At 32.4% G+C, this 62073-nt stretch overlaps 1 protein-coding gene across 2 annotated transcripts; it reads left to right on the top strand.

Moving 5' to 3' along the window:
• Positions 1–31460: 31460 nt before the first annotated feature.
• On the top strand, positions 31461–60517 carry LOC129225280 (breast cancer metastasis-suppressor 1-like protein-A). Of its 2 annotated transcripts, none has more exons than XM_054859866.1 (11): positions 31461–31679; positions 32384–32530; positions 35390–35480; positions 42717–42844; positions 44895–44974; positions 45823–45919; positions 46717–46809; positions 48581–48645; positions 52268–52298; positions 56049–56193; positions 60269–60517. In XM_054859866.1, exons 2-11 carry the CDS (start codon positions 32398–32400, stop codon positions 60390–60392), a joined length of 987 nt encoding a protein of 328 aa, XP_054715841.1. In that variant the 5' UTR covers positions 31461–31679; positions 32384–32397; the 3' UTR covers positions 60393–60517. The 2 variants fall into 2 exon arrangements, with proteins under 2 accessions (XP_054715841.1, XP_054715842.1); XM_054859867.1 differs by having other exon boundaries at positions 56067–56193.
• Positions 60518–62073: the final 1556 nt, after the last annotated feature.

Below are 62073 nucleotides of genomic sequence, written 5' to 3' on the forward strand. Positions count from 1 at the left end.
TAAGCTTTTACAAAAGATCATTACCTGATGGTGGCAACTCAAATACTTGAGGAAGGAAACCGGAGAGGAATGCATTATGAACAGGTCCGGCAGCAATGTCGTCTGTGTTGGAGAAATGTGCGTTAATGAAATTTTATACTGGTGGTGGGTCAACTCATTCACGTGCATAAACTTAGCAACCATAAACAATTGTATATGTGTCAATGTGTTTTTTCAAATGAGGCAGTGCGAAGCAAAGGGATGTAAGTGGCAAAATTAAAAATTTGGAGGTAACCAGTACAAATAGTAGGTGTACCCCTCCTCTGTCTTGGGGCAAGAGATGGTACTAGTAGCCCTGGTTGGTGCTGCTGTACAAATGGTAGGTGAACCTCTCCCCTATCTTGAGACAAGACATAGTACTAGTAGCCCTGGTACATGCTGTAGGTGCAGCATGATTTAGAAAAACTTTCTAATGAAAACCTACCTAGAACCTTATATTTAAATAAATTTTACTCAAAATTTGAAAATATCCACTTACATCCCTTTGCTTCTCACTGCCTCAAATGTGTTGCTTGCTTGATATTTATTTTTTCTTAGCACGTGTATAACTTTTGTGCTTTTGACGTTTTTATTTTTTATTTTTATTTTTTTTACCGACTTCAAAAAAGGAGGTTATGATTTCGTCTTGCGGCTTTTTATGTATGTTTTCGTATTTCTCCAAGAATACTGGACCGATTTGAAAAATTCTTTTTTGTTTGGTATACTTTCCACATGGTCCCATGTTAATTTAGTCTGGATTTGATAAGGGGTCCCGAAGAAATCTAAGAAACTTGAAATTTCATACGTTGTCGCTACGTAGACCAGCTTTCGTCAGCTACGGGACACGTGACAGGTCACGTGGTTTTGACGTGAACGGTGCATTTTTTCGACGGAGGAATCTTGAACAATGTCTTGAACAATATTTAATTCTCACGCATCGGGATGTTTGATTTTCATGGCACCGCCTGTTAATTTTAATTATAATCTTACTAATGTATTTATTATTTATGTAGCAAATCAGTAAATTAAATGTATTTTGCTACGAAAATAATTGAATTAATTTAATATAAAAAATTGTTTGCTAATAAATAATTTCATTTAGTCATTAATTTTTTTTTTTAATATTTCAGTTTTGAAATATATTTAGCGTTCAACTCAAGGTGAATTTAAGACCCCCCCCCCCCCGCTGACGATTAAATTTACATTCCTTAATAAATACATCGTAACTGGTGTCCAATTTCTGAAGTTTGAAAAGTATTCTAGATTTAATATTTCATGACGCCGTCAGTTTAATTTACAGTAATGGCGATACTAATTAACAGACTTCGTTGGAATTGTTTTATGTACTATGCTCCCCGATTATTAAAGACTCCTGGGCCGATTAGGGAAATTCTTTTTCTGTTTGAAACGGTATACTTCTCCCGGTCGTCTAATGGTCTTCAAGTCCGGGTATGTGGGATCCTGGAGAAATCGAGGGAACTCTTCAAATTTCTTACTCGCGCTCCGTTGTTTGTAAATTCATAGCGTATCACTTAGTGAAACGATTTTTATGGTTTTTTGTTTAATGGATAGGAGTGATCTAACTTAGGTCCCAAAAATTTACTTCACCATATTTGCTCTTTAGAAAAAAGTTATGGGAAAAAAACAATAAACTTCATTTAATTTCAATATTAAAAGATTACATATAAAATCCATTGTTAAAGAAAGTACCATAAAACAATAATTTTTATCGGGGGTGTCCCTTGGCGGGGGGGGGGGCTTTGAGGGATATTTTTCCTTTTTAGTGGGCTCTTTCTTTGGGGGAGTACCCCTCCGCCCCCCCCCCCAAATTCCCCTGCATTAACCATTAATGGTCATATCTAAGGGCGCCCATATGCAAAGTTGTAAGGGGGGGGGCTCAGATATTTTCCCCATGGGGTTAGAAGGATATTTTCTCCGTGGAAACCGATTTCAGGACAGATTAGAGTCATTAAAATATTTCATTTTTAATAACTTATTCATTAATGGCTGGAGAATAAATGTTTTTACATTTTTGCATAGAAAAACTACCAAAAGCAAGGAAGTTCTAATTTCAAGGGGGGCTAGAGCCCCTCTCGCCCCCCTATATGGGCGTCCTTGGTCATATCGCAAATTTTGAATTAAGACTCGTCTGTCTGAAACAAACAGGAAATTCATTTAGTATCATTGCTCTAACAGTACGAGAGTTTTTTTTTTTTTTTTTTTTTTCAAGCTCCGTTTGGCTATTTAAACTCGTAGACTCGTAAACTCGTAGTAGGTAATTTTAAAAAGAGTGTTAAAAGGAAGCATTTGTTTTTTTTAGAACAAGAATTTTAGACATTTGTATTTTCATAAAAATTTTTGGAAATTGCGATTTTTTGCCTTTTTTCCAAACCTTTAAACTCGTTTCCCGGTAGCTAAATCTTAATTTTTCAAACATAATACTAGAAATGAATTTCTTGGGTGCAGATACAGTGCATCCTAAATGTGGAAGTCAAAGTTCAAAAAAAAAAAAAAAAAATTCATGTCATACCCTACTGTACATTGCAACAGCTGATTTTAGTTTTTAATACTTATCGATTTACTTTTCTTATTATTTTGTGCTTTCATTTAATTAATAGTTATTTATTATTTATTTATTGCCGACGCAATTGGAATGCAGTCACCGTAATGGTAATTCCCTACGCCATTCAAATGGTATTGATACAAAGTCGTATGTCGGTACCACCCCCCCCCCTTTTTTTTCTTTTGAAAATAGTAGTCAAACTTGAAAACTAGGTTTTTTTTTCCTCGTCCCCAATTCTTCAGTACACAATTTAAAGTAGTTGACCATAAGTGCATTACCTATTTTTGTTTCTTCTGGCATTAGGGAGCAAGAATGGCTGCTACATACTTCTAAAGGATCAGGCAAATATGAGCATTTCGCTGCTCCATTTTCTTCATAACCCAGGAGCTGCCTTGAACGATAAAACGAGAAGATTACTCAGCATACATTTTTTTTCTTCCTTACAAAGGTGTTGATTATAGAAAAAGTCAGGGGTTCTCAAACTGGGTGACGTAAGAAGATACGAGAGGTGCCGCGAAGCGTCTATGGTATTAATATATATTTAAGGTGGGTGTGCAAAACGAGATCATTGTTACCAATAAGGTCATTTCTCATTGATGTAGCATAGTAAAAATTTGCTAGATCGTGACTTCATTGTCATCAGAAACTTAATGATGGTAAAGTGTTATCAACAAGCAATTTCTAATTACCAGGCAAAAGAAACCAGGTAATAGAAGTTATTACAGTAGAGTGATGTCAAAACTACCTGACCTTATTTTACAGTAAGTTTAAATTCGACAAGGCTAGTCCATCTTTCTTTGTTAAAACTGCCGGATAACATAATTAAAACTTAAATTTTCATTTTTTAAATTTTTTTCTTAGTTTTTATGAGTCATCTGGCTGGTCAAAAGCTGGAGCCAATTCAGTTATAAATGAGCGAGATACTAGATTATGAACTTCAGGGTGGTCTTATTTGGTGCGCTTAAGTTCCAATTCTTTAAAGGTTGCCGCGAGTCGAAAAAGTTTGAGAACCCTTGGAATAAAGTAAACAGATCATTAATAAATGTACTACAATCATATCATACCTATTATTTCTCAAATGGCGTTTTTTTTTTTTTTTTTATTTGTGAGAACGCTATAGATTCCTCAATACTTTACCAAACTCGAAAAGTAAGGAAACATTTTCAAGAGTTTTTCCACCGCTTTCAGCGAAAAAATAAAGATAATTCAAATTTTGGTCGTTTGGTCGAAAAAACACTGATTTATTCTGTTTTTTTTCCTTTTTTTTATTACGCATTGCTTTAATGAAAATAGAGACCCGTTGACTCAGTTGGATGAAGCTTCGTAAATAAAATAAAATAATAATAAAAAAAATCAAAGAAAACATGGGTTAGATTGGAAAGCTGTTAGGGGGAAAGGAGGTCTTTAAATACATAGAAGGAAGTGCTAACTAAAATAGCCGGCACGAGAAGCTATAAAATGAAGGGTAAGTCATTGGGTATGATTAAGGAATGTAGCCTCAGAAAAACAGGCTAGAGAAGCAATATAAAAGATAAAGTATTAAGAAAAAATAGGAACTTTATCAATAAAGTGCACTACGGAAAGTTATGCATTACTTGTTTTTTTCCCCCCTTAAAACTTCGGGGAAAAATAGGATATAATACTGGACACTTTTAAAATGTCACACTGGAAATACAGGAAATGCACTTAAACTTCGGATAACCAGAACAATAGGCACCCTGTACAAATAAAAGTTAAATAAGTTTCTCACTCTCTTATACTGAGTCACTTTTATTTGACTACTCATATTTTATTACTTGACCACTCGTTTTTAAAAAAGTTTTCGATTATTTTTACAAACTAGCTGTAGTAGTTGATTCACGTGTTTTATATTTTTTATAGTTTTATGACCATATGCTTGAGAAACTATGCAATTTTGTATAACTACGGTTAATTAAAATTTAACCGAAATTTTTATGAAAGTTAGCCACACAAAAGGTTTTTATTGAAAATATATTTCACTGAAAATTATCATATACTACTTTTAATCAGCATGTTATGGATGCATCAAAAAAATTAAACAAGTAAAATTCTTTTAAGTTTGGTTTATTGTTAGTGTGCTGCTAAATTTTTAAAGATCAAAAGATTATCGAACGAAAAGAAAGGTTCAGAATCACTGAAATAAAATAGCTGTAACTAAAATTTAATAGCACAAAATGAAAAAAAAAGGAAGAAGATATTTGAAAAAATAATAATAAAAACAATGGAAACTTACTCTTGAAGCTCAACAGGCAATATGAATGGCTTCTCAGCAGGTCCACATATACAGCGAATCTTCAGCGAATCGCATTTCTGCTTCAACGTGACAATTGCATTGGGCTGGGCGGACGCCAAGCACGCCATCACCACACTAAACAGGGCAGGATCTGAGAAAAAGTAATTTTGAATTAACTATAGACTAAAAACGTGACACCGCCGCAAGTGAATTGAGTCGATGCACACAAATAAGTTATGAGAGCAAGATCTGAAGAAACAATGTCCGAGCTAAAAACTACCAAAGTAAGCGACAAGAACCCTGACAGCCGCTTCAAAAAAAAAAAAAAAAAAAATGTGCGCAATTAGAAAGATTTGTCAGAACGAAAGGAAATTTTACATACGTAAGGACAATTGATATAAGAAAGAAATTCCAAAATAAAAGCAAAATGATCATTTATTACTGAAAAAATTCCAAATTAATGGAGGTTGTAGTGCCCTACTGAGCCATGTTGCTGTTATTGTTGTCTTGTGCCAGCTAGGCTGGCAAATTTGGGGTGCGCTACTTTGCTCTTTTCCAACTCGACCGTAATTTGATGTGTACTCCGACTTCCGCAGTACATACATGCCAATGAGGACACGTGAATGGTTGCCTGCCAGTGAGGCAGGCAACCATTCACAGCATAACAACACATTCACACAAAAAAAGGACAAGAACATGAGAGAGAAAGTACATTCATGCCCGAGCCGGGATTCGAGCCCGGGACCTCCCCATCAAAGTCAGACTTCTCTCCCTAGCGTGAATGCACCAGCCGATACAGGGCAGTATAACAGTCTCGTACGATGCGGCATAATAATCTCGTACAATGTCCTACGTCATCTCGTACCACAGTTTCTGTCACAAATTCCATCAAACTCGTGGGCTGCTCAACGAATCATCCCAAGCGATCACAGATGTGCTCAATCTGGGAAAAATCAGGGGATCAAGCAGCTCAGAGAAGGTGATAATGTGAAAGAGGAAGTCTTCTGACACCCAACACCCTTGCTGTGTGTAACCGAACATTGTCCTATAAAAAATAGCTTTTAGGTGCCTTACCATGAGTGCCAACACATTCTACGAACACATGGCACAAACATATAGTCTGGCTTTGTCCTGGTGTTGTGAACAGGGGACCCTCTGAGGTTATGGTTATGTCATGGTGTTGTGGATTAATATTGGAGGAGACCATGTAACATATGCCACGGTTTCCGATAGCATCACGCCCATCTGAGGTACGGAGTGCCAACGAAAACAAAGGCAAGATTAGGGCTTTCACGCTGTCTCTTCCATTCGGAGTAGTATCGATTTCGGCTGGGTTGGACTGAATCGACTTGGATCACGTCATCTTTAGTGACGAATCCTTACTCAATTTGGACAATGATGACAATTGTGTACGCTTGCGGAGACTCCGCTGTGAACTCCCCAATGGTGCCTTTGCTTTCCAGCTGCATACCGCATTCACGGCTGAGGGGGTGTTATGGGGTGCTATCATATACGAAATATGGATACCCATAATATTGATCACAATACCATGACAGCCTAGCGGTGCGGTTGTGCCATGCTTCGGTCATATGTGTTGGCACTCATGGCAAGGCTCCCAGGAGCCAATTATTAACAGGACAATGCTCGGTCACACACAGCAAGGATGCGAGATGACTTCCTCTTCCACATTATCCCCTTCTATCTGGGATCACTTTGGACGGTATTTTGGACGGGCGTACTAGTTTGATCAAATTTGTGACGCCTTTTCGGTAACTGAAGAACGAGATAACGTAGAACATCGTACAATACTTTAAAGCCCCAATACTCGCCAGTATCGCCTCGTATACTCGAGCCAAAGGTGATCCAACAGGGTACTAGAACCTCCATTCATTTGATATTTTTCTTGTAAATAATGATCTTTTCGCCTCAATTTGGTAATCACTTTCTAATATCAATATTGTCCTAACAAAAGCAAAATTTTTCGCAATTGTGTTAAATTTAAGCTTTGATTATTCCTAATGCATTTTTGAAAAATCAAATAGAAAAATTCAATTAACCGTTCCAAAGTTCTTACCTAATAAATAGCATAACCATGCGCGTATGCGCGCACACAAACAAAAGCACATACAGGGTGGGGGGAATCAAAAACTAAAAACTGCACAATAAACTCTCAAATCTGTACCACAGAGCCAGACTGGCGTAAGTCTAAAAATTGCGATTTTCCATTTATTAGCGCAGAAGGCTATTCCGCATCGAGCCATGTGAACGTAATTCTTTTTAAAAAATCTTTTTCAATTTTTTACCAGGGTTAAAAAAGCGCGCGTCCCATCCTTTGCATGCGCCAGAAAAAAAGTTTTTCCTCTCTGATGTAAAATTATCATATGTGACTTACGTCCTTCTGTCTCTGAGGTACAGAAATATTTTAACCGTCAGTTAAAATAAAGTACTTTGCCGAAAAAAATCTTAGTAATAACAACATAACAACACTCACACATTGTTGTACTGTCTGCTTGGAACAAACCAGAATGATATGGAATGCGCAATAGAATTAAACACAACCCTTTTATAGACTTCAAAATGACGTAATTATGTTAAGAAGTTTCCACGAATGGATAAATACTATCGACGATTCCCAAAGGCAAACTTTTTGCAAAGTGTTGGTCATTTTCTGGCAAAGATGACGTATTAGATTTTCTGAACAGAACATTTTTCCGTAATAGTCAATGACTTCTCCATCTTAACATGAAGTAATCTTACGAAACTTGTGAACTTATTTTTCATTTGTGTTGATATTGTTTTTAGTTATGACTTTCAAAATAACTAAGTTTTCTAGAATTGATTAAACAATCGAGTAGTTGACACAGAACTGGACAACCTTAATCTTACTATATTTTTGAGGGGAAAAAAGTTTATTTTTTAGTTTCCTGTGCATGGTTATTATTTGTCTCATAGTTTTTATCTTTGTTTAGGGAAAATTAATGTGACTTATTTTAACGAGTTGGCAATCATATATTTCAGTAAATACTTTCAAGAATTCGATTTGTGTACACAATTATACGTTATATACATAGTCACTTTTTGTTTTTAAGGAATGTCCACTTTTTTTTTTAAAGAAAATAAATTAAAATGATTTTTCGGTTTTAAAAGAACTTATTCAAAATCAAAACTCAATGTGCATCGTCTTAACAAAAACTGGAGATTAAAAAATGACTTAAAGTAACTTTTCTGTTTTAAGAGTAACCACTAAAACCTTAACTTACAACAATTCTAACCATTCGATCAGAGTATTGTTTAAAATATGTTCTCTATTTTAAGAATAATTAGTATTAGGGACATTCTGCAGTATTTGATTTTGAAACGTCCCGTACGTAACGCTTAATGTCGAAACATTTATATTTTTTACACTAAAAATGCAAATGAGAGTGAAAAGAAACTTTATTGTCTGTATTATCTCGATATATTTATAAAAATAAATAAACGTCTAAGAAATTGAAATTCAGTCTGTAGCAACCTGCGCCCAAGAGACCCCTTAGCTCCTACAGCCTTGAAATTTTGTAAAAATTTACTTCGAGTCCCGGGGGTTTGCATTTTTTTTTCTTTTCTTCTTGTAATTATTATTTTAAGGTAAAATTTTGCATAAATTGCCTATTGAATGAATAAAAATTTCCCCACATTCCTGAACATCCTATGTTGTTCGAAAGAGCTTTTTTTTTTTCCTTTTGCATCTCAGATTGAGTTGATTCCAATTTTCTTAATTAATTATAACAGCAGATATAAATATTTATAACTTAGTGAAAGTCAACAGTTTCGATCGGAAATTTTCGTTGCATATGCTTTAAATGAATAGATATACACCATAAACCATACAGTATGTATACATATAAACTAACTATATATTTGCTTTGGCAAGGTAAAATTTTATGCTTAGTCGTACTGCAAAATTTGAGAGATAACAGTTAAGCTTTTCTTATACCACATGCATTCAAAATTGGTTCAATCTTACATTCAAAACTCGATTTGGTTATATGTACTATATTGGTTTTTATGGCATAAGAGCCTTAATAGGCTATACTAGGCCACATCAAAACCTGAATTAAAAGGTACTGTTCAGCAAAATTTCGGAATTACTTATTTGGTAGTTTTCCAAATCAACTTGCTATTACCAAAATCTGAGAGTTTCAAAACTCGAGCTGCGTTTGAAGTAAGGGTCAGACAAAGACACTGAAGAATTTAAGGATGCGTTTCACCTGTCTTTGGAAATTTATACATCTTCGAAAGATCCGAATGACTGTTATTAAGATTATTATTTTGAATTAGGAAGATAACATTCTCTTTATCAATTTTGAAACCTCCTGCAACCGAAGATTTTTTTTTTTTAATTTATTTATTATTTTTTTAATACTGAACAACACTGTGGCCAAATATGACCCCATAACTATAATTATCTTTTTATTAAAATGGTGCTTTTGAATCGATTCTCTTAAAATCTGTTCGTTTATCGCCTGTCTATCTGTTTGCCTGTTCGGAGATGTGAGTTGGACAGGGGCTGTCCGGGGTCGAAACAGTTACTAAGGTCAATATCTCTGTGCTCTGCCACAGTTTTAAGCGCTAAGTTTTAGTCTTCAAGCCGGGGTGCACGAAAGGTCACAGCAGGGGTGTACGGGCTCAGAATTTCCAGGAAAAGCCATTTATCCCTATACATGCTATGCTTGAAGTACTGGATATATTGATTAAAATCTATACTTATTTTCCATTAACATGTGCCCGCATGGGCATCCGGTACTTTTATGGTGTAACACCTCGGTTGGCAGCAAATTTGATCGATAAGTCCTTCACCAAATACTAACTACCAAGCGGTACGACCTTGAGGGTCACGGGTCTGGACGAAATTCTGGATTTAGGTCAATTCTCGCACTAGATATGAAGTCATGTAAAGCGGTTTGACAGCATAAGCCCTAGTTCGACCGCATTAGAGGTCCAAAGTTTCTAGTTTGGCTTCAGAAAAGCAATGGTTTTTCCTTTGAAATTAACCTTTTTTCACTCTTTTCCTGATATTGCATTGCAGTATCGTCAAACTGAATGCATTCACAGTATAGGGTAAAGTTTACCTCCCCTACGTTGTACTAACAAGAAACGTGACAAATGTTAGGAGAGCAAACATTGTGGCAAAGTTTCAAATTTCAAAGAAAACGCTATTGCAGTTCCGGAGCCAAACAAGCAAATTTAGGCCCTGCTTGGTGCCGAACTAGAGCCTACGCACTCAAACTATTTTACCTGGGCTCATATCTAGTACGAATTGACCTAAATCCAGAAATTTATCCAGATTCGTGGCTCTCAAGTTTTTTGCCGTCTGAACCACACTGATTTGCTGGACTCCAAAATTACAATTAATTGCCTTTTCATTGAAAATTTAAACTTTGGAACAATATCTACACTCCCAATACATTCGGTGTCTCTTGTCAGTACAACGAAGGAAAAAGGGGGTTTGTTCTATGTTGTGAATGGGTTTTAATTGGCTCATACTGCAATGCAAATGCCAGAAAATGGTAAAAGAAGTTAAATTTCAAAAGAAAAACCATTGTTTTTCTGAAGCTAAACTAGCAACTTTGGACGCCCATTGCAGCCGAACTAGAGCCTATGCAGTCAAACCACTTTACCTAGGTTCATATCTAGTGCTAACTGACCTAAATCCAGAATTTCATCTGAATCTGTGACCTTCAAGGTTGTGCCGTTTGGTAGTAAGCTGACATAATGAATGAAGTCAGCAGGGAGTGAATCCCTTTAGTTATTTAACGTAAATCTTATAAATATTAATCTCCCACAAGTTTAGCTGATATGCGGAAGAAACACTTCTTACCTTTTAAACTCACCTTAAGCAGAAACTTTCATTTTTTCAGAAATCCAAACTGTTTCTGATTCGGGGTGCTTACCACAGAGACAACATAATGCACCACTTCTTTAAACTAATTTGTTTTTAACTTAAAAATTAATGAGGAATATTTCTTGGTATGAAAATCATTCCTTCGTGTTAAATGTCATAATTATAAAACGGGGTGGGGTGGATTTACTCATTTATTTGTGTAATAATTGAGAAAAAAATCTGAAAAAAGAAAAGTAAATGAGAAAAACAGGGTTTCGAGTAATTTTAAACCTTTAGGTTCATTTTAACGGCGTATCGAATAATTTGCTATTTTTAGCTAATAGGGTTGTTTCCATCAGTCAAAAGTATTTTTTTTTTTAGTCACTGAAATTGATAGAATAGGCAAAAAAAAAAAAAAAGAAAAAAAAAACATGGAGCGATTAAAATCTATTATTTTAGAAGCGTTCGACTTTAATTAGTTTTTTGAAATGTCCGATTTTTCAAACACGGCGTGGTCTTTATGACGTTACAAATGACGAACTTCGGCGTGAAATTCCACTGGCATGCTGAATGTTTACACTTGCTGCCTACCGCGTTTCCTGGTTATGATGATTCAGAAGCGAATTAAATATTGCGCTCTACGCTTGCTATCAACCATATCGTTGCCAGTCACGTGAGCGTGAAAAAGGAAATTGAATCTTCGCATAGATTAAAATTTATTTTTAAAAATATTAAACTTTGTCAAACTACTTAAAAAATGGTCATATCCTATGTTTTTTAGCTTTTTCTTTAAAAAAAAAATGCTTTTAAAATTTCGGAAACGACTCCATTACAAAACATGCTATATACGTCGGATTTTATGAAGATTTCTTTAGTAAGCATCATTTTTTGGAATGAATCAATAATGATTTGTGTGACGTGTCTAGTTTGAGATCGCTTGCACCATTGTGTTAAAATACGTTTTACAAGAAACTAATTCCATGGAGGATTTTTTTTTTTTTTTTGTAACTTCGTAGTTTTAAACTGAACTGAGAAACAAAAATTGCTACGATCAAAATTTTTTTAGGGTAAGGATTCAATGTATTTTTATATCATTGATCTGGGATTCTACTAAAATAGCTATCAAAACCACTTTTTCGTCAATGAAAAGAGAAAAGAATAAATGGTTTGAATTATTGCGCCGTTAAATTCTCCAAGAATTTAAATGAGCTTGGAATTGATGCGGAGTTTGATGAACTAATTTCATGTAATATTTATGTTTGCGACGTTCCTATTCCTACATATTCCTTTATTTTTTGTAGTTATTCAGCAAAAAATTTTTTTCGTAAAATGTTGATTTTAGCTACGTCTTTAGCATTAATTTACGAGAGAAATCCACAGCTTCAATCAAAAAATTAAGCATGCTCTTTCAGTTAGACTATCTGGTGGACACTTATTTCTGTCATCTTTCAATTTCTTTTCCTCTGACTGAATTGAGTTTTCAATTGCACGCAAACCCACAGATTTTGAGTGACGGGGAAAAACCCCTTTAATTTTGAGGAATAAGCCCGGAACTTTGAGGAACGTTGTTAATTAAGAGAGTAAACAAACTAAGATTTTTAACATTCACATTAGGCTAAAAACATTAAACATGATTATACAAGACTTTTTCTGATATAATTGCGAAAAAGTGTTGTATGTTCTCAACAACAAGCTGTCGCTTATGTTAACTTAAATAAAGCTGGAAATATGCTTATAATCCCCCCCCCCTTTGGTGCCAAAAAAAAAGAAAAGGAAAATAATTTGTGCTTTGTTGTCTGAAATAACGTTATAACTAATACTTGCTCATGTGTCAGGTACTTTTTTTTTTCTTTTTACGAATAGATATCTATGAGATAGCGATTTCGAATCACTTTTCGGGGTCACCTTTTGGGTGTGCATTTAGAAAAATCTTTCTAATTTCTTTATTTTTCAACCAATTAAACTGAATGAGGTATCAATTTCAAGTAAATACTTTTTCTCTTTCAGTATAAACTGCAAAAAGTACTTTTGAAAAGTAGAGTGGTGCTACTCCTCATCTAAGACCAGTTTTCATGCATTTTCAACTAGAAGGTTAAATTCGTCATATCTCCGGAATACCAACTAATATCTGCATCATTTTTTTTTTTTTTGTAGGATGATTAAATTATTATCTTGCTATGGTAAAAAATTAGGAGGTTTCTTTTTTTTTGTTATGTGATGAAGCCAAATATAAGTGAATAAGAAGGTTGTCAGAGTCACAACGCAATAGCGCAGTAATAATGACAATTAAGCTTCATTCACAAAATCTTCGAAGTTTTTCGAAACCATCGTAATGCTATTAAACGCATTAATATAACAACGACCTTTCCCTCATTGGTTTTTGTTCCGTAAATCTACTGTAACCGCTGCGTATGATCACAGTATCATACTGAAAGAGCGACGCAGTGAGAGCGATATTGTGAGGAGGGGTCAGTATCACAAAGCCCTTCATTTTAACACGTATTTCCAATTCTAATACGGTAGTTTATACACTTGTGAGGACTGTTATGAGACCCTCTCCCCCACCTACTCCATTCGGAAGGTGAAATCTGCCTGCGCTAGTGCAATGACGCAATGAATTGACTGCGCAATGAATTGACAAAACGAAAATCTATCTCTTCAAATTTACTGCCTTCATTTTTATCGTAAATTTTTTCTCTAAAAACCATGGGTAAGTAAACATACTTCTCTTTTAAATATAAAACGCACTTTCTCGTATTTCATGAGCTCAGAGCTTTGTCTTTTGAGCAATTTATTTCACCGTAATTAGCTTTTAGTAATCGCGTTTTCGTTATTTTTCATCAACGAATATTGTGTTGTAGAAAACGATTTCGGAATAATTTAATACTAAATAGAATTTTCTTCAACACAACTGGCCCGGCAATATGAAACAAATTTAGAAACCGGAACATGATAGTACTTCTGATGAAAAGGTTTAATGAAAGACTCTTTTTTTCATAAATAAGGAAAAAAAAAAAAAAAAAATCAGTATTTTTTTCTATATCTTTTCTATACTTTTTAAATAATTCGTTTAGCAATTATTTTATAAAAAATCACCATTGACATTTTTTTTCTTCATTTATTTATTTGATTGAAATATTTATTTCTTTTATGGCAGTATTTGTCTTTTATTGCAGATTTTGAAAATATAAGAAAAAGCAATGAAAACCCTCTATGGCAACATCTGAGCATAAATGAAGCGTTTAGTATCAAAACCAGCACAATCTATGAATTTTCAAAAGTTTTTTTTCTTTCACAATTTTATAATTCTTGACTTTGATACTTTGTCACTATAAAGCGCTTTGGGACGAATCCCATTCAATCAAGTCGAAAATCATTGCAAAAATCCATTTTACTTCAAAACAGCTCAATCCATGCTTCTACTGAAGGGTCACTGCAAAAAACGCATTAGTAACATCAACAACACTTTTTTAATAAATTGCTTAACCAACTCCTATCTTGTGAAAACCTTAGAGCAGGAATTATTAAAACTGGAAAGAACAAGTCCAATCATCGGCTTTGGAAATGCTGAATCAAAGATCTCAAGTCACATGATTCAACTTCGACGAATGGGAGACACGTTTTTCGTTAAACGAGTGGAATGAACATGACTTCTTTTACTTTACTTTCAAATATATCACGGGACTTGGGATCCCTGCTTCAAAAATTGAAAGCTTCACTCTCTCCACCTTTTATTCCTTCTCAATTTATGTCATAAAATTGAGAAACTTGTACTACATGAATTTAAGTGGAATTTGAAAGGAAAATGATTTTTAAAACAAAACCAATTTATTTCAAAACCAGTTCAATCCAAATTATTTTTATCCTTACATAATTAGACAATACTGCTAGTTTAAAAAATAAAAGAAAAATGAAGTCGCATACCAAATGAAAGTACACCAAGTCGCTATTCAAACGAAAGTTACTTCCTTTGGAAAAATTCAGTGGACAGTGCGTGAAGTGTTTTTTGGTCTCTTCTATATTTATTTATTTATTTAATGTATTCAGTTGGTTGTCATACTAAACGCCTGATACATGTTTTTATTCTAATTTTTTATTTAAACTAAAATATTAAAATTAATGAATTTTTCAAATTTGATCATAATTAAGTAGTTTTTATCTTTTCCATTTTGTGCAAAATATTTCAAACTGAAATCTTTAACTTATTATTTAAATTAAAAAAAAGGCAGTTTAAACTAATCGATTGAATCGAGTTTGCGATGTTTGCATATTGCAGAGAAATACTAATTAATAAATATACATAATGGTTTATAACACTTTTATTTAACGTTTTAGATTAATATTCAAGTAGCTCTAAGTTGAGAGCAGATCAAACATTATAATAAGCAGTGGTACGCTGTATAAATACTCTCAAACATTTTTTATACATATCGCGTATAAGCGTATATCCTCAAGCTTCAAAAATTTCCATATTATGACATATTATGTATATGATCGCCAAAGGCGGATTCAGAAGAGGGTCAAAGGGTCAGCTAACCCTCTGTGACAAGAATTTTATTATAATTATTATTGTACTTGAATTATTTAGATCCAAAAAAAAAGTTTATGGAATCAATGTTAACATTTTTTTATTTTTTGCTTGGTTCTGTAAGGTATTTCTTCTTATTGCGTCATAATCCAAAGGAATGACTGGTTCGTTTATTGGGCTGTTGCTGTTTTGAGAGTTTTGTTCATTTTCAAGAGAACAATCACCTCGAATGAATTTAAAGTTTTTTCAGACCACTCTTCCATGTTAAACACACTAGTCATGTGTGTTGCGCTGTGTGTGTTTTTCCAAACATTTTATAGCTGTAATCTCATATATTAACGTAACCAGCCTGTTTGCGTAAAAATATGACTTAGATAAAAATTTGAGAGAGTATGATCTTGGCGCAGGTTTCGCCATTGAAAAATTTAGGGGAGAAGAGTAATTTGAAAAGGTTTTTGTTAAGGGGAGGGGGGGGGGCGCTCCGTAGCATATGAGAGGTGTGCCATTTCCCATGGGGGGATGGGCACCCCTGAATAAATGGCACTTTTTTAAGAGGGAGGTATTGTGCTGGCCATTGAAATTTGACCCCTCTTTCAAAAATTTCTGGATCTGCCCCTTATGATCGCATACATATATTGTGCATAACTGATTACTGGGAGTATACCCTCAGGAAAATTGATGGGAACGACACTGATAATAAATACACACAATTAACGAAAAATATGAACTTTTTGCAAATTTGTGTATTTGTAACGTTGTTTAGTTTATTGCTACTTTTTAGCACAAAGGTAATTAATTTATTATTATTTCAAAGACAGTTTATTTTAGCATTAAATGAAGCTAATCGCTCTGAAATATTTTTAATTGATATTCTCCTTTCAGTGAGAAGAAAGTTTAATTTTTATTTGCAGAGTTTTTAATACTGTTCGTTCTATTGGTGACTGCGCACTTTGTAAAATCACATCAAATGCAAAATGATACCAAGGAAGGTGAAAAGGTGAAATTTGAATGTCTTTGTGGCTCAGGAAAGGAGCAATATGTTTTTCCAATGGAGCTTTCAAGGTAATTTTTTTTTTAAACTAATTTCTCTATTTTTACTAATTTTGCAGAAAAACGAAGACAAACTCATGGTATGGTTTTGTTATCCAAACCTAAGAAATAATAATGGTATAACTATTGAAAATGAAGCATTGAACCGTTTCAAAGTTGTACTAGCACCAGGGGCTTAGTCAGGAGGGGGGGGGAAGGGACACCTGTTGGTCCGGGTCCGAGCTTGATGGGGGCCGAGATTTTTGAAATGAAGGGGGAAATATATGAGGGACGTAGGGGTAAACAATATGGGGGGGACCGTAAAAGTCATTGGTCACGGGCCCCAAACGTTCTGTCCCCGCCCCTAACTACCACTTAGGGTAATTTTGAACCATGAGAGAAATGAGGTGTACAATGAATTACTTGAATAAAAATGAGGCAAATTTGAACCCCAAAAAGTTGTGTTTGTTTCAAAGTATGAAATAAATATAAGTATATGATTACTTACTTACAACATTCAAAAATTGCAATTAATCTTTAAGCCCGCTTATGTGAATATCGGTTAAAGGAATAATCCCGCCTAATGTAATAACATTTTAATGAACCAAGCTGTTGTATGTTGTCATTTTGATCCCATATGATGGAATATCTCGCTTATTAGAATATTTTTTTTTTGTGGCAAATTGACTGTTCCATTAAGGGGTTCGACTGTATCTTAATTGCTAGGTTAGTTTTATAGCAGTTAGTGCAATTTAAATTAAAAATTGAGAGATGAAGAAATAAAGGTGGTATAGAAATTATTCATATGAAGATGTGTACGCCGTTTTCCTCTCACATATTTATTCACTTAAATTTTACTAGCTGCTATAGAATTGATCTAAATATGAACACATTAGGCTACCTGCAATTTTTTAGTGTTGTAATCAAGAAATGATATACCTGTTTTATTTGATACTTTTAAGTACAAACCAAGCTTTTTGAAGTAGTCCTTAAATTAAAAAAAAAATATTTTATTGCAACCTTAATCAAAAATATGTTTAACTCTTTTCTTTTCTTCTCCTTTCTCTTTTTTCCTCACATGCTTTTTTTCCCCTTGGCTTTAAAAATAATTATAATTCTGCGAATAAATAGACTTTAAACCTAAAGCCTCTTTAAAATGGAAACGCTCAGCGTATCAACGTCTCCTCATGATACGCCACTGATTTATTATTATCATTACTAGAAAATGGTTCGTCGTATGACGGGTGAAAATTGCTTCTACATTTGAACGAAGTCGTTGCCTGTTTGGTGACATTTTGATAGTTGAAATTGTAACCTTAACTGCAGTGGATCAACCCTAAACTCCAGTAGGCAGCGTTCATTGTTGACCAGTTTCTTCATTCCCCTGAAATGACACTATCTTACCAGTAAAACAGTTAAGTGACCGGATCGAGTTCAGCCTTGTCACAATAAAGCCTTTCCCTGCATTTTAAACAATACCAAAACATATTATGAAATTATCATGCCGTGGCGCGAGTTTCGTTGTTGAAACACGCGGGTACTCGATCATCGGCTCTTATTTATATAAGAATTATTATTATTATTATACAATAAACTCAGAAAAGTAACTAGTTACGTTTGATTTAGGCTTTCCGCGATCAACGAATCTGCATCTGCCACCCCAGCAGCGATATGCAGTTCACATTCCTGTACCTTGATTCCTAACGACTTTCTGCGAGGTGAGATTGGGGGTTTTTATTTTATTTATTTACTTATTTATTTTCCAAATCATAATCGCATTTTTTGTGTACATTACTAAAACAATTAATAATTAATTATATGTGTAGTTCCAGGATTATATATATTAAAAATCCAATAAAACATGCATGCAAATATGCCCTAAAAATATTTAAAATATGCATAAATGTTTAAAAATATGCACTAATAATTCCTTCACATACATAAGGATCATTTGCTGCAAAGTCTAGTAAATAATGATCCACCTTTCTGTTTATGGCTTTTGTTTAGAAAGCTGCTAAGCTTCATACTAAAAGTTATTAATACAAAATATTATATGCACTTCAGCAGATTTTACTACAATAAACCACAATTTTTTCTTCAATATTTTCCCCAATTATGCATTGCCTTTTGTCATTTAATGTCATTTATAGATTTTTTTTTTATTTTCTCATTGGCTACCATAGTAGGGTCTGCATTTATTTCGATGAAATTTTCCGTGGTCATCTGATTTTCGTTCCTTGTGAAGAACAAAATACTTATTAAATTTTATTAAAGTTAAAAAAAAAGTCCAAAATCAAATGCAAAATTTAGTAATATGCATTTATTTTAAAAATGTGTTTTTGTAATGTATTAACGTCAAAAAGAGCATAAATACGCAATTGCTTTCGTGCATAAGTATTTGCATATATATGCCGAGCTATAATTATAAAAATTTATTTTAACAATTTATTCAGTCATTAATTGGCTTCAATATCACATTTTTAAAATTAATGAACTCGTATTTAAATTGTTACATAAAATTAAACAATTAAATTAAATTAAATTAAAAAGTAAAATTTTGGAATATAGTACTTAATTTTGTTCTTAAATTTGCTATTAAAAATTTTCAAAAAACTACTTGTATTATCAATAAGATTAGCATAAATTTTTTATGCCCTAACTCATGTTATAATTAAGAACTAACTTTATCAATCGCAAATTAATTATTTTATCTAATTAACTAGAAAATGTACTTAATGATTTTGAAGTTAAGTATGAAGACTCAATCAAACAATTTTGGAATTATTAGCAAAAAATAATTCAGCATTTCATTGTAGAATTTTTCATATGACGCCAGCAGGAAACTTGCAACAAAGATTTTTATCTTGGCACAGGTGGTGTTATAGTGGCATTATGAGTTTGATCAAACAAATCGCGGTTCTTTGGGTGTAAGTATTTTCAATAATGAAACAAAAATTGACATTTTTTTTCTGTCATAAACCAAAATAGAACGTATTCGAAGTGAAGTGCATGATTAACTTTATGTTTCTGTCGCAATGAAAGTGAATCCATTAAGTGCACTTTACCAGCCATTTTTTTTCCATGCCCATGTTTCTTAACATTGTGTGTGTGAACTGCAATTTATTTTTCTTTTTTTTTTTTTTTATCACAGGATATGGTGAATCAGGCTTCATCAAGAACTTCATATTTTCGATTTATCCTATAGAATTTGAAGTTCCAGCTGGAGGTAATTAAAAATATTGAGCAGCTTTTGATTTAATTTCATTATTTGTGTTCTTGTTATTATACTCTTTTTTACAAAAAAATTGGCACACCTGGAAAGAGTTGTCAGCATGAAGCGAAACTTTACATACGGAAGGACCGCGTTAATATGAGGAAGTGATTACAAAATGAAAGCAAAATGATTATTTATTTCTGGAAAAATCTCAAATGAACGGTGGTTTTAGTACTGTTGAGACTGCAGCGTATCAAACCACTTTGCAGCATAAACCACTCTGCAGCGTAATCAATTTCGATTCGATTTCGATTCCGAGTCACAACTGACTACAACTGTGTCGAGGACTGCATACTAAGTGCCTTGCCTCCATTATTTTTTATACCGATAGATGGCAGCATCATCACCGGATCGGACAGATAATGAGAATTTAGAACTAGACCAGGAGCTAATAGCTACCTGGTGCTAGCACCCCCAGAGGTATCGTTTCACTTGGAGGACATTGGGACCACGAGCATATTTAACGTCGCCCAGTCCCCTTTAATGACGACGGTGGATCTTCGACCATCGAGGTTTGAACTCGGGACCCTCCGGCCCCGAATCCGACACTCTACCGATCGGGCTACCACGGCCCCAGCGTAACCAAAGTTTGGATATTTCAGCGTGCCAGTTCTTGATAAGATGCCAGCTTTGTAGTTTTATGTATGTATCATGTTATTGAATAAACGGTGTAGTTCCACCCAAGGAGGGTTAAGCCTATCCTCCACCGGGTAACTGATGCACTCTTTTTGGCCAGATCATCTGTATAGCATCATTGCCGAGGACCTCACGGAGGGATGGAATCCACTTTATGCTAATATTAGGGAGTGTCTAATATTTCCGTGTTCTTCAGTAACATAAAAGGTTTTTTTTTTTTTTTTTATATTGTGTACGTAAAAATTAATGATTGCTGCTTAATTTAAAACATTTTTTTTTTTTTTAATGTCCCATATTTTATGAATTGATCACGTTGGTCTCTTAAGCTTAAAAACTTAACCTTAACGCTATAGCTTAAACACTATAGCAAAATGTAAGACCAGTTTTCGAGTCGTTGGCCATAAGTCAAAACAAGTTACAGATCTAAGACAACCAAATCACTGTGCTCCAGCGCTACCGACATCGCGCCAACTTCCCTTAACATCCGTCGTTTTCTTCAAAACTTCCCCAATTTTGAGAATGATTTTGGACTTTTGTGTCTACTTCCGAATGACGAAATCACCAGCATAAAAAAAGACTACAATTGATACAGCATACACTAGCTCAGTAATCAGATCATTTAAAAATAACGTTACAGTAAAAGTCTAAAATGTGATAAACGTCCATATTAGCTGGTGAATATCAACATTCACCTAGCAAAGATATCGATAAATGACCGAACAATTCCGGTAAATCGCCGGTGAAAATCGACATTCTCCACTGGTGGTCTTTCATGGTAACATAGATATTAAAAAGTTATAACAACTAAGGACTGAACTGCACCCCTGTGGCAGGCCAGTTTGTAGAAGTTTAACGTCTGAGAAAGTATTCCATAACGTACTGTGAGAGGTCCCTTTGATTAATAAAATAAATTTACCACTTAATCACATTAAATACCTCACGATATATTACGTTTATTTACTAATAATCTCGTTCAACAAAACTGTCAAATTTCGTATATAAAGAGAGGATGTGTCATAAAAGATGTGTAATACTTTAGAGGTGGTATTACACATCCCAACAAATAACTTTCATCAAAAAATGCATTCTTGGAATCGAAACGCTTAGGTTCGCACGCGCTTAAAAGCTTTGGCCTCTGCAAACAAAAATTCTATTTCTGTTGCGAATTATCAGGAGAAGAGCGACGCTAATAGTCTGTAAACATGATATGAGGAGGAGAGATGACTAGGTATGCAAAATTTAGCCTCGATTATTACAGAAAAGCCGTTGATCTGAGTGTGCAACTACATTCTATCTCAAAAAATAAGCAATAACAATTTAAATTAGCATTACTAGAGATGAAAAATGGTTACAAAAACAAAATTTACTTAAATGTACCTTGTAGTGAAACGTGTAGTCGAAGTAAAATATTTGCAGACCTACGCATAGCTATGTAATAAGATAAATGTAAAAACAAGCTCATTTTAGCAGTTGCTATTTCTCTCGCTGCATTGTTGGTTACATATGTTTGATGCTCATTTCTTCATGGCTTTGTTCCACATTTCTGAAAATGAGTCTTGGTCTTCAGTAGAGGTGGTCACACACAACATTTGCAATTATAAATTTATAGCAGGAGTTGGGTACAGCACTGCTTGTACTGCTTATTTGAAAACTAATCGTTGTTTTTTCTCAATTTTGCGCAGCGCTGCCTCTCCTTCCGTTCAACAGCCAGTGAAAATTTCACTGAGTTTCAATGAAGAATCATCTTTTCGAAACTTTGTTTGTTGCTTATTTTTGTAAAACAGTCTGCTATTCGCAGTAGGAACGTACCACAAGATCACTAACATCCTTCGCTAATAGAAAAAGGAATTTTAGAAACGGAACTGAAAGTAGAAATGGTTCAGATGCCAAAAATTGTATGGAGAGCGTTTTCTGTTTAAGACAACGTTTTTGCTCTATTGCTATACTTGGTCCTCCTGTAGCTTGGACATTCCGCTCACCACATTTTTCATGCCTCGATTTAATTCTGATGGAACATCTGAAGGCAGCTGAAGGTGAGTCCCACTTAGTCTGGAGAAGACCTCGTAGCCAGATTTTCGATCGTTGTAGCCTTTATTGTAATCATGTGTCGTTATTATTGTTATTTCACAATTTAATTGCACTTGGAATGTTTTTGCCTTGTGTGACAACGTCCCCTTCGTCCTCTCTGGAAGCTTTGCGCTTAAATTCCGACCGTGCATTCTTCAATGAAAGCTGTTTATTCGCTTGTGTAATACCACCTCTTATTTACCCATCGCATTTCTAAATGGAATTTCAATGTTGTTGCATGAACAGTGTCATCATTTACCAAAAATACCTGCAGTTAAGACGACTCGTAACAATTCAAAGTACTCATAGCAAATACACCATTACAGCTGATTTTCTTCTAGTGATCTTTGATAATGATAACTAGTAAATCAGTGCTATTGTGGGGAACGGGGGGAGAACGAGGGGGAACGCCATCCACTGAAATATTTGGCTTTTTAATATAAAAATAATGTAAATGAAATGTAAATTGATTTCAAACCAACTTTTCTGTTGGTTACTCCCCTCAAACCCCGAAGTGAGCTCCCCCGAATATTTTTTTCTCCAACTACAGGGGGAAAGTCTAACTGCTAATAGTTGTCAATTAGTCTAAAGTGATCTCGTGGTAGGAATCACTTGCATATGAATCCTGAAGTTTTGCACTAAGATGTAGGAAGTTTTTGGGAAAAGTATAAATAAATAAATAAAAGTTAAGGCACACTTTTAAGAGCAAATATGCTTTTTTTTTAAATAGCTTTGTGCTGTATTAAACCTCTTTCTTAGTTAAAAACCTGGCAAAATTTGATTTATATTTCTTTCTGAAGTTTGTAAAATAACATTTTCTTATTAAGTTTTTCGTTTGCAACTAATTTAGGTTTTAAAGACACGTACCATGGAAATCGCTTCCGCCGAGAAACATCGAGCTGCGTCCTAGCACCTTTGAAAAATGCTGCAATAAAGTGCTGGAAATGGCCCAATTGGAAGTAAGTCTAGAGTTCCACCTGCAATTAATACCCTCCCTTTCAGTGAGGGCGAGAGGTACGCAATCATAACAGCGGCTACGTTAACGGCAGCTGTGTAGTGTCGCTAGAGTTGATTCGATGCCACCTTCCACACATCTGGTTTTGTCAAAAACATTCATTCGGAAACGAATAGCCGGCGCTGTTATACGGAGTTAACGTCCATTAAGAAACGTACAACTGACCCTACATTATAAGCGATTAGATTTTTGCCAAACTCGGGCAATCTGGAGTGTTTTCTACTAGCGGCGAGATTTTCAGAGATGAATCCAGATTCAATCACAGTGCTGATAACTAACGCGTTTGGATGCCGCCATGCCATTGTTTTGATCCGGTATTTTCTGTCGAACGCTATACGGCGATTACACAAGGTGTGATGGTGTTATAAACGTTTTAATGGGAAGCATGATCACCTTTAATCCTCATCGTGACTGTTTACAATTATCTGGACAGCCTTTTACGCCAATTGTGTGGCTTATACTATCAAATCGTCCATTTCTTAGCAAGATAACGCTATTTTACGTGTCTACTATACTCTTCCAACAATGTATTCAATGATATGACGTACTCCTGTGGCTTTCCAATGCAGCACGTTTGGGAGTTGCTTAGCAGGCAACTGCAGCCGTCACCAAATACTGGTGAATTAACTACCTAGTTGCAAATATTTTTACGGCGTGATCTTTCGCAGGGGTTATAGGTGACCTACTTACTGATTTACCTTTTTCATGCCGTAACTTATTTATAAAAACGATCTATTTTTCTGAATTTGTAATATTTTGCTTATTTTCTCGTTCATTCACGCATGTTAAGTTTCTTGACAGTAGTTTATTCCTTCAGGGTAATAAATATTTTTTGTGACAGAGTGTATTTGATTTTTATTAGGGAAAACCATGGGTTCAAAAGAAATAATAAATAATCTTTTCTTTGATTTGATCTCTCTGTTATCTACCTACCAGGCCCGTTCTTTTGGTAATCGGAGAGAAGGGTTCAATTGCCCCCTGTTCTAGACTTCAGAAACGTAATGTAAATATAGCTGTGAATGTATTTTCTTGGGTATTTTTTAACATGCATTGACTTGGAACCCTTTGCACGCTGCAAAGATGATGAAAATTAGAAACAGAACTAAGATATTAAAAGTTTAAAACGCACTTTTGTTTCCTTAGGAATTGTGATATTGAATGTGTGCATGGTTACGGAATTCAAATTGGGACCGAAGTTGTTACCAAAACCAACGTTAATTGCAGAAGTACTGAAAACAAATGGAAGCCTCAAGCTATTGAAGATTGCAAACGTAAGTAACGATTTTATACTTTTTCAAAGCACTAATAATTTATTGAACATCAATTTTACGTGTAAGCACAAGTTTACTTTTCTTTCTAACCTTTATGGTTAGGCATTGGCCTCGCAAATTCACTTTGAAGGGAGCAGAGTGCTTCCATTTAGTGGAGAAACTGGGCGTCAAAATTCTCTGGAAATACCATTTGCCAATAAAAATGTCAGATGAAACCAACCCCAACAGTTGGGGAAATGCTCTAAGTCTTCAAATGGTGATGAAACCAACCGGCAGCACCAACAATCAACAAGGAACAAGCAAAAAATCCGTTATCCTTTCTCCTTTCCCTCCTTTTCTTCCACTTGTTTACTTCTTCAGTTTTTCCTCTTTTTTTTTTCCTTTTCTTTCTCTGTTCTCTTTTTCTTTTTCCCTCCATTATGTTTCTCTCTCTTGCAGAAAATTGTCAGAGCCCATGTCGTATGCGGCATGTTTGAGACCCCTTGGGTATTTATTTGGCTTTGAATGCACTCGGAAAAATTAAATCCCTAGTGTAGTTTCGCATCAAAGAGAGCCTAAAAGTGCTCCGTCTGGTGGGAAACTGGGCGTCAAAATTCTGCTGATGCCATTGACATCCGCGCCTTAATGGTGACAGATGAAAGACTGGATGCCGTATTGGGGGACCACACTAGGTCTGCAAAAGACTTAATTGCCTAACGGAGCCCCATTAGAAAGAAGGAAAGAAAACTCTCTTTCTCTTTTCAATTTCTTCATTACTTTTTTTATGTACGAAATCTTATTTTTTCAAGCAGCAACATGTTTTTACTTTATTTTATATCAAATACATAGAAAAAAGTATTGGGTTCGGGAAAAATTTCGAATTACGACGGATTTACACGTTTTGAAGTGAACTCACTATTTTCTGAAAAATATATGTCTGCGTACCTGCATGTGCGTGACCGGTTTTTTTCTGACTGCTCTAGCGGAAAACGACTTCATGAAATTGAACCCAACTTAGCGCGAATATGTATCCCATGTGAGTTGGTTGCCATTAGTTTTTGGGGCCAATTCTTCCTAGGGGGTTGAAGCGATCGAACCTTTTTTTTTTTATCTTGCGTGACTGCTATATCTCAAGAAATAATCGATGGCTATGGAATAAAACAAAAAATGATCCATAAGTTCTCCTTAAAAGGTACAAATGCTGATTCCATTTTGGTGCTAATAGCACAAAGGGGTGGAGTAATCAAACTTTTTTCTTGTTACTTGTGACTGCTATATGTCGAGAAGTAAAGCCAGGATTCAGATTACAATCAGCCCATGGATAGATCCTAGACGGTGCAGCAGCTAATTCGATTTTGGTATCAATAGCTCCAAGCAAGGGGTGCAATTAAATGTTCATGGTGACTGCTCTCAAAAAGTTGTGCAGCGATTTAGATAAAATTTGGAATAAAAGGGAGCCTACACAGAATCTCAGGCAATTTTGGTTCTTCAGTTCAATTTTGGTGGCAGTCACTCCAAGGGAAGAGGATTTTTTTAACCATAGAGGTTTGCACATATTGTTATAAAAACCACCTCTCTGTGCTCAGCAAATGCTCAGAGCCCGGACTTTTCTGGCTCGAAAAGAAATTCATTACTGAGGGCTACGAACTAGTCGACCAATGTTTGGCATAGAATGCCGTTGACAAATATTTCATCCTCGTCGGTTTCATCATTACTGTACCAACAAAACTACTCTCTTTCCTTTCCTCTCAGCTTTTTTCAACTGCAAAGTGAAACTGGTGAAACCTGGAGATTTGACGTGTCGTGGCGCCAGCGACAGGGCTGCTTACTGTGACATAAGCTGCATGGACTACGAAGGACAGGAAGGGACTCCCCTACAGAGATACGAGTGCACAAACGATGGATATGCTCAAGGACTGCCTCACTGTGCGGCTATTGAGGAGAACAGTAAGTACAACGGAACCGTTTGAGCATACAGGAAAAATTCTATTTAAAGAAAACCGACTTAAAGACTTCCTCAACTAACTGATACATTTCACTGGTCCAGATTTGACTGCATTGTATGTCTATGCTCCTCGATTTAGCGATATCTTTTTTGTGAACAAACGTGATACAATATTTTTTAATATGTTATTACGGGAGAGTGTCTCCCTTTCTATATGCTTTGAATTGAAACAATCTAAAACATATCTTATTACGAATCAAAATCGTAATTATTTTCTGTACGAGCTGAGAGAGGAAGTATTTTGTACAAGAACTACATAAATGAGTTGAATCTGATTCTTAAAATGAGTTATTTCAAAAAAAAAAAAAAAAAGCTGTTGCCTTCTGGCGCTATTTTTATAAAAATTATATTTTCTGTTTTTTATGAAATGTATAATTTGACTAAAAGTTAAAATGTGCATACATATGCATAACTTTGAACACAAGCATCTAAATTAATTATCAAAACTACATCTTTTTGTTGCCATACCCATCGCTGCCTTTTTTTTTTTTTTTTTGAAACTATAAGCAACGTTACATGGTGACCAATCAGTATTAAATATGTGCCGTTTTCTTCGATTCTTATATTGGATTAATTCATCAACACAGTTTTACCTTTTCTTCTTGGAAATCGGTTAGTGTCTTTGCTCTTACAAATTTATACTTACATTTTTTCTTTTTTTTTTTTTTTTGCAGAAGAGAAACTGATCAAAAAACCGTCTACTTAAGAAGGACATGAAGAACGAGTGACTTTGGATCATGAGAGGATGGAACATTTTAACATTTTACTTTTGTACTGCTGCATCTTTCACGCTTAATGTTTGCAATAATAAAACGATTTTGTAAAAGCATTTGTTTTATTTTGTGTTTGATGGCTCAATAGCGTCAGCGGTACGCTTACCTAAGGTCACTTAAAAGGGGAGCTGACTTATCCGACATTTTGGTTCCAAATTTGTATGTGTGAAGGCATGTGAATAGAAAACAGGTTGCTAAGCTATAAATGTATAGTGTGTAAAAAAAATCTATTATTTTATTGTATTACTATGGAGAAGCTATTTTAACTCATATTTTAAACCAAGTAAGGTATAAAAAAGGGTTCATTACATAAAATATATCCTGATAAACTGTTATTTAGTTTGAGATAAAATGTTCCTTCTTAAATTTAACTAAAGGGACGTTTTTACTCAACTTATCATCAATTATTTTACGACATTACAACCAACGTACTATAATAACGTATTTCCAAATACTTAAAACAAGGCTGGATCCAAAGTTGTCTTGGAAACAAAATGTCGGATGGGTCCGCCTGTCCTCTAAAGGGGTTCTAGGCTTACCGACTCCACAGTAAACAGAAAAATTGAGAACCGTCCATAGGCCTGGGATTAATCCGGACAGCCCTAGGGCCATAAACAGGACTGTCCAACCTAGATGATGTCCGGGAATGCAAAATTGACCGGGATTTTGAGAATTTTATGACTGGCAGGAATAATTTTAAAGAAAAAAAAACTTTGTTTGGTAATCTGAAATTGCCCGGTAGACGAGAGTGAATAAGCTAATAGTGTTTCCCCAGGCATTTTTAGGAAGGCGCTGCACCTTGCTCCTTTAAGGGGGTCCGGAACAAATGTTGGAATATATATATATATATATATATATATATATATATATATATATATATATATATATATATATATATATATATATATATAACAGTTTAGAGTTTTGAAATTTTTTGCACTGATTCATCATCTATTTTATAAACAAAATCATAACGTAAATATTTAAAAATATTTTTTTAATTTAAATTTAATTCATTTAAAAAAAAATTTGGTTGCTTTAAATCACTAAAACTCAAAATATTACTGGTCAGTTTTCAATCTTTTTTTCAAAAAATTATGCACAAATACCTAAGCTTTAATTATTATTCGGAAATTTAAAAAATATGAATAAAAAATGGAAAATATTTGAAGAAAAATTCGAAGGTATGTACTTTTTTTAAATCACATTTTTTTTTTGCAGTAAACGTTTTTTTTTCTTTTTTTTCCAAATTTACCGAGTAAAAATGAAAGTAAACTGTTTGAAAAAGATATGCTCCAAATTTCATTACGTTATCTTTATCAGTTCTTGACTTGTAAGAGTTTGAATGCAAAAAATCGAGAAAAATTGCACGGAGAGAAACGCGCTTAAAGTTTTCAAGTTAATTATAATATTAGTTAAATGCATGCAATAAAAATAATTATATCTTTCGTTCTAATTAAGATAAAAAACAAGATTCAAACGTTCTTTTAAGAAAAAAAAACAGAGAAAGTTTTTAAATGATAAAAAAAACAGAGAAGGTTTTTGAATGATAAAAAAAAACAGAGCAAAATCTGACGATTTTTGTGTCCTGAACCCCCTTCAAGTTAACATTCGATGCTCCCTGGCCTTTTTTGCATTTTTCAATGCACGCTCGTTTACTCTGGAAAGCTGTATCAAACTTCGTCGCAAAAGCAAATATTTTTTGGAAGTCCAAGATTCATAAAAGCCTAGCTTTGAAACGTATTTCGCTTGTTTTCCCTAAAATTTGATTTGAATATAAATTTGTATTTTTTCAATTTAAAATGTATTGACTGTATTTGGAATGCATTTAGAAGTTGCCTAAATATTAAGATACTGAGATGAATATAAAGATATTAATAGCTCAGGGAGATTAACTTATGTTTCAATGGAACTAATTTAGTTTTATTTTGGAAGACTTTCACCCAAGAAAACTTTCACTTCTTGCTTCTTATCATTTTTTCATTCTTTTCATTTATTTATTCATTTATTATTATTATTATTTTTTTTTTTTTTGTATTTTCAAAGGTGTAGGTATTTTGCCATTTCAGCATTTGCCCATTCAACGCCGTGATTATGAGGGCAATAAATGAGCTTTCTTAATGAGCAACCACGGACAATGAGAAAGAAAGAAAGTGAGAATAGCGCATGTGCGACTTTTCGTCATACAAAACAACTGCGTCCTTCCGTCGCACAAAAGTTGGTGGTTCGTAATTTGAAAACCCTTTTATAAAAAGTTTTACTGGGTGACAAGCTCTTCATCACCCCCTCCCCCTTTTTTTTCAAACTGTAATGTAAGTACAGTGAAATGGAGAGTGGAATCAGCTTCTAGAAGAGAGAAAGGAGAAGAGAATGGTTACTAGATCTAGATCTATGTATTAACGGTATGAACCTAATCATTGGTTAAATATTTACTCACTTATTACTATATAAAAAAATAGAGAGGTTCGGGAATTTCTCCCTCGGAAAATTTTCGAAAATGTAGTTTTAGACGATTTTTGGCAATATTAGGCGCTGTGGAAAGAAAAGTCAATTTTTCAAAATTTGAAACTCTAGAAACGCAATTGTAGAATATCTTCGACCATTTTAGAAAGAGAAGGCTGCAAGCGGGTTCACTCCTGGAAATTTTTTTCCATTGTTCGAACAACGCAGTTTTAGATAGTTTTAGCTGATGTTAGGGAGAGGACATAACTCAAGGTCCTCTACGGAAATTTTCGGAACTTGAAGTTGCAAAAACGTAATTTTAGCCGACCATCGATCATGTTAGAAGAGGACTTTCTCTTGGAAAATTTTCAAAAATGAAGCAAAAATTGAAGACACTCTTCCAGAGTCAGATTATGGGCCCATGGGACACAGGCTAAGTTTCGCAAAATTTCCTTGAGAGAGTTTCGAACCGCTTATTGTTCCCTTCCCTAACGTCATCAAAGATGGCCTTATAATGAACCTCTTGTACTATCGTCACTACAGGTACTGAACGACATTGTGGGTACTGTACCAGACAAAAATTCGAATCTCCGATTTTTAACTTAGAAACGTTGTAACGAGACAATTATAACAATTCATTAGGTACGAAATACTCTTTTTATAACCGTCTTTTCCAGATTTTAAGCTTCTGGGCACCTCACATATCACAGCATGTTAAAAACTTGCATTCTCTTTTTATTTATCCCTTTTCTCAGCATTTCTCACAAGCGAGGGCGATCGCTACCCTCCCTTGTATTAAAGTTTTTTTTTTTTCATGTTGATACTTGATCATGGTGTTATCACATTCTAACAACACATTCAGTGGCGATAGGCTCGATGCTAGTACCAGCCATGGTTCCAAGAAGTATGGTACCATCAGCTCGGTCTAGGAAGATTGGGTCCCAGGATCATTGGGCGCCGAGAACATTGGGGGGTCCGGGAACAGTGTGCGTTGAGAAAGTTGGGCGCCGTCGATTGGACGCACGGTTTTTGGGCACCGAAAACGTAGTACAGCGCCCAAAAACCTGAGCGCCCAATATTCGAGGCGTCCAATGTTCCCGGCGCCCTACATGCTCGGCACCCAATGTTCCCGCGCCCAATCTTCTCATTTCGGTACCAGCCAGGTCTGAGGAGAGGCCATATCAGCCTAGTCGGAAACTAGAGGCTCGTCCCTTGAGGGAGCCCGACTTGGAATTAGATTAGAATGAATTCGGGAAGTTTTAGAGATGGAGGGGAGGAGGCGGTGATGAAATTGACTAGGAGTCCGCCGTGGCTCTCGACGGCCCCGGTGGTACCAGCGACTGAAGTACCTATATAAAGACGTGTAGGGACTCTACTACTAGCCTGGGAGACTGTCGCAATCTTTATCTTGCAAGAACTCGCGAGAACAGCCTTTTCAGTTTCTTGAACCAAAAAAGGCTGCATAAAACAGTCGTTCATCTTTTTTTGAAATGATATTTTCAATTCAACGATCAAAACTTGTGATTCTGACGGCTCAAGATAAGCATTCGCAATCAGTCCCGAACTAGAGTCCCTGAAAACTACGTTTTCATATAGGGAGTCTATGCCGAACTAACGGTCAAGTCGATGGAGCTAGTAGCTCCATGGGACAAGCCCTGCCCTCTTTTTAATTTTTGTATTATTTGAAAATTTTTATTACGGTTATATAAAGTTCACTCCGTAATTAACTGGTAAAATGCTTCTTTTCAGATTTTTTGTAAACAATTTTTCCAAGCCAGATTTTACAACAGAAAAATTTAGCTTTCACCTTCTTTTTTTCATTAATTTATTGAGTAAATTGTCAATTTTCTTTTGTGACTTAAAAAAGCCTTGACTGTTTATGTACCTCGGAGCTTATTTTCAATTTCTTTAAATTGTATTTGGGACAGAAGTAGTTGATAACAGCGTTTTCGGAACTGCTATATGGTAATATTTTTCCTTTTTAACGAATTTTAAAATATATTTAATGTTGAACAACTTGAAAGAACTCAAACAAATTTGTTCTCGTAACCTAAAAGACAGCAAAATTTATTTAACCTATTTCTAAATCGTTAATTCAAATTGAGCCAATGTGTCACTATATATGTCCATTTGTCTCTTATATGATTGAACCGTGTCTAATAAGTTTTAAAAGAAAGAAAAAAAATACTAATTCAAAGTTCAGGTGCAAAAAGGGAGCAGTTGTGAATAATAGTTGAGCATCCTTTTATGCGGGAAATATGTTCAAGAAAATTCCTTATAAATCGAAGCCACATAAATTAAGGCTTAGTAATAGTGTTAAAATAAAGATTAGATTCCACTGATAAGAAAAAAGACATTCTAGTGATACATAAATAGATAATAACTAGCAAGTTTAACTTGTACTTATTTTGTTATATGCACAATGCGCGTTAAAAAAATCATTAATAGAAATCACTTAGTTCCTATCAAAAAGAGCTGGTTATGAGTCTTTTGGAAGTCATTAATTATTTTTCTGTAGTACTTTGTAGGACTTGAACATACCCATGATCCCTCGCGTCACTTTGAATGGATGAATCTTCCTAGAGGATTCCAAGGATTTTCAGTTTCATAGATGTGTCATATGGTATTTGTGTGCCGATTACTAAGGTGTTTTGAACTGTTGCTTATAGGAACGTAATTGAAGATGCCGGGAGTTAAAAATCTGCATGACAGCGATCCGGAAGAAATGGATCAAGAAACAGCCGAGAGTGAAAAGTCCAGTAATGATGATACAGATTCATCATCTGGCTCAGGATCAGATGATGACGATAGTTCAGGTATGTTTTCACTGGTACTACTCCATTTTTTTGGACACATTAATGTTCAGAATTAAGTTTTAAGTTTATCAATATGCTGAACTGATTCAGTTGTAAAAAAGTAATCTTACCTAATCTTACATGTTTTTATAAACAACACTATATTAATCCTTCATTTTATTTTATGCAATCATTATTTATAGCAATGAATTTTTTTTTAAGATTCAGTTTTATAGTGAATCCCCAGATCAAAAAAGACATTTTAATTTAGTTAAAAGAGCACTTTTTGATAGAAATTTTATATAAAAAAAAGGTGTTCTTTTATTTTGTGGTAAACTAATGTATGCATAAAAAACCCAAGTATTTTTCGACAGTGCTTGTTTTTTTTTAAAGAATGATTCAAGGTTTTAAAAATTACTCTAACAGAAATTAAGATTTGTGTTCAAATCAGATTCTAATGGATAAGGGTAAGGAGGGAGTTAGTTTCAAGGTCATACTTGTGTGAATCTTTACCTTCCCAAAAGCTCCCTTTTGTGATAAAGCTTCGTAAACACTTCAAAGGGGCAATTTACTAATTGTTATCTCAGTGAAGGAGTTAAATCAGACAACATTTACCAACCCCACTAAGCTGGCTTTCTTTTTGAATTTTTTTTTTGGGGTGGGGGGGGGGAGATCAAAGAGTACAAGTTCACAATAAGTTGTATTAAATATAACAGGAACCAGTCTGTATAAAAGTATTAATTTCTAAAAGCCAGGGGAGAGCAATTGACCTCTTCCTGACCCCACTAAATGACAGGCCTGCCAGTAAGGCATAGTTAGATAGTGCCCTAAAAATGTGTAGTTTAATTGGAGTTTCATACAAAAACAAAGAACAACCTTCCATGCATAAAGCATAATGGACTGCTTCCCTTCTGCTTAAACAATTGAATTTTAATTTAACCCCTGATTGCTGAGAGAAATAGAATTAAACATGACTGTCTACCAGTGGCGGCGCTAGGCGTCGGCAACCGCCGATGGCCTCACAAAATTCTCAGCCCTTCGCAGATGGGGCCTCGCAAAATTCTCAGAAGTTTTAAGAAATTTCAATTTTTTAATTGAAGCTCTTATTAAATGCAACAGACACAAAAGTAATCAAAATAGTGTGTGAAGAGGACACTGCAAATGGGGGGCCCGATTGGAGAATTCTGTCGGGGGCCTTTTATACAAAATGATTGTACAAATTCGAGCAGTGCTTGATTGTCAATTTTTCCAATGTGGGCAACGATTTGAAACTTGCAATTATCCATCTTCCTTCAAGTTTCTTTATCACATTTTATTTATTTTATTTTTTTTGAAAGAAATTAATGAGTGAAATTTCTTTTATAAAAAGAAATCTTTGAATTAAAAATATTCAATAACTACAGCTTATTGATCATCTGTTCCCCCGCCCTATTTCTTTTCTTTTTTTCTCTTGTTTCCTAAGTTTGTCTAAAAATAAGAAAGTAATCAAAAGGCTGCTCCTCCCCCCCCCCTCCCTCCCCTCGCACGCACACACACACACACACCGAAAGCATTATGGAGCATCTGAAATTTCGTTTCCAGATCTTAAATTTCGCAATATTTCCAGCTGAAAGCCCCCAAATACTCAACAACATCGAAAATCGCTTAAAATTGCTTTTTTGTAGCTTAAGTTTCAAAAATTACCAAGACTAATTATTACAAAATATGGCCTTACAATCGCATTTTTAACGCTTGAATTTCAGAAAATATTCGGGCAAGGGTCCCTATACAGCCTTTCTTTTATATCATAAGCAATTAGGTTTTATTAAACTACATTAACAAAAAATTTTAAGTGGAATGGCTCCTGAATATAAAATATTACTTAAGTTTTTGGGACCATAATTTTCAAAATTTTTCGAGGGAAGATCTCCCTTTCTTCCCGTAAAATCTTCAAAGTTTGTCTGAAATTCTTTTTTTGAAACTTCAATTTCGAGAACTTGCAGGGGGGGTGGGGAAGAATTGATTTCGACCTATTTTTTTTAAAAAAAAGAATCAATCCTTAGGGCCTGATTGCTGAATGGGCCAACTAGGCCGTGGCCCAGGGCCTCCACTTTTTAGGGGCCCCTAAATAGCTAATTTTTTTTAAAACCAATAGCTAAAACATTTCGGCTATGACTAAAATTGCAAAGGTTGACTACACAGGGCCCCCCAAAAAAAGTATATGGCCTAGGGCTCCCTGATATCTTTAATTCCATGAATTCAATTATTTGTCTGAGAATATTTTATGATTAAAAAGGCCTTGCAAAACTGCATCGCCGACGTCTACTTTCGCTTTCGCGCCGCCACTGCTGTCTACCAAACCTGTCATATAGTTAAAAAAAAAATCGAAGTTATTTGTTACAGGATTTGCAAATTGCTTAAAACTTAGAAAAAAAAAGAAATTGTGTTTTCCAGTTCCTTCTTGCTATTTCTTAAATAATCCTTCAAATTTTGCAGCCTCTCTTTTTTTTATTTAAAAAGTATATATGTATATATTTATTTTTAAATGTCACCACTTGATTATTGGGGAAATGGTTCATGGTTGACTTTTTCCGCACTACTTTGGATATGCAAAATGCTTTATTATTTTTTTTATTTCCCCCCAATATTGAGCTTATTCTTTCGGTCAATGTTTCTTCATGTAAGTTCAGTTATCACATTTTGTGAATATCTGTCCATCCTAGTTCAAAAAACTTCTTAAAAATATTTCAGGATAATGTCATGCTCTTATCAGGTTTACAGTGCTATTTTTATTAAATTTTCTGCACATTTTCAAGTTGTATATAACTTTCATTCTAGAATATTTAATGTAATTTGCTTAAACTGAATTCATTTAATTTATTGCTACTGATCAATTCATAGAGGTCAATGAAGAAGATTTTGATCGGAGAAGAAATGAATGTTTGAATCAGATGGCAGAACTTGAAAAACAGTTTATTTTGATGAAAGAACAGTAAGTCTTTTATCCAAATTGAATTCTGCTATAAAAGTTGAAAATATCTTGTTATATATTTTTTAAAGAATAAATGTTTTCAACATGAAAAGGATGACAAAATTATAATTGATAGTTATTAGTTCTTTATAATTTTATGAATCTTGACTCTATAAAGAGCAAAGCATTTAAGCCTTTTTCAAATCTACTTTTGCTGCTCCTCATGAAAATTTTCTGAATGATATGGAGTGGTTCCTTTAATTTTATGAACTAAAGGCAAAACTGTCATGGGAAGGTAAAGCTCAGTCTGCCTCTGCAGAAATGAGTTTTTGAGATATTTGAAAAAACGTGTGTTGGATTCCATACTAACAATAGGGAAATGTTGGAATTTGGCGTTTTTTACTATTTAATTTTAGCACAATCCAAATAAATAAGCTTGTACAATGAAGCAAAAGTACAATAGATTAAAAAATGCTGAAAAGAAAAAGTGACAGATACTGCCCTTTACTTTCCCCATGGTAAAAAATATTTTTTTTCTTGTACTGGGTCATTCCATGCGAAATGAGCAAACCAGCTGTGGCTGACATGTCACAGATTTCAATGAACATTTTTATTTAGGTAAACCATATATATCTAAGAGGGAATGCAAAGTATGGAAGTTTAAAAACTGTTTGTTGCTTTGTTAGTGAAATTGCTGCCAATTTGTGACTCAATAACTCCAAAAGTCATAAACGTACACTTAAAAAATAAATATTTCCGCATTCTATTAACAAATATCTATTGGGAAAGAGCAAAGTAAAATTTATTCGGATCTTTTTTTGAATCTGAGATGTTAACAAATATTGAAATTTTGCCAATTTACTTCAGATTTCAAAACAATCTTCTAGCTCTTTTAATGGAAAAATAACTGCAAAAATAATTCAGATTGAAAAACTATCTGTAACTAACTATCTGCTCTAATTTAGTATTTTTTTATGAATTTCTTGATGACGAAATCGTACTTTAAAAAATCGAAAATTTCCGAAAATTACATTTTTTAGATGTTTTTTGAAGATGAAATAATGCTCTAATTTACTCAAGTTTTTTTACGTAACATATTGAAGTGTCTTTTAGATGCTACTAAATTTTAATCATTGGTATCAGCGTGTTTTTGTTACTAGAGTAACTTGAACTAAGGCAAAATTTCATTAGTTAGTTCTTTTTATTGTAAGTTTAGCAAAACTAACCATTTCTTTCGTGTTTTATTGTCTCGAAAGCATGTTTATGAAATACTTGCTAAATTGTACATTTATAAAAAATCGAAATAAATGTTAGATATACAGTAGGCGCCGCTTAATGTGATCACGGTTAATGTTATCATTCGCTTAACGTTATCAGAATCACGAAGTCCCGGAACACTTGTATGTTAACACTTGTTAAAAAAGTTGGATATTGTTATCAGCGTCTTCGTTTATTGTTATCACTTTTCATAAATTTTCAATTTTTCACCCGTTTTTCTTCCTTAATTAACAGAAATACATAGGCAAACCCTGACGAGACTAACTTTCTGTGTAGCATTTTGTGGTTTTCAATAGCAGTTCAAAATTTTTCTAGGAATGAAGCTACAGAAAGTTCGCCCCCCCCCCAGTGACCACTGACTCCCCCCTAAGAAAACTTTCTTTTGCACCTAAAAAAAATTCAGTCGGTGGTTATGTTGCATGCATTGATGCAGGAACTTCATTGTTGCTATTACTTTGTAAGCTGTTAAAGAATTGTGTCAAGATTGAAAACAAAGCGAAATTAAATTAAAATTTAAACAACAAGCAAAACCATGCTGGAAAAGATAGAAAAGCTGAATGTGATTTGAAACTGGTTTACGAATGTCAGTCATATTTTACTTCACCTATTACTATGTGATTAAAAATTGCATAATTTAGCTTTAACTTTTTATAATTCAGATATTTCCATTCTGTTAATTTACTAATTTATAATTTAAAACTGCGTTCAGTTGAGTCATTCTGAATTTGATTTGAGGTTGCCAAAATAAATGCACCTTAATTGAAAAAAATCCATTATTTTGTGTCTCCTGGATTCTTTTCGGTTATTTTTATCAGTCGGTTATTGTTGTCAAATTATATTTGTCCCAAAGTGATCACATTAAGCGGTGCCTACTGTACATGCTTTTGCATCATTGAGTCGTTTATCTAGCTTTTTGAATTCTCGTAATTTCACATAAGAGTCAATCCATACACGTTCCATACAGTATAAACTACTCATTCATGTTCAAATATTTCTAAGTTATAAAATTAAAATAATTATTTTGAAAATTACAATATTTTTTTACAGTATAATGTATTATATGAGGCCCCTAGTTTCAAAACCGGATACTTGTAGAAAACCAAATTTTACAGGAGACGTAAAAGTCCGGTTTTGAAACTGAGGCAGACCTTCCCGCCCCATTTCAAGGGGGAAAGAAGCGGTTTTTGAACCTAATATTGAGCAGGCAAATAGGCCTTATGATTCTCTACAAGATTAACAAAAAAAAAAAGAAAATCGAATTTTTTGCAAGTATCCGGTTTTGAAACTAGGGGCCTCATATAGAGCACAATATACGTAATTTAAGAAGGTGCAATGAAGTTTTTACACTTTTTTTTTCTGTTTTAGTGTGTGAATTGACTAGCAAAGTTGTTCAATTTCAAATACCTGTATCTTTTTTTCAAACCAAATACAAAAAACAATATATATAATATGTATAGTACTTGAATGGAATATTCAATTGGCCAAGAAATTTTATTTTTAATTCCATCCCCTTTTGGTTTACAGGGATCTAAAAATATCATTTTTGTCATTTTTCCGGTTTTTGAGGGGCTGTAAGATATAAAGGGTGCACAAACACACAGCAACAGTTACATATTCTTTTTAGCATGATTCCAGTGATTAGTTTTTGCCGTATTTCATTTTTTGTTTCCGTTCCCTACACGAGTTATCCCCCTTTGAAATGAGTAAAATTTTTACATTTGACCCTGAACTTTAACCTGTTGCCGTTATTTTAATTATTAACTTACAGCTACATAACTCATCATGTAAGACTATCAATTTATGCACTTTAACATCAAAGCGTTGAACTAACTGTCATAAATGTAATTCAAATAGATTTTGGCCAAAATGCAAAGATCTAAAAGTCCCATTTTTGACTAAAAAAATTTTTTTGATGACCTCTAAAAAATCAAAGGTCCAGTTGAGAGAAAAAATAAAAGTGGTTTTAAACATCTTTCATATCCAGCTTTTAGGGATATGAATTTCAAAAAAAATTAAAAATGGTCGAGCACACTAATCCATCGAAGCTGTATGGATTGACCCATAAAACACAAGGAAAATGCTATTTTTCTGAATTTTATTTTACGTTTAGAAATCAAAAACCAATTTCAAGTTTCTTCAAGCAAATAGTAGAAACACAGCTCTATATTCTTGTAAAATTTTAAAGTTGTCTGAATTTTCCCTTATTTGAATTTTTGTGTCTATGTGAATAGGTAAAGTCATCATTTTACAAAATGTCAATAAGTTTAAAACTGATTTTGAAGACAAAGGATTTAAAATACAACTTCAAAAATAAGATATTTCTTTTATGATACTTAGCACAGTATTGGGTATTAATTTCATCAAAGCTAATGCATTCCTTAAAGATTGAGATTAAAATATAAAATGCTTAATTATGGGAAAATTGAAATATTTTCAGTTTTTGAAACTCGGTTAAAAGTTAACTATAATAACTTTGAAAATTTTACTGACATCAGATTAATTACCCTACCCTACTCCATAGATTGCAACAGCATATAACTTTTATGTTTTCATTAAATAGTTAATAAGATACAAGCCTTCAAAAATGCAACATTTAGCATTTATGAGAATGCTGTTCAATTTGATCAATTTTCAATCGCACGTAACTATTCAAATAAAAAGTTTTAAGCAAAAATATTTTAGATATTTTTATATAGGCATAAAAGGAACCTGTATACCAAATTTCATAAAAATCTGTTACCATGCGGCCACCACTTTTTTGCGAATTTTGCTCATTTCGTATGGAATGACCCTACTAATTTAGCTGCATCATTGCTTGCAGACTCTTGCTGATGTGCTAAATTAAGTTTAGTTAACAATTTAAAGGTAACCTCAGCTTCAGTCAGAAGACATTTGTCTCCAGCCCCGTTTGACTATTCCAGACTGATGAGTCCATAATAAAGACAAAACTGCAGTCTCTGGATGTCATAACTGGGCTGTTGGTATATGCTTAAAGTAGGGTAAAGTCACTCAATACAATGGTACCTCTTAATGTGGGATACTTGAATTATGACTTTAAAAAAAAAAGACCTGTAGTAGAAATCAATAAATATTTTGATACATTTTTAGAAAATAACAATTATTTTGTTCGATTCAAAAAAAAAATGTTCTGCACCAACGACATTAAAAATTCTTAAACTTCAATACTTTTATCAACATCTGATTCAACTATTTATTGCTTTGCCTTTTTGAGGCATTTCTGTCATTGATTTCACCCCTCATACAGCAAAAATGTTTGTCCTTATTATCAGACTGGGGAGGCAAATGGAAAATGGCTGACTCAAAATCCAACTATTGGATTTTGAAACTTCTCACTCCGACTTTTTTTATTTATTTATTTTTTCAAAAGCCCTAAACTGAGATTGAAATATAATTCCTTTTTATGAAATTTTTCTATTGTATTTTATTGTAAATCTAAGATGCATACAACCTTTTAAATTCAATTTGGAAATCAAATTGTACAATAGTTTCCGTTCCCCAAACATTAACAAAACTATACAAAAACAGCATTTTTTATTTACAATTCCGAAACATTTGCACGAGAGAACATCAGAAGCCCCCCATCGTTGTTTGGTTTAAACCACGGTTTAAACGAATTGGTTTTTTTAAAAAAACCATGCGGTTTTTTTTAAAAATGTTTTTTTTTTCTTTTTTTTTTAAAGCCAAAAAAAAAAAAAAAATCCATTTTACAGGTTTACATTGATTTTCCCACACATATTGAAAAGTGTAAAATTCCATTTATGCTAAGTTCCTAGCTAAGTTGCAGAGATAAATACTAAAATTACAAAGTTGCTTCTTCAAAATGTATTACAAGCTTTAATCGAAAAAAAAATATTAATGTATTTTTTATTTCATATATGTGCCATAAAGCAGATTTCAGTCAACTTCCATCATTATGCTTAATTTGCATGATTAGTTAAGATTTACTAAGGATTGAATCTTTTATTGTAGATGCAATTCATTATATTGCTCACTCCTGTTGCAGGGGTGTGACATTTTTGCCCATTTATTTGCACTTTCCTGGAATTATAACTTTGACTTGTAAGGTAATCAACAGTCTAACTTAATTGTTTGCACTTAAAAATCAAGATTTGTTCTGCAGGTGAACACAAATAATATTTTTTGAGTCAAATTTAAAAAAAAGTTTATACTTCATATAATGATACATAATAGTTCCTTATATTATAATGTAGGAAGATTAAAAGACAAATTTTTAAATTCCCAGAACAAAATGCAAATGTATGTGTAAAAATTGATTGAGAAATATATAAATCTTCACATATAAACTACACTCTCCATTGGTGTTTTTTTTTGGATTCTATGTGCTCAAAAGATTTTGATTGGCTATACACCTATGCTGCTTTATGACTATTGGGTGCAGATAATTCTTAGTTTTTTTCCCCCATTTTGTTCATTGGAATTGGAATTTTGGTATTTGCTTTGCCTTAGCTAGCCTGTGCAGTTTACAAAAGTTACTTACTCATATTGTTTTAAAAAGAATGTCTCATTCTGGTAGAAAAAAAGACTTAATCTGGTTGCAAACAGTTGCATTGCATTTTTCAAATTCTTTTAACCAGGCTGTTCCACCACTCAGTCACTGTTGCAGAAGATATAACGTTTTTGGCAAAAAAAATTTCTTGAAATAGAATTTGCTACACATTTATTTGTTCTAAAGAGTTTGCATTTAATATTTTTTAAACTTCAATGCTGGATGCAACATGTATGCCAGTAAATAAGCTGTAATTTAAGCCATGTTACACCAATTTTTATATTTTTGATTTGGTTCTTTGATTTAGCGATAGTCAATATCTTTTCCAAGTCTTTCAAAATAAGAACGCAGTCGAATATAGAGCAGCACTTTTTTTTAAAACTTTGTCAGTAAAACAGCTATTGATTTTTTGACTGTTCAATCATGTACTGTTGTACATTTTGCTTTACTTCAATATTTGCGACATTGTGTATATAAAAATCAGCATTATGTAAGATCAGAAAGAAAAAATATGAAAATTGTTTTCTTGAAAAGATTATACTTAAAAATATAACTTTTACCTTTATTCGATAATTATTCATATTATGTTGGTTTTATAAAGTTTTTTCCTTGGATCTTCATTATATTTTATCTTAACCCGCATCACAACCACTTCTTGAAGTATTTCGTATCATAAAGGGTCTATATATATATGCATACTAATATGTTAATCAAGTCAAACATTTCAATCAATATTTCCCCGCAGAAAGCTATTTTAATTATTTAATTTAGTTACAAGATTTTGTTCTTATCTCTTTAATTAATCAAGAAATTAGGTATAATATGACTATTGAATAACTGTTAATTACATGGAACCTTAATTACCTTCCGAAAATTAATTGTTTTTCTCGCAAATAGTATTTAAACAAAAAAAACCCCGGTTTAAACCAAAAAAATGGTTTTTTTTTTGGTTTAAAAAAAAAACAGTTTTTTTACCAACCCTGAGCCCCTCCCCCCCCCCTCGGCACTCAAGATATAGCTTAAAATAATCTTCAACTTCTTGAAAAAAATTTGCCCCCGCACTTTTAAGCCCCACTCGCCGTCTCTGCTTGTAATTGAGAAAGAGAATATAATTTGCTTGAAGTGCAAATAATTGATTTATGATGTGTAAATAGTTGTTTTCTAGTGTTATTTTGGGGTACCCTATAATAAGAGGCATCCTGTGTAGACAAACCTTTTTCTGATTTTAAATTAAAAATTGTAGCTAAAACATATAGTTTTAGATCTTCAACTGAGATGATACAAATTCCAAAATCCAGAGTTTCATTTTGCATTCAATATTAATTCTTTTTTCTTACTCATGTTACTTGTAAATGATAAAAACAAAAGGTATCTTATATTCGGTGCTTATGCCCTACTACTTCTTTAACTGAAAGCTATAACATTTTTCTAATGGGAAATTATTTTTTCAGATTATATGAGGAAAGAAATACCCAAGTTGAAATACAATTGGAAGAAGTAAAAGCTGGTACAGCTGCAGAATATCTTCAACCCGTTGATGAATTAAGACTAAATTATGAAACTCGTTTAGAAGTTGCTGGTATGCTATACAACTATGTACAGTTTATTTTGTTGATATTACAAGCGTCTTTTGTATTTATTTAAAAAAACATTTTTAATTGCTTTAATTTTCTAATGTGTTATTTATTTGTTATTCTTATCATTTTTTAAAGCTATACTTTTGGCTGGAAAAAAAGTTTTTTGAATGACTATAAATTGTATTTTTTCTTAAATTTTGAAGCAGACATTTTACAAATGCCTAACATTGGCGCCTAAGCCATTACTTCCAGGGTTGATATAAAAACCGTTTTTTTTTTTGAAAAAATTCCCAAGAAACCAGTCCCTCTCCCTGGTTTAAACTGGGTTTATTTGGTTTTTATTACTTTTTGTAAGAAAATAATTTTATTTTGGGAAATAATGATACTTAAAAAATTATAAAAGAGCTATTTGGACTTTTTTCCATGTAATTTTAGAAAAACTTAGTTCGTCTGCCTTGCATATTTATGTACCTAATAGGAAAGCTGCATCGATTTAAAAAAAGAAAAGAACGAAATAAAAACTATTTAGCGAACTTGCATTACCTAAAACATATAAGTTTCTAAATTTATTAAATCTAATTTATCTATAAAACTTTGCTAGTTACTTTGCATTAATTAGATTTTACTCTTTACAATAATATGTAAAATTTATGAAAACATTTGGGAAAAACTAAAAATTTTCAAAAAAAAAAAAAAAAACATTTTTTTTAACCACTTGGTTTAAACCAAACGACCTTGATTACTTTACTTAGATGAAAAGTTTATTGTAATAGTAAGCATTAAGTAAATCATATAAACTATCTTCGCCTTCACATGATTTGGAATATACATGTAAACTTTTACTTAATTTTTAAAATTTGTAGTTTATTTGATTATTTTCGTGTGTTACAAACCGCATCTATTTCAGTAAAATTTTACAGGATGTACTCATAAATCATTTATTACTTTTAAAAACTCAGAAGTACTATTTTCTCATTTGAGTTTTTTATATAATTTTAGCTTGTTACTGCTTAAATTTTTTTATATTAGATTGGATCTCTTTGAAAATAGTTGAGGCATTGTACTCAGGAGGATTCAAAACATTTCCATGAAAATGTAATCTCTTTCAATTTTTTTTACTTATGTGAAAAATTATTGAAAAAAAGATTTTTCAGGGTGCACACATTAACAATGATCAGTTATGTTTGAAAACTATTTTTTGTAAAAGCAATTTTCAATTTTCTCAGTTCAACTTTTTAGTTTTGTTCCCATCATGTATGAGTGCACAAAATTTTGGCTTCCTTAAAATCAAAATTAGAATTTTCTGTTTCTAAGTACTTGGCATTTTACTCTGAAGTGTATAGAGATATTTTTATAGTTTTTTTTTTTTTTTTTTTGAGTACACGAACCCCTAAGAAAAAACTAATACTAAAAGTCTAAAATACTAAATTTCTAATACTAAAATTCCTCTTTTTATACTATTTTACTAAAAACAGAGTTAATATTGGATTATGATTCAACACAGTCAGGCCCGGGTCTACATACCCGTAGACCCCACAATGGGGACGGGGGGAGGGGGAAATAAAGGAGCCAGTGGGCACTTAGTGGCATAGAAATCCAGTTAGAAGGCTGGCTGATTTTCTGCAGGAGAGGAGGCTGAGGGAAATGTATAGATCCGGGCCTGAACACAGTTAAAGTAAATTTTGGAATATTTGTGCAAATTTAGTGAAATAAAAGTACGCTCAATTTTTAAGAGTGGAGGTAATTGTAAAGAAAGTAGTATTCAGCACAAATTTTTACAATATGAGAATACTGTGATAATAGTCAATTAATATTGCTACTTTCTCTCTCACTTAAAAAAAAGAAGAAAAAAATGGGGGGGGGGGGAGACCTCTAGACAAATCTTGGAGAGGAATTTTCACATTGAAAAATTTTCAATTGATTGAAACATACTCATGTAAAATAGTCAAAGTATTTATTTGTGTTTAATACTAGTCTTTTTATTGAAATTGAAATATACTATGAAAGAAATTTTAATTTTAGAATGTAATAAGTAAGGTACTGTCATTTTAGAAATATTAAGAGATTTGAAACTTGTCAATATAAAGCACATTTGTGAAGCTGAACAACAAGCTGCTATGCAAAATTTACAGGTAAGTGCCAACATGCTAAATAATTAGCATTTAAAACTAATCGTATTTAAAAAAGAAAATATTTTATCATGTTGCAAGCAGGGTTCGCCAATATATATATCAGTTGATATATATCATGATATATGTCTTGATATATATCCAATATTTATTTTGAAAATTTCATGATATTTTGATATTTTTGATATTCATTTTTTCAACTATGGTATTTTCAATATAAAAAGCATATTAATCATAGTAATATTGTTCATTTATTATTAAAAATAACCAAAAAGTTATGTACTATATTTTTATGATGTGTAATACATCATTAATATAAAAAAGTAAGATAATATTTTTTTACTTGTATTTTATATTCATAAAATTATTTGTAATGTAACAATTTTAATTCATATTTAAAACTGCCTAATTAGTTATTAAACATCGCTCAGAAAAATGAAAATGTCTAATGACTGTGCACTGACTAATGTATATTATTTATTTCTGAGTCATATAATTCTAAAAGTACCTAACAGAAGAAAAATGAGTAAAACATCTTATGCTAAATTAATTCCATTAAAATTGATAGAAATGCAAAATGAAAATTTAGATATAAATAATGAAAGAATTCTCAGTTTTAAGTCTACATATTGTAATTATATTATAACAAAATTAAGAGTGATTTGAGGATGCATTTGCTTTTTTGAAGACTTTAGTTTGTGCTAATTGAAAATACCGGATATGTATCAAAATATCCGATATTTTTGATATTTTCGAAAATATCATAATATTTTCGAACTCTGGTTGCAAAACTTTTGGATTGCTTTGTATTATTTTCTATCATCTTCAGAACTTATGACTTTCTCTTGTAGAGTGAAAAAGCTCTCTTATGGGATTCAATAAAGTCTGACTTAGAAGACAAGATTCGAAGATTAGAAGAAGATCGTAATAGTATTGATATTACATCAGGTAATACTTATCACTTTTTTTTAAAAATGTTTGATGTGCTATAGATAATTATAATTGGGGCAAACCTAACCTGGCAGCACTTGTATGGTGTAATTACCATTTGCTTAGTCTTCACAATGCTGCCAGGTCTGGTTTGCCCCAACTATAGTTGCTATTGTTGACAAAATCAATTTTATCTTAGAATTGTTTTTTTCCAATTACTTTTTAGGCATTAGTCTAAAGTTAATTAAAATTTTGAAGTTCCTGTGAAATATTTAACAACTTTAAATATATTATAAATATTGTCAATTTTTCTGTTGCATACTGCTGTCCGTTCTTTCATTAAGAGGAGGAAAAAGGAAAGAAAGAGATAATCATTATTACAAAATTAAGAAGAGAGAATTCAACAGTAATTTGTCCTTTTTTTAATTATTTTTTTTTATTGCTGAAACTTAGTGATAAAGCTCCTTTGTCTAAGATCTATTTTCGACTTTTGTTTTAAGTGATTGGTTTTTATATTTCTTGATTTGTGAAATCATTAAAACGTTCAAAATGCTTAGTTTCAACATGTGTATTTCAAAATTTTGAAACACCAATTTATCAGAAAAGTTAAATTTGCTCCTTGTTTTTAAAACATTTATTTATGAAAGTCAATTAATAATTAAAAAAGATAGAGTATTATTAATTTGAACTTTTTTGGTGTAAAAATCTGCCATCCTCCAGAGACAGCCTTGTTTTGTCAATGCAAAAAGAGGATTACAATTTCTTTAATTTTTGTTAATTGAATTGAATTTCATAGCTCTTTTTCTTTTCTACAGATCTTTGGAATGAACAAGTGAACCATAGGAAAAACAAAAGGAAAGCAGATCCACAGTGTGTAGGAAAACGTCGAAAACCTGTTACTGTTTCAGATATCCTTTTCTTGTTATGCCTCTACTTATGGAGTTTCATTGAATCCCTTCATCAGTGCTACCAAATGGAACTTTCATTTTCACTGAAGAAAGAATTCCTTGAAACTATGAAACATGCCTGTGCAATTTGTATCTCAGCTTCATTGAGTTTATTCAAGTGTTTTGTTGTCTTTATGGCTGGGACGATATGTATCCCAAAAAGCTTTGCTTTAAAGACACGGGGCTTGGTTGCATCTGCCCCAGAATTGTATCCCTCCTCCCTCCCCCCCCCATCCGTTTGGTAACAAGGGTGCTTCTGAAATAGCCTAAGAATCGTTAATAAGTAATCGGTGGTATGCTTCGGTGTGCTTCAAAGGAAACAACTGAAAGTCCTTGTCTGGTTTCCACAAGTGCATTCATACTTATCTGATGATTGGTTCAACTCAACAGTTTATTAAAAAAACACCACACTTTCAAAAGGAAAAGCATTCCACAATAGTTTCTTGTAAGGAAATTTTTTAGTAATTCAGACTTATTGTCCATACCTAGCCTTCCCAGTTATTTAAATGAGTGTTTGTAAATTGTTTACAATTGTTAAGATGATAGTACTTTTCAATTTCTGTAATATTTCTTTTTAAACCTTATTCTTTAAGGAACTCAAAGACCCTGAAGATCATCCTGTAAACTGTTCCTGTAACAGTTTTTACACTACTTAGAAATGTATATAACAAAATTGTACGTTTCAAAATGACCAACAGGTCAGAAAACAAGTGGAAGGAGATTCTGGTGTGGTATCCATGGGTGTCACTGCTCAGTTCACACTGCTAAGTAAAAGAAAGTCACAAACTTGCAAGGACTCCCCTTCTTTTTATCTTACCTACTCTAAAAAGGAAAACTGATGTTTTTCTTATTCACTGCAAATCTGCATACAGTGTGTTCTTGGTAATAATGTTCAGAAAATATTTGACTTTTTCATTTTGTAAAACTCATAGAGTATAAATTGGAGCTTTTTAATATCACTTTCCTTTTTTGAGTGCTCTGTGACCATCACTCCAAAAAATATTGTTTAATTGATGGGTTATCAACAAATTAAATCACAACCAAAAAAATTTTTAACATTTGTGTGTAATTAATAACCTTTTCTCTAATAAGTAAAACGTAATAGTCATTATTCTTTTTTAAGTCAAATAAATGTATAAATTTTCTAGAAACTTTCTCATTTTCAAGAGAAATTGCATTTTTGTTCTGTATCAAACATTTTATGCCAAGTTTTGTGTTTCTGTATTGAATATTTGATAATGGTCTCCAAAAATAATAATATTGGTAGTTCATATGTATTTTTAAATTCATTTCAAAGTTAAGTTCACTTTCAAATCCAAATTTTATTTCATAAGAGCTTGAATAGTTGTTTGAAATGTGATCTTTTTTTTTTTTTTTGCCCTTTATATTGTAAATCTTAAATGAAACAAAATAGCTTAAAAGGGATCTGTCCTGAAAATGGAAGGAGATCCAAAGAAATATTAATACTTCAAATATCAGAACATTAATTAGATTAATTTGTTGGTTAGCTAGCCTGAATTATGTGTACTCAAAGTATTTTTTTTTTAGAATGATTCTCATTATGAGTAATACTGTAGCACAACCCAGATAATCTAAAGTGATTATGTCTGATTTGAAGCTTTTTTGTCCTCCTCTCCCCTCTTTTTACTTAAAATTTGAGACCAACAAGTATTATTAAGTTTTTAATTATTCTAAGCAATTCTGATGCACAACTTGATCCTTAACATTTTACGTCCATATATAGTTTATATGCTTCATGAAAATGATATTTTAGAAGACTGGACGACTATTAGGAAAGTAAGTTCTATATTTTTTGCAAAGTTTAATATTAAATATTGACTGTTAAGGACAGTTTCATGAATTTAAGAACTTCTACCTACAACTTCAACTATATTTTGAATCCTCACTTTCATCGCTTGAACTTGATATATTTTGAATACATATTTGAAAGGGATAACTAACTAGATTTTTTAGAAGTTGCTATGCAGAGACCCAAAAATAGTCTGCAATGTAAACCAGCATTTGATTGCTCACAAAAGTTATTATAAATCAACACCTAGTAATAATTTTAAAAGATAAAGCTAACAAGGGGATAATATGAACTTGATTTTCTAGAAAAAAAAATTGAAACATGGTTCTTATATATATATATATATCGACGGCACTAGATCCGATGATGGGGTAATTCTTTGCAACTTTCTGGTTTTCGATATATGTGTGATAAAAATGCTGTATTTCAGTTGCGTAAGTCTTTCTAGTAATGCTTATGAGACTTCTCAATAGTGAAAGAGTCTCAATATGAAGTAGTCTCAATTAAGTTCTAATATCTGAAAAGTGCATGAAAGTCTATGGATCCTGTCTGATACATCAATACTTACGACATTGAAATACGCAATGTTATACTGTCTTCTTCCCTGAATAAATAAATATTGTCGGTTTCAAGAAATATTACTAGATTAAGTGGGGAAATTTTCTTTACCTTTTTAAATTGGCAACCTTTGTTTTAAAACGTAATAATAAAAGATCAATAGCTATATAAAGGACATAATTACTGTCATTGATAAAAAGTTTTTGAAATAAGCTAAATAAATAACAAAATACAGTTAACTCCCGGTTATCGGCGGTCGGTTTATCCGCGGTTCAGATTATCCACCGGTCTTTTCACTATTTTTTTAAACAGTCATTAAATTCTTTTAAAACTTTTGAATGTGTTATTGTTTGTTTTTAGCTTTTGCATATGGGGTATATTTTTTACATTCTATGTTAGTAGATGGAATGTAGCAATGTTTTTAGCTATAATTTAAATGTAAATGAGAATGTTATTCATATTTTCTAACGATTGTATGTAGTAGTTAAGCCTTTTTTTACCTATTATTTGGATTGTCCGCGGTTACTGTGCCACCCTATTCCGCAGATAATCAGGCATTTACTGTAGTTTAATAATTAGTAAAGACATCACAAGTACGTATGAAAATATAAAAAGTAATTTACAACTTCAGTTATGAAATCTTAGTTTGTCACCATTTTTCAATATATTACATTTTGAGAAATTCTGTTATAGTGGATTGCGTGCTCAAGGATTTTTGGGAATATTTTTCTGACTCCCTTTTTTCTCTCCTTGTCTATGATATCTTATATTTAATGTATGTCAATTTATTATAAGCGTCTAAAATGTGTATATTGTGTATTCTTGTTATTTAATTTAATTATCATCTCAGCTTTTTTTTTTTTTTTTGTAATGGCAAAGACAAAAGACATTTGACAGAATAGTGGAAATATTTTGATGGAATATGAATGTTATTTTTCTCGCCCGTTCTCAGTGAAACATATTACTTTATATTTTAACGTCAATAATTGCTCCAACTTAATTTATTCAACAATTTTCTCATCAGAAACATTTGCGAAAACTGAGTAATTATTCAATGATGTGGGGAAATTATTCGACTAAGTGGGGATCTTTAACATTGCGCCTACGGGAAAATATTCGGTTCCAGGAGGTTTTATTTGTATAAGCAGGCTATCCGTTTTCCGATTAAGCGGGGCTGACATTATTTCAATCTTGTTTACTTCAGAAATGGGAAAGTTGCAAAAAATTAGACCCTCATCATTGGATTTAGTGCCTTCAAAATGCTGTCAGTCCCGCTTAGTCGGATAAACGAATACCTCGCTCTTACGAATAAAACCTCCTGGAACTGAATATTTCCCGATAGACGCAATGTTAAAGATCACCACTTAATCAAATAATTTCCCTGGACAATTGAATAATATTAATCAGCTTTTGCAAATATTTTTTTTTAGAAAAATTTTGCATTAATTAGAAAAAAAAAATATGTAAGAACAATTATTGCATTGAAGCCGAGAAAAACAACATTCATATTCCATCAAAACGTTTCCACTGTTCTTTTCCATTTCTTTTGCCTTTGTCATTGCAACAAGAAAAAAAGTACAGTCTATAGTTAAATTAAATAACACAAATAAATATACACATTTTAGACGATGATAAATTGATAAATATTAAATGTAAAATACGGTAGACGAGGAGAGGAAAAAGGGAGTCAGAAAAGGGTTTCCAAAAGACCTTGAGCAAGCAATTTTCTATTATGGAATTTTTTAAATGATAACATACTGAAAAAAGGTGCCAAAACAAAGATTTCATAACTCAAGTTGTAGGTTACTTTTCATAATTTCCAGATGTACTTGTAATGTATTGTGCTAATTGTTGAACTATTTTGTTGTTTATTTAGCTGATTTCAAGAACTTTTTAGCATTAACATTAACTATTTCCTTCATGTAGCTGTCGATTTATTATTAGCATTACGTTTTGAAACAAATGTTGTTAATTTAGAAAGGTAAATAAAATTTCGCCGCTTTATCGAATAATATTTCTCGGAACCAACATTATTCGATTAAGCGGGACCAACAGTATATGTGACCCATGTTTCAATTTTTTTTTTCTGGAAAAACAATTTTATACCATCTTTATGTAAACCGAAAAAATAAAGTGAAATGTAGCATAACAAATTTCTATGTAAAATGGAAAGCTTGGTTGGCTGTGTATCAATATCAATACTAATATATATATATATATATATATATATGTATATATATATATATATATATATATATCAGAAATGTTCCCATCAATTTTTCTGAGGGTATACTCCCAGTTATCCATTACGTGCAATATGTGAATGCGGTCATATACATACACCTTTGTGAGAATTAATGGAATCAAACCACTTTTCTTTTTTTTTTTTTACAAAATCACCTTTATTTACATCATTTAATTATAAAATCAAAATCACCACTTAGTATGCCCCCCCCCCCCCTCCTTTTTAGTCCAGCACCATTTTCACTCTACTGAGCCATAGAGTCAACTAGAGATTTGCACTTTTTTTTGAGTTCTTGATCTCTAAACCATGTTTTTAGCAAAGCACAGATCATTTTTTTCTTTTGTTGTACAATCACATTTTCACTCAATGTCACAATGGCCTGGCTCTTCCGTGGAGAAATATCCATATCTAACAAAAAGATAAAAAGTGACTGGATTGAGAAAAAACAGCAAAAATATGTTGAAATTTATAACACTTAAACAAAACACAGTATTTATGACAAAATAAACATGAGGTTATAGTGCCTAATCAACTGATAGGCTAAACAGCTGTTATAAACTAAGATTAAACAACCTAAAAAAATTAAAAATTCCCAACTTGATTCCATTAATTCACAGAAGGGTGTAATATGTCATAATATGAAAAATTTTGAAGCTTGAGGGTATACGCTATATGTCTAAAAAAAGTTTGAGAGTATATGGAGTATATCCTATGAGAACACCCCTGATATCGATTGCTTGAATAAATAATGTAAATGTGCTGAATAATGTTATGTATTTAGGCTAAGAGATCTTTTCCCTTTTCAGGCATTGAAAGCTTCAAAACAAAGTAACGAATGTAAGTAAAACATGAATTTTTATATAATTAATAAAATGTAGAGGAATGATGGGTAATGGGAAATAGTGGAGCAAAGTGAAATGGCAAAATATTTTACTGTTTGCGCCACCTATTTGTAAATATTTTAACATAGTATTAACACGTTGACTTCCACAGCAATTTTCAGAAATCTGGTCTGGAATGAAAATGTGATTGAATCATATTATATTATTAAAACCTCTAAATCTAGTGCATAGTTACCATCAAAAAGCATAAGAAATGAAACCACATACGGAAAAAAAAGCATTTGACAAAGCCATGGTGTACATGTACCTGAACAAAAAACGGCGAGAATTGCATCATTTCTGTCCAGCTTCTAAAGAGGAGCCAGTCCTTTGTGTGGAAGATTGTTTCAAGGAGTTCCACAAAAAAAAATATTATTTTATTTCTTGAATTTGAAATAATTTTTATAATTATATTTTTTGTTTTGCTAAATCTACTGTTTGTGCAAGCTCTATTACTTCTGCCGCCCTAGGCGATATTGACAAATGCCGCCCCCCCCCCCCCAAATAATAATAATAACTATATAAAATAATAATATAACAATAAAATAAAAATAATAGTAAAATGCTTAAAATTAAAGTTACTTTTTAGTTAAATTCTAAACTGGGATTTTATATTCAAGCACTGGTACACACACTTTAAATTAAAGTAGTGCATCTTATGGCACTGAAACAGATATTAATCTTTTCGAAAGACTATTAAATCACGCACTTTGTCATCTTCAAAATTAAATTGAATTTCTAGTTAAATTCCAAAGTTAGTTTTTCATATCCAAGCACTGGTACATACTTCTTTTTTTAAGCATTACAGCAGTGAATCTTGTGGTGCTGAAACATAAATTCATACTTTATAAAAAAATGTTTCAATTTCAAAATCTGCCGCCCTAGGTCGCCTACCCCAAGAGCTGGGCCTGTGTGCAAGCCAGTATTTTATTTTTTGTTTTTTTTCCATCTATTGATATTAGCACTGATGTATTCCGAGTTAAATCGTAGCTTCGCAAAAAAGGCAAATAAACAAGTAGGAGATAACTCGTAGTTGGCATCCTAGAAAAGAACGCAATCTTTGAGTTATTTCGTAGTTGGCAGTCAACGTGTTAAAGATGTTGATTTCAGTCAACAACAAAAAAGTTACCTCTGAAGGTCAAGGTATGAGATAATACAAGCTAGGGATGCAACGATTAATCGACCAGTTTACCGATTAATAAGAATCAGCAAAAGTTTGCCGCTTAATCGGCAGAAAAAAATTATTTTTCAAAATATTGTTTTAAAGTTAACTTTGAACAATAAATTATGATTTTTTTTTCATTTATCAACAATAAATAAATGTAATTTCGTCCAAACATTACTATAGATTGTACGAAGAAAGTGCACATAGTAAAAGCAAAATATCAAGTTTAGAAAGTGTGTAAAACTGAATGGAATAGTAAAGAATCTGAACTCTTTCTGCTGATATTCACATGACACTACTATGAGTAATTAAATTCCAGGAATTTTAAACTGGAATGCAAAAAATGTTTAACCCACCCAAGGTGCCCTGCACCACTCTTTTTCACATCACCTGCCTTAAAGCACCATTTTCTTTTTTTGTTATAAATGTTATTAAAATTTATCTTTGAAGGATATAAATATAGCGGAAATAAACAAATGTGTGTATGATCTCACTGCAATCTCCCATTAACTCTCTCCAATGAAAAAGAAATTCTTCCTAATGCTTTTGTTTTGCTTCTTGAAGAAAATCAGGATCATGTTCTAAATTTGATTTTGATCCCCTCGCCCCAGCTTTTGATGACGCAACATTTTCCCCTCATTTATTTTGTTTCTTGTAACATAGGATTACATCATACCCCTCACAATTGACTCTTTAAACTATTAGTTTTTGATTCAACAAGAATTTTATTATTATTAAATATAATTTGATTAAAAAAATATGTACATTATTACTATTACTAACTGATAAATGAAGCAATGTTATTTTTTGTATTTAATTTTACTATTTTAAATAATTATACACATATATACAATGTTGCAACATATTTCATGCGCCAATATTTTTCCCCTTTGTTTTTTAGATAATCTTATAATTTTTATAAAAAATCAGTCTTGGATAAAATGGCTGCTAATTATTTAGAAATAAATTTAAATCAAAAGTGATCCTAAATTAGCATGCTGACCACAGACTGCCCCCTAATATTTTAAAATTTTCATGTCTAGTTAACATTATGTGAATACATCAATAATAATAAGAAAACTGGCTCAAGGAAATAGGAAGAAATTTTGAAATTATTTTTGGAAAACTCTAGGAATGAGGAGAAAAATAAATCATCTCTCAGAAATAAAATATTAATTATTTCTCATCAAAATAAAAAAAGAGAAACAAAAAAGCAATGGAGAAGTATTAGTCTTTAAAAAAAAGTGATCAGTAATCATCTGAGCCAATTAATCCATTGATTATAAACATCCGTTTAATCGGTAATCAGCCGATTTGCTTATCGGTGCATCTCTAATGCAAGCCATTTTCAAAATTTGATACTGTTATTGTAATACGGTGCAGTAGATCAAAAATAATTTTTGTGCAAATAAAATTAGAAACTAAAAATAACATTTAAAACAAGTTATCTTATAAAATTTCACCTTTCATGTACTGAAAATTTCAAATTAAATTTCTAATTTGTTTGTTCTGGGAAAAAAAGTAATTTATTGAAACTATTTCATTTTGTCCCATATTCCCCTACCTAGTTTTTTAAAAGGTTAAAAAATCAAGTTTGATTTTTGACCTTGGTGTGCACGTATGACATTGGTACTGGAAGTTAGCTTAGTAGTAACTATGAGTGCCTTTTATTTGAAAAAGGTAGTATTTGATAAGTAGTTGGTGGCATTTGTGTCAGGGCAGTGAGTTTTTAAGGTTAAAACTCCCTCCCAAATTTTTCAAAATCATTTCAAAAAATGCACTTTTTTTGCTGAAAAAATAACTTACTATTTTTTTTATTACTATATATATATATATATATATATATATATATATACACACACACACACACACACACACACACATATATATATATGTATATATACACACAATTTCATTTGAAAAATTAAATTATTGAAAAATTGTACAAACTAATTGGTGTATCTGGAATCTTTTTGTTGCAGGTTTTTCTTTTCTTTTGGAATTGTTAGTTTGCAGTTGCACCTATCTGTTTGGGGCACTCTTTGTTTTCAAAACTTTATTTGGAGATGATGATGCTTTGGATTGTATTCGCTTAAAGTGAAATGAGTGAATCAAAGGGTTAATTTCACATCAAGTTTTCAAAACTTTATGTGAAATTAATCCTTTGATTCTCTCAAGTTTTTTTTCGTAATTTTTCTAAAGAAGTTGATTGAACTGCAGTAAAATTTCATTTGAGTGAATACCAGTAGAATGAAACATCCATTTTAACGAAATAAATGTTCAATCCCCTTGTAATTTCGATTAGGTTGCTTGAATTCCATTGCAAGCAAACTCTCGTAACAACAAAGAATTTGCAGTCACTCGGAAGTCCGTTGTTGTGGGATTTTCCGGTGTATTAATTCTGAGCACAGTAATTTTTGGCAGCTCTAGCCATTATTACTAAGAAGTATTAATCTTTAGTGTTTTTTTTAAAAATGTATTTGTGTTTATTTTTTTAAACGTATTTTTCTCTTCCATGTATGTCTTCTAATTTTTTTACAGTTGTAAACTGTTTTTCAGACGAGTTCAATACTCCTGAGCAGAGGGTAAGTGCACGTTTTGCTGATGGAAAACTCTTATTCAAGGGAGATTCATTTAGGAAAGGGGAATCTGTATATGTAGATGACAAGATTGACAGCCCCTGGCCGTAAGATATACCTTCTCATAATTTACATTTCTCTGTTGTTATTTACATTACTTTTCATCAACAATTTCCTTATTAAATTTTATGAACTGTTTGTGGTTACCATTGAAAAGAGATAAAATGGATAGAGTGAAGACTTTCATTCAATGAAACGAAGACCCCAGGTCACATGATAGATTTTAAAGCTAGGCATTGGAAGAAATCGTGTTTCTTTCGCTTGTTTCACGCAAAATGTGCAAACTATTCATCATTGTTGAGTCATGTGACTTGGAGTCTTTGGGTCATCTTTTGCTAAGCCAGTGATTGAACTTGCTCCCTCCATTTTAACTCCTGCTCTAAAGTGGTTACCAATAAAATATGCGCTACTTTTTGAATAATTTAATAAAAATGTAAATCAGGTGTTTGTTTGGTCCAAGGGTATTCAAGTTCTTGCAGCTTGGAGAGAGCTCTTAAGAGTTTATCTTTCTTGAAGGTATCCCTTAATCAAAGAGCTGAAAAAATTGGATATCAAAGTTTTATCATACTTAAATTTAAAAAATTATTATTTGCATCTTTATTTTATCACAACACAAATATCTTATTAAGATAATAAATAGTAAGGTAATGAGTAGAGAGTTTTTATTTACACGTTTTCTAGCTTTACAAAATGTATTCTATGATTAATAAAGAAAATCAGCAACATTTTAAATTAATACTGTAAAAATTATTTACACTCTAACCTGTTTTTGTGCGATTTTTTTATTTATTTATTTATTTTTTTGATGTGAATTTGTTTTGTGCGGTGTATGAAAATTTCAATCAGATTGGGACACAATTGACTAAATTCTTTGTAAAATGAACGGGTTATTTAAGTTTTTTTATGCAGTCCCTATCCATCGTACAAAAGCAGTTCGAGTGTACTTATATTTTTTACTGGCGAACCATCTTTAAAAATTTAATCTTCTGTGAAAATAAAAAATTTCTTTTTATATTTTCATGCTTTAATGAAGCAAATAGTGATCACCTGCAGAATACTTGTCAAAGTTCTGGGGAACCAAGGGCTCCGCCAAATCCATTAAAGCAGTACATGTATTAAAAAAGTTTATGGTTAATTAGCATAAACTAATTTGTTTTAAAACTGGAGCAGGTTATATGGTTTACTAATTATTACATTAAGTTTTTGTTTCTCTAGCTAACATCATCATATTCTTGGATTTTGATCACTATCTCATTAATAGTTATATCACTAACATCATAAAAAGTTGTTTACTTTCTGCTATTTTAGATATTAGATCAAGCTTTTTTACCATCCCAGCAGCAAGCAATAAAATTATTTGGATCTAGACAAAAACAGATCTAACACTTGTATAGACCTTCTGACACATTCAAAAGATATACAGGGGGTCCGAAAAGTCCTTGACATATTTAAAAAATTCATAAAAAAACCAACAAATTGTCGTATGAATTTGCGGTTTGCACCATAATACTTCACAGGTTCAAGAGTTTTTATAACATCAGAAAAAAAAAATGTAAAGGGGAAAAAAAGGAAGAAAAAAGGCATTTCGCAGCCAGGGTGTCAGTATATGCTATGCTTGTAATTCTTCGATTAATAATTTTCATTCCTTTTTGCGTTTTCCCGTGTCAACAAAAATGATTTAAAAGTTACTTTTAAAAGGTCATAAAAACTCTTGAACCTGTGAAGTGTTATGGTGCAAACCACAAATTCATACGACAATTTGTTGGTTTTCTACGAATTTTTTAAATGTGTCTAGAACTTTTCGGACACGCTGTATATTTAATGGTTTAGTTTGTTTATTTGGTAGGGTTTTTTTCCCTTTTAATGTAACTTTTTGTCTTACTTAATGGTTTGCTTTGTTTAAAAAATGAACATTATATTTTAAACTTCAGCAATATTGATTTCGGCAAAGCTTACTGGCCAAAGAAGCGCTTTGTTTTGACCAAAGTGATGAACAATTTTGAAAATGAGCCAACTGTTGCTCCTTATGATTTTCCCCCCAAATGTATGTCATACTCTGATTTGGATTACAAAAATCAAAAGACTCAAAATAGGCTTTAAAAAAGACGATATGATTAGAAAAAACAATAAATTTAAACAAAGATTACAGAGCTTTATGTCTAGGTAAAGTTTTTATACCCATATATATTGTTTAAAACGATATATCAGAATTTTCACCCTAATATAGGCTATTGTAAGCTTTTGAGGTTCATAAAAGAATAAATTCTCTGCTGCTGAAATTTATCCTTTCACCTTAATACAATACAATTTGCTAAACCAAAACTTTGACAATATTTATGCAATATGATACATTAGGAATTTGGGATTTAAGTTGTTTTTCAAATAGCTTATTAATAATTTTGTTTTTACGTATTTTCATCAAGTTCCTTTTGGCTCAGGTGTGAGCAGAATAAATTTGTTGTTTGAATTATATAATGAGCTCGTTACTTGAGTTCTATTTTTTTACACCAGGGAGAGCAGGATTTTTTTGTTCCAATCTTTACATGCATCCAATTCTTGAAAGACAATATAAATATCTGCAAATCAAATAAGATAGCACAGCCATCTGCGGGGGTTGGTGAACGTTGGCGAACAGGGGGAGGAGCCCCCTATTTAGTTTCAGTTTTCCAAACATTAAGAAAAACTCTATGCCTTCATTTTGCTTTACATAAGAAAATTGTTATTTTGTTAGGGAAAAAAAAGTAAAAGAGATACATAATGATTGACTTGAATATGTCAGTGTTAAAAACATAATGCTCAAAAAGTATTGTTTAGGTGGAAACTATTCAGGAATTTGTAAATTAATTCCTGTTGCTGAAGAAATCATTTTTAAAACTCCATCGAAGGGGGGGGGGGGGGCGTCTAATGTTGAATTAACTTGTTGTTTCTGCAATAAGGACCCAGTAAAGTAAGTTTTTTATGGGGAAAAAAAGTGTTGTACAACACTCAGTACTCCAAAAATTGAGGTATTAAAAAGTCTTAATATCCTTAGTACAGTAAAACCTGTAAAGTTGACCACCCTTGTAAGTTGACCACCTGTCAAAGTTGGCTGCTTTTTCCAGGCACGGAATGAGCCCTTATCATATAAATCAACCTCTGTAAGTTGACCACTAAAGTAGTGCACCGCAGGTGGTCAACTTACACAGGTTTCACTTTAAATTTTAAAAAAATGCGCTAATAATATTAAAAGATCTTTACCTCCTTTCCATTCACCAGTATGCTTCATTTCACCATATGTGGTCAAAAAATGAGTTCCATTTCATTTGTTCACCCATTTAAAGAGGCCAAAATTTTAATGTTTTTCGTGAATTTTTTTAACAGGTAAGAAATAATTAGAATTTGTTTAAACTTGGAGGATATTTTATTCGTCTTTTGAAGTATACCTTGTGATTTTTCCAATTCCACCAGAAAGAGTGAAGTTAGGAGCTGCTGTCCATAGGTGGTTGCCATCAGAGCTTGTTGCTGGTGGGCATTAACGAAGCCACAATTTTTATCTGTAATCATTACGATTTTTTTCCCTTGTAAACAATATATTTCTCAAAAATATAAACCTAATTGGGATCAAAAAAGTTGAAAATTGCATTTTCTTGAGGTGTTTAGATTATGTAATGTTCTCTACTATTTTTTTCCACATTTCTTGCATTAAAAAAAAAGATGTTATTACCAATATCATCCCAGAGTTGAGTTCATATAGAGTATATTTGAATAAAGAATAGTCATACAAATTTTCAGAACGATTGGTCAATAACTCTTTGAGCTAGAATGCCCACCAGTTGAAGAAAAAAAAGTGTTTTGAGGAAAAAAAGTTGGAAAAAACAAAACCGCTGTGAAAATTTTCGAATTTCACACAGTCATTTAAGTGCTCATAGCATTGTAACTAATTGGAATTTTTCACTGAAATTTTGGCAACATATTCTTGAAGAGTTTTACTAATATTTCATGACATTGAAAAAAAAAGTAGATTTTTTAACCCGTCTAAACTGGTCCCCCCCCCCCAATGAAGCAATCTTCTGGAATTGGATCATTATTGTAATTTTAACACCTATTTATCTTTAACATATTAACTGTTTAATTCTGTTCCAGGGCTCATGTCATATCGGTGAACACTAGCGAGGTTCTTCTACAAAAGCAGGATAGCAGTTGGAGCAGAATTTGCATAAGTGATTTACAGTCTGGAAAATTTACCATTAGACATGCTGTATCCTGAAAATAACTATGGTCAAACATTGCAGCAGCGTTTGAAAGAGGTACATCTTCCAAATCATGATTCAATCTAAATCTGAAGCATCTACACTGTACATAAAATGTATATATAAAGTTATTTTCATTAAAAAAATTCAGTTATAAGTTTTTTTAATTTTCATTTTTTTTTTCTTGTTTACACATAAAAATCTTAAATTTATCTTCCTAAAACTACTGGAATTAAAAATATTATGGAAGTGTAAACATTTCGTTTTGCAAAATATTTCTTTCTAATTTAAAAATGGAAAAAAAAAATCAACATAAAATTTTTTCACCACCAGAGTTGTAATATTGTGAAGCTCTGACTCTGACAATGTTTACCTCTGTTTTGGTAAATAGGGAGGGGTAATTGGCGCTAAGTTGAGTTGAGAAAACTTTCTTAGTAGTTTTTCAAAAATATTCCAACTAAAATTCGAGCCAATAACACGTTTATTTTTCACTAAACTCCCCTAAAACAGGTAAACATAGTCAAGGGCACAACTCAACTAACCAGAGTTACACTATAGATGATTTGTTAAAATGCAAAGAAATTTTCCTGCTTCTTTAAAAGAAAACCATAGTTCATGGGAAGAAAAGTGCTTCAAAATCCAACATTTTATGCTATAAGTAATTTATTAATTATTTATCACACATTTTACATTTTATAAATATGATGGGCATTTTTAAAACCAAAGTACATCAAAACAATATTAAACTTTAAAGTTAGTAACAAAACTTCACCATTTAAGAGTAATTGCCAATTTTTCAAACATCAGAGTTTGATAAAATAAATACAAAACTAATGACTATGAACAAAAATTATTTTGATGTGTGTATTTTTTATTATTGTTGTGTTAATTCTACAAGCTTTGTGTGAAGACTAAAGTTTAAAATCCTGTTCTCTTTACTTACTGAGCATTATCATAAAATTAAAGGAATTTTTCTTCTCATGACTGATATATTTAAAAGCCATTCATCCAAAGTGATAAACTGGTAAATTTGGCACTACTGCACCATAAATAGAACAAAAAATGACTTATTTTTAATATCACACATTCCAAGAGGGAACTTGTATTATGATTCTTACAAATGAAAATCGGTACTCATTTATTAAAAGGGCTCTACTAAGCATTCTGCGCACCATAATATTTGAAAAAATTCGCCAAATGTCCTATCATACCGAGATCTCGAACGGTGAAATAATATGTATAAGTTTTATTAGTTTATCATTTGACGTCATATTGCAATTGAGCAGAATGGATCCCTTTAATAGAAAAAGTACCTAAAAATCTCTTGTCTGATAAGAGTAAGGTTTTAACGGTATCATAAACAGCTGAAACTGAGAAAATTACCTCTGATGTGTCAATAAATTTGTTGCTAATGGTAATACAAACATGGTAAGTATATGCTTGAATCAGATAAAAACATTCATTTTTCTACAACAAACTTTACTTTTGAATTGAGGTACAAAACTTTATTTAGTGTTAAAATGATTAAGTTCTTAAAACAAGTTAAATATTATAAAAAGAAATTTTAGATTCCCTACAGTAAAAAACTACAAACGTCAAATTATGATTTTATGTTTGACACTATGCTTTTTTTTAGTTAAATTTATTATGTGTTCATAAATTAAAACTATTCAATGCATGATATTTTTTTTTCCCTCA

The sequence above is a fragment of the Uloborus diversus genome, chromosome 6, assembly GCF_026930045.1.
Source record: "Uloborus diversus isolate 005 chromosome 6, Udiv.v.3.1, whole genome shotgun sequence".
NCBI classification, from domain to species: domain Eukaryota; kingdom Metazoa; phylum Arthropoda; class Arachnida; order Araneae; family Uloboridae; genus Uloborus; species Uloborus diversus.

What these genes read in the sequence shown, in the direction of transcription:
- LOC129225280 (XM_054859866.1), top strand. Translation starts at nt 32,398, where the DNA reads ATGCCGGGAGTTAAAAATCTGCATGACAGCGATCCGGAAGAAATGGAT. An exon ending in TTTATTTTGATGAAAGAACA is followed by an intron (nt 35,481 to 42,716) that starts GTAAGTCTTTTA and finishes TTATTTTTTCAG; the next exon opens with ATTATATGAGGAAAGAAATA. An exon ending in AACTCGTTTAGAAGTTGCTG is followed by an intron (nt 42,845 to 44,894) that starts GTATGCTATACA and finishes CTGTCATTTTAG; the next exon opens with AAATATTAAGAGATTTGAAA.